Source organism: Eulemur rufifrons, chromosome 13 (genome assembly GCF_041146395.1).
Source record: "Eulemur rufifrons isolate Redbay chromosome 13, OSU_ERuf_1, whole genome shotgun sequence".
NCBI lineage: Eukaryota > Metazoa > Chordata > Mammalia > Primates > Lemuridae > Eulemur > Eulemur rufifrons.
In genome coordinates this window covers 10,599,150-10,665,990 of record NC_090995.1, presented here as the reverse complement: position 1 = coordinate 10,665,990, position 66,841 = coordinate 10,599,150, and the positions used below count along the sequence as shown (strand labels likewise).

Genomic DNA, 66,841 nt, shown 5'->3' with positions numbered 1-66,841 from the left:
CCTCACGAGTCTGTCTGACATAAGTTTCACCGTGTCCCCATTTGAAGGGCAATGTCATCTCACGGTTAAGTCTGCAGGACTTGAGGCTGAGCAGCTTGGGTTTGCATCCTGGCTTCACTGCTTCCCAACTGTGTGACCTGGGACAAGTGACATAATCTCTCTAAGCTTCAGCGTCCCTACCTGTAAGATGGGGATGCGAATATGGAAACGATAATAGTTTCTGTCTCGGGTGGTTGTTGTGAGTTTTAAGTAAGTTAATATAAGTAAACTGCATAGAACACCCCCTGCCACCTAGTAGGCACTCGGTCACGGTTTGTGCCAGAGGAAACCAAAGCTTAGGAAAGCTGGGTGGTTCTTCTAGGGCCTCCAGCTGGAACTTGTAGAGTGGGTTTTAAAGCAGCTACCGTGAGCAAGTTGGAAGCTTTTTTTTTTTTTTTTTTTTTTTTGAGACAGAGTCTCACTCTGTTGCCCAGGCTAGGGTGCCGTGGCGTCAGCCTAGCTCACAGCAACCTCAAACTCCTGGGCTCAAGCGATCCTCCTTCCTTAGCCTCCCGAGTAGCTGGGATTACGGGCATGCACCACCATGCCCCACTAATTTTTTTTCTATATATATTTTTAGCTGTCCAGATAATTTCTTTCTATTTTTAGTAGAGACGGGGCGGGGTGGGGGGTGGGTTTCACTCTTGCTCAGGCTGGTCTCAAACTCCTGACCTTGAGCAATCCTCCTGCCTCGGCCTCCCAGAGTGCTAGGATTACAGGCGTGAGCCACCACGCCCGGCCAAGTTGTCAGCTCTTTGAAGGTAGGGCTATGACCTTCTATGTTCCCCAGGTGCCTAGCATGTTGTAAATGCTCCATTAACATTCGATGTGTGGTTGTCATTTAATTTAATTTCGATTTTCTAAATGCATGCCAGTCTGGCCAAAAGCAAAACACACCCATAAAAAACACAACACAACAAAAATAAACAAAACCCCCACAGAGTTCAAAGCAAATATGCCTTCCGCCAGATCTCTCAAAGCACTTTAGAAACATTTGCCCTATTTATTTTCAGAATGCCGCGAGAGAAAGGTAACAAGAATTATCTCTGTTTTGCAGCTGGGAAATTTGGGAGCCGAGGAAACTGGGCAATTTGCCTAGGAACCGAAAACAAGTCATGGTGCAGCTGGGACCATCTCGCATCTCCGTAATCGGGATTACTTGCTCCAAACTGCCTTTCCAGGGAGAGGCTGGAAGGATGTGAGGTCGTTTTGCCTCAGACAATGGGATGTTTTTTTCTTAGCCAAGGTCTAGGATGTGAGCGGGCTCCTCAGAGGAAGGCTGAAGGGGTGGGCTGTGTCTGACTGTGTTTCCCCTCACCTCTGTGCACAGCTGGTCTTAGAAGTGTGGGAGACACAGACACCATTTCTCCAGGTCTCCTGAGGGGCATGAGAATTGGGGGACTCTTGCAGCGTAGGTAGGAAAAGCATTTCTGAGCATTTGGGTCTAATTGGCTAAAGGAAATTTTGTAGGGGACCCAAAATATTGACTTCTTCTTCAAACCCGCATTCTCCATTTATCTGAGATGGCTTTATGAGATTTGACTTCAGGTAGCTGCAGCAATTCATGGAGAAAGTTTTAGCGACAGTGTTCTGGAAAAAAGATTTGACCGACTAAAAATTTTTTTCCTCCTATTGAAATGAATATTTTGTGTTTCTATGAAATGATAAAAATAAAATTTCTTATGGGAATCTGTGTTAACATAAAAAATAATTTGGTTAAAGCAAACTGGATTCATCCCTTAAAGGTAAATATACACCCAGAGAGTTCATTTGGAGGTGGCGAAGCTTGAGAATTTTGACTCTCAGTTTTATAGGATGTCTGGTTAATTTATAACATGATTTAAAGGGCCCACTGTATTTCTTATAACAAGATAGAAAAAGGAATTAAAAAAGAAATAAAAGGTCCTTGAAGGTTCAATGTCATTTTTGAGTATGGCTTTATTTTGGGAATGTTCATTGGCAGATATCCAAACTCTTATTGTTTCTGAAGCTGTCATTTCTAAAACAGTTTACAGCTCAGAAAGCTGAAGACATTAAACCTACAATCCCCACCTAACAGATGGAGCTATAGATCAGATTTAGAAAAACTTATGCAATGTCCACATGCGATGGTAGAACTTTGACAAAGAGCTTATCACGTGACCGTCCATGAGCTAACCCACATGACATCAGCGTCGGTCAGAGGACCTGACAAATGCCAGCATCTAGTTGGAGTCATTTTTTTTTTTTAACCTTTCAGTGTGAGGATTCTATTTGAGAATGTAGTGAAGGCTACAAGCTCCTACAACCCTTCTATGAACCCCAATTCCCCCCCTCACTAAGTGGTTCTATAATGTCAAGACCCCCTAATTCAGGAGAAGGACCAGAGAACACATTCATCAGTGCTTAAGCACATCATGAGCCTCTTTGTCCTACATAGCTCCAGTCTCTGGGTGATAGGAGTGACATATCACAGTTCCTGCCTAGTAGGAGTCTCAGAGACAAGGCATACGCTCAGTGTCAGACGGTGGCGTGATTCCTTGGAGCAGTGGAGAGCCCCAGGTGGGAGGTGAGTATGGGTGTGGGAGGGCTACAGTGACAACACAACGTCTATGATGATCTTGGCCAGGACCTGGCCTGTAGGACCCTCTTCCTTGCTTACACAATGTATCAGTTTGCTAGAGCTGCTGTAACAAAACACCACGGACGGGGTGGCTCAAACAACAGAGGTTTACATTCTCACAGTTCCAGAGGCTGGAGGTCCAAGATCAAGGTGTCGGCAGGTTTTGTTTCCCCCGAGGGCCTCTCTCCTGGGCTTGCAGACGGCCGCCTTCCTGTGTCCTCGCGTGGTCTTTCCCCTGTGCACTGCGCTTCTGGTGTCTCTGCCTCCTCTTACGAAGACAGCAGTCCTGTTGGACTAGGGCCTTACCCTATGACCTCATTTAACCTTAATTACCTCTTTAAAGGCCCCATCTCCAAATAGAGTCATCTTGGGGGTTGGGGCTTCATCATGTGAATTTTGGGGGGAGACAATTCAGTCCATAGCACTCCATTATGGTTCCCCCCACCTCCCCATTATGTTTTTTAGATCTTGATATTTAGGTTTCACTTCCGGGACTCATTTTCAGGTCTCAGTTGTGGCTGAGTTACGGACCTCTCTGCCTGTACAACCTCCCTCAGCTCCCAGCTACCATCATATCCTGGCCCTGAGCTCTCTCAGGTCTCTCAGCTGCCTCGGTGGGCAACACACTGGGTCAGTTTCTGACCGTGGGCTCTTGCAGGAGTTTAGCCATCCTCTCCCAGCCCAGCCCTGCTGTGGCCTTAGTCATACCCTCTATTAGGTCTTAGGCAGAGACTTGACACACAGAAAGCAGTTAACAAGAGTAGTGGCTGGGCGCGGTGGCTCACGCCTGTAATCCTAGCACTCTGGGAGGCCGAGGTGGACGGATCGTTTGAGCTCAGGAGTTCAAAACCAGCCTGAGCAAGAGCGAGATCCCGTCTCTACTAAAAAATAGAAAGAAATTATCTGGACAACTAAAAATATATGGAAAAAATTAGCCGGGCATGGTGGCGCATGCCTGTAGTCCCAGCTACTCGGGAGGCTGAGGCAGAAGGATCCATTGAGCCCAGGAGTTTGGGGTTACTGTGCTTAAGGCTGATGCCAGGGCACTCTAGCCCAGGCAACAGAGTGAGAGTCTGTCTCAGAAACAAACAAAAAAACCAAAAAAAAAAAAAAAAAAACCACAAAAACCAAGAGAGTAGCAAAATGTGCACAATATTTTGCTAAATACAATGTGGCTAATGTAATTAATTGTGGTTTTTTTCTAATAATAGCCTTTGAAGCAAAAGAAGTGAAAATAAAAGAAGAAAAGTAGGTTGGTTTAAGAGTAGGTGGATTTTAGATGTCAGGCTAAGCAGTTTGGCTTTTATTCACTAAATAAAAGGGAGGTCTGGGAGATTTTCCTAGGGAAGGTCAGGAGGTGGCGGAAGTGTTTATCAGGACAGGTTATGCTGTCGTAACAAACAATCCTAAAATATCAGGTACTTACAACAACAAAGTATTTTTCTCCCCCGTCATTCATCCAGATGTTTATTGCAGGTCTGCGGCAACTGCAATTCTGTCGCACGTCTTCAGTCTGGAATCCAGGCTGATGAAGCACTATCCCTGGCAGAAGAAAAGGAGCTATGGCAACGTATGCTTGGCTCTTAGAGCATCTTCCTGGGTGCGACATACATCGCTTCTGCCTGCATTTCATTGACCAAAGCAAGTCATTTGACGACACCTGACTTCAACATGATGGGGAGATATGTTCCTTCTACCTAGAGGAGGAACCACAGGCAAGAGATCCAGAAAATAGATTTTAATCAGGAATGGACGGATAGAAGATCTTGCTGGAAAAATGTATTAGGAAAAACGAAGATGATAGAAGGAGCAGGAGCAAAGTTTAAAAAAGGCGGGGGGGGATATAAGAGATAAGCGGGGAGAGAGAGGAAAGTAAGGTAAAAATAAGAGGCAACTCTGTAAAAGGTAGAAATAAACGATTGAGAGACCTGGGACAACAGAAATACAAGGGCTTAGACTAGCCCAGAGCAATACCAACCACGTGGCTCTGGACAGTTGTAAGAGGAGTGCGTTAGTTTACCGGGGCTGTCATTGCAAATTGCCACAAACTGGGGACCTTAAAACAAGAGAAATTTGTTTTCTTGACGTTCTAGAGGTTAAAAGTGTGCAATTAAGGTGGCAGCAGGCACACGCTCCTTCCTAATGCTCCAGGGAAGGGTATGTGCTTGCCTCTTCCTGCTGTCTGGTGGCTCCCAGAAACCCTTGCTGCTCCTTGGCTTCCGGCTGCGTCACACCAACCTGTGCTTCCGTCTTCGCGTGGCCTTTCCCCGTGTGCCTCCTCCGAATCTCACGTGTCCTCCTCTCTTCCTAGAAGGATACCAGTCATTGCATTTAAGGTCCACCCTAATCCCGTATGGCCTCATTTGAACTTGATCACGTCTGCAAAAAGCCTGCTTTCAAACAAGATCCTATTCACATGTACCAGGGGTTGAGGCTCGCACGGATGTTTTTAGGGGACATAATTCAACCCACTGCAGTCCACTCTCTAAGATGATAGAAGATTTATCTACGGTTCTTCTTATTTCTTCCCGAGTCCTTACCAGAATCTCCCTTAATGTCCTTATTTCTGCCAACAGTCTTTTCAAGGAAATCTAGGCTTTTAAAATCGTGTGTCTCAAAATTCTTCCAACCAGTACCATTATCTAATTTCAAAGCCACTTCGATATTCTTAGCAATTTGTTATATTCGTACCCCACTCTCAGTACCACAATCTGTATTAGTTTCTAAGGGCTGCCAAAGCAAGTTACTACAAACTGGTAGGTTTAAGACAACAGAAATTTGTTTTCTCAAAGTTCTGGAGGCTAGAACTCTAAAATCAAGGTGTAGGCCAGGCCATCATCCTCCCTCCAAGAGGCTCTAGGGAAGAATCCTTCCTTACCTCTTCCTAACTTTTGATGGCTCCCAGCAATCTGTGGTATTCCTCGGCTTGGAGCTGTGTCAGTCCACTCTAAGTCAGTATGACCTCATCTTAACTCCTGCAAAGACTGTTTTCAGATAAGGTCACGTTCCTAGGTCTCAGGGATTGAGACTAGAACACATCTTTTTGGGGAACACAATTCAACCACAACATGGTGGGTTGCAGGTTTGACCCTGTAAACTTCGGGTTGACCAAAGGAATGAGGAAAATATGATTAGTGGTAGATTTTGTAATGTCCCATAAAATAAAACAATTTTAGGAAAAATGTATAACACACTGTGTAAAAGCAGCAGGTGGTAACCTTATAGTATCCTTACAATATCAGGTTACCTTTTGCTGTTTGCCACAACATCCCTAGGTGAATGGGTAATGGAATAAGTTAAATTCAGTAAAAGAAATTCTGTGAGATGCTAACAAATGATAGTTTGGTTTTTATTCTTCAATGTTGTCATTAGCAGAACTCCAAACGTAATTTCTGTTTGCTATTACATTCTGATCTCTGTTCTCTGGGTTCGGTTTGAACTAGTTTTATCTACTACTGCATAAATTGGACTTATCTGAAGGATGAGTGGGGTGAGTCCGCCAGGAGCCAAGGACTTCTTGGGAGAGACTCATTCTAAGTGAACAGGAAGCGAGGCAGATAAGATTAGTTCAGCAATGTAGCCATTGGAGTGGCGGAGTAGTTTATTTCCCTTAGATTTGACCCCAGCTCAGCTCTCAATGGACTCAACTGCATCCAGGAAAGAGGAAACTCTGAGTTTAATGGAACAAGCCATTTTAATTGAATCTCTTAAAAACACCAGCACCTAAGCAGCCCTGTTTTCGCACCTATGTGAGTCGAAGTAACAAAAAGCACAGAAGATTGCATGTATGGAGGACTGTGGAGCACACAGAGCCACCGAGTGCTGGCATCTCGGTCATGCTCCAGCCATGGGCAACAGTGCATAGCGAAGACACTCGGGGTGATGGTGGCAGTGTGTCGTCTGGCAGTGCAGGGCTCAGCAGTGAGGTTGGTTGTGTCCCGCAGCGATAATGGTGCCCACTGGAGGTGATAGTGTTTGGCAAACACAGTGGAGCTCAGCAGGCAGGAAATGCTTGGGAAGAGGTGGCCCAAATACGGACCTCAGAACACGGCCAACCTCATGTAGCTGCCCAGGCAGAGGTATCGTCACAGGAGCCATGGCAAGAGATCACGAAATGGGAGATATCTTGTGCTAATTGAGAATCTGAGGACACATGAGAAATCTCTGAGGACATCCAGAAAATAATGATTACGTGTGTAACTCTGAGGTGGAGGGCTGAGTTTCAAAGAATGAAAGCTGGAAGTCAAAGAAGTGAGATTGCAGTGGCCTGAGGAAGGAAATATGATATTTTAATATGTACTTTTTCTTCTGGAATTACTTAAGATCATTCTTGGTTGAAGCAACGTCCACAGCTCCTTTTGTGTTGCCCAGTTCACAAAGATATTTTGCACCTAAGTGTGAGTAGATTTCCATTTAGTAGTTAAGAGTTCTCTGTCCGTTTTTTGTATTCCAGAACTCCTTCATCACCATAGCAAGAAATCTTGTTTTCTTTTCCTTTGAGAAATTTTAATCACTGTTGAAAGATTCCAAAGGAAACTAGACTGATGGTTACTTGGCTATGAACATGGACTGTCAAATTCATTGCCAAGGTGCTGGACGCATGTGTCTGAGTCCCAGCCCAAAGAGTTACAAATATCCAGTGCTTTGATTCAGAATTTGTAAATTCTGAATTGAAGGACGTTTGGAGTTGGAGTTCAGTACCTACTGATTTTTTTTGTCCCTCTTATGCATTGTGTTTACCTTCCTATCAGGTGCCAGACCATAAAAGGACATCAAAAAGGCCTGATGGGATCTTGCTAATCACTGATGCCATTGAATTTTCCCAGAAATAAATTCTACTACCTCTCAAGCTAAATCACTCCAATCAAGGCCTGTGAGAATGCAGTGTGTGGTCAACATCCTTCTCCCGGGAGAGAGTAGAGCAGAAAATTGATGGGCCAGAGAGATCTGAATTCAAGTTCCAACTCTGATGCTTCCTAGCTGTGTGACCTTGGGCAAGTTACTTAACCTCTCTGTGCCTCAGTTCCTCACCTGTCAGATGAGGATGGGTAATTGTTAAGAAAAGAAATGATGTTTGCATAGTGCTTTGCCCAGTGCATGACTAGCTTAGGGCTTAAGAAACGATCATGATGATGATGATGATGATGATGATGGAAGCCACCAATCAGGAGGCTGATTATCGTTGGAGATTGCATCATGGCGCCTTCTGTAGAACGCCTCCTCTTTTCACAGGCACTGCTAATGCACTCTGTAAGGAATGATGATTTTCAAGCATACGGGGGAAATAGATCCATTTAGTCAAGCTTTACGAACACAGCAGCTGCTCCCCTCAGTCCCTGGAGTCCTATACAGTCGTCTTTTCTCAGACAGAACCCTCATCGAGTCTGGGGGAAATTGGGTTGGCCGGGCACTAGCAACGTGAGCTACGTAGCTCCTCTTTGGTTCTGACCTCACCTTGGAATGGACACAGAGCCTAATTTATCCAGTCGCCTGGTGTTTGATCTCTTGTCCAAAGGAGGTGCAGCTGGACTTCCTCACACGTCTGTGTATCTGCCTTGCAGGACGCGTCTTGTTCACCAAGGCAGAAGTTTACACTCGGGCCTTCTCCCGGGTGAGGTCACTTTGCTGTGATTAGCCAAACGCCGCCCTTCTGCAAATGTGTCTGATGTTTTCTTGGCTGCAGCGTTAAGTTCCCAGAGCAAGATGTTTCAGACTGAGAAGTGCTGCTTGTGGAATGAGGCAATCCTGTTCTGGAAATCTGTTCCAGCGTTTCTGTTTTCTTCTTGGTTTTAAGCAACCGGATTTGTATTTCTCTTGGTGTTTCACTCGTGAGAGAGCGATGGGTTTGTTAGAGAGATTTTGCAGGTCTGGTTGTGCACGTCAGCGCGACAGCTGAGGCCTGGCCTCTAGCAAACGTTAGGAAAGCCAGATGAGGGCTGTTTAGAGCACACGTTGGCATTAACTGGCCGGCAGCCCAGCAGGAGGCAAAAATGATCCATCTGCACAATGCCTGTTCTCACTAGCCTAGCATTTCTCTAAAATTTCTTTTCATTATCACTCCCCGAAGGGGTTTTTTGAACTTTTTTTCCTAAATGTCCCCTCCCCTCATTAAATTTTGATACCACAGATAGATGGAATATCCATTCATGTACTCTATCTATATCTCGGTTTCAATACAAAAAGAACAGGATTCCAGCCACCCCCTAACCCATTTTGCCTTTTGACTGATGAGCCTCATCAACTGGCTGAAACCCATCTCATGCTTAAAAAATACACAATTCTCTGTGGTGCGATCAATTGGCAATCATCATCTACAGCTGGAGAAACTGAGTCATACATGTTTTTCTGTGGCATTCTACAATATCTATGACAGCACCTATCATTGCTCTACAAACTTGGAGAAAGCAACATGGCAGAATAACTTTTTTGAAACATTACAGTTTAGCTTTTCTGAGGAAATGCAGTCCAGATTTTATAATTATAATTTTTTTTTTTCCATCTTGTTCTTGTTAGCACTTCCCACGTTGCTGGCTCTAACGTGGGTCGGGATCAACGTTGGTTGAGATCCAGCCAAAATGCAGGACAAATATCTCGTGCACGTGCCCTGTTTCATTCGTATGATGACACCCCTGATAAAAGCCTCGATCGCTCCACATCTGACTGTTCATCCCTCTACCAGCTTTCGCTCAAAGGTTGAGCTTTTTAAACATTTGAGAACGTGGATCAATGAAGATGATACCGTCTATTGACCCTTGTTTGAACGTGATGTTCAACATCTGCCCATTTTTAAAAATCGGGCTGACATTCTAGAAGGACTAAAGCCATTCCCGGGTGTCCTGACTTGAATGAAGTCGCCTGTGCCTTGCAAGGCTCCCGTGTCCTGGCCAGTGCGCTTGGAAGTGGCCACAAGAGGGGGCTGTGAACCACAGTCGCTTTGACAGATGAACGGGACTCGTGAGTCCATGAGTCATTCCTCCTCCAGCCCAGTGAAGACGGCTCCATCCTGAACTACAGCCCACTAAACAGTCACACTCTTTCTAGCCACCGTCACAGAATAGACACGGGTCTGCCCCTTCTGTGCTCACGGAGACCATGACCTTCCCCGTCTGCTGTCCAATCATACCATAATCCCCACTGGAAGACGTACTCGTGGAAGAGGGCCTAAAGGACAGGCATCCCCTCTCCTTCGATGTCCCTAACATTCTCTCACTTTGGCATGAAACCAGAACCCTGAGAAAACTGTGTCCTCCGGTCACCTTGTTTTGGCCCCTTTAGAATTATTCGTGCGGAAGGGGATTGAGCTCGGGATCTGGCCTCTCTCAATCCCTGTATTGAGAGGTGCTTTAAGAAACAGCTGATTAAGATACATTATTATATCAACGTAAAGATGCTGTCTGCAAATTCACACAATGTTCTCTCTTAGAGGATCGATCCATGGAAGAAATTCTGCTCAAAAGTCAGAATACAGGGAAGGCTGTGCTTTCCCTGGAAAACTTTTGTTTACTGACTTTTAAATATTTTAGCTTACGGTTCTTTTCTCTCCCCTTTGACTGCTGGGAGGCTTCGTGTATTCCATCAATGTGTATGGAGTGATACCTCTTACCTTTCCTAGGTCAGGAAAAAGTCCATATCTGAGCCCTTACTCATTGTAGTAACACACATTTCACTTAACAGAAGAGGGAAGTAGTGGACAGGAAGAAAGAAGAAAACAAATTGGTGCTACTAATTGAGAGTGGTTACAAATAGCGTTACTCACTCATTCTGCCTCAGTCCCACAGAGCTGCTTCCTGACACATGGCCGCCCCAGGACATTTGCACCTGCTGCTCCCTCTACCTGCAATGCTCTTCCTCTGTCTAACTACAAGTCTGACTTGTGCACCTCCTTCTAGTTTCTGATTGAATATTATCTTCTCAATGAGGCCCATTTTGAGCACTGTATTTAAAATTGGGGATCCCCTTGAACTGATTTCTTTTACCTATTTTAGGGGCTTATAAATTATAGCCTCTAAACACCAATTTTTGTAAATAAAGGTTTATTGGAATACAGCCACTCCCTTTTTTTTTTATATCTTGAGTGTGGCTGCTCTTGGCCAACAGTGGTAGAGTTGAGAGATAACATGACCCACCAAGTCTAAAATATTTACTAGCTGGCCCTTTCCAGAAATTTTGCCAATCCTACCCTGTTAAATTTTTTTCTGCTTCATTTATAATCTTCTAACAGCGTATATCTATATATCTGCATCTTTATATCTCTATGTAGACACTATCTTACTTTTTAAAATCTCCACAAAGGTATAGATGTATGTTTATTTTTTGTTTGTTCACCAATGTATTTCAAGAATCTAGAACATTGCTTGGTAGATCTTGGGGACTATTTGCTAAAGGAATGAACCAATATACGAGTAAATGAATATAAAGTTCCCCATAAAGATTAGCCAGTTAATTATGATCGTTATGATTATTTCAGTATAACGACAACTTTTCAAAAAGAAGATGTGTGTTATCCCAGCATATGTTCTCAACCTGACACATAGGAGGTTGTAGCACGAGGCTTTCTCTGGGACTGTAGGAAGCGTGCTCTCCCAGGTTAATCTCTGAGCCTTATATACCTGCTTACCTCTACCAGAACACCTACACAATCCCAAAATAAACACTAGAGGAAAAGGCTTTTTTTTTTTTTTTAAAGTAAACATTTTTTGCAGCTCTAAAACTTCTGGCTTTTGTTGGGGAAGTGCTATTTTCATGTACAGACAGGAATGCCTATTTTTACACTATAGCCAGACAACACTTAACTATTGAGCCAAATGGGCAGGTGTCTTTTCAAACTATGTCTTTATTTCACTTCAAAGAAGAGAGGAAGGGAGAAACTCACCTTTTGACCAAGGAAATAAAAGGTTCGGTCTTCTAGCTCCTTTCAGCAATTGATAAAACTTTTTCACCTGGGTTACCTTTCTTGATCATATCAACAAAAATAAATTTATATAAAAGAGCCTCTTATTTGTGTGAAATGTTCACATAGTCACTGCAAAAGCATTAATTAAGATGAGATAGCATCTAACTAGAATTCTGAAATTTGTTTTTTATTTCTGCTGACTTTTTGATCACCATTCTATTTGTAGTCTTCAAATATATATATACATATACATACACATACATACATACACACACTTACATACACACACATATATTACACATACTTGTCAAGCTCTTTATTGTTTTTAGATAGTTTTTGAGGGTAAGCATGAGCTAAGAGTTATATATGGCACAATTGGGTCACCCAATGACAGCTGCTCTCAACTTGGGGTGATATTGCATTTAGCAAAGTCTGGAGATGCTTTTGAAGTATTGCATGAAGTTGTTCTGTTGAGCTGAAGGCTAATTCATACTGCAGATTAGTTATAGTCCTCCTTGAAAGAGGCAGCTGTTTGTACTTGGCAATTTATCGGGGTCTAAGCATCCTACAACTTCGACAATACATTCTTTCACAATTTCTTCATCACTGAATGGCTTCCCTTTTTCCCTAGTATAGAAGCTACTTTATAAGTTGCTTCAGTGGCATTATTTCCAGGTTTTACAGCTGCTTGAAAGAATTGTCATTGCTTTTGATTTGCATTGTCTAATTTTCACAATACACCCTTTCACACCTCTCCCTCTCATTAAAATATCTGTGGTTCTGATGAGTGTTACAATGCTGATGAACACTGAATTCCTTTAATGTTGATATCGCAGTATCACAAAGCAAGCAAATCATCTTAGCTCTAGCAGAAACAAGATAATATTGCAATGGCCAATCCTCATAAAAAAAAAATCTGTTTTCTTTTTTCAGCATTCTCTTGGTCTTTTTGGACACGATGGGCTGTTAAGCAGACAGAATTTAAAAATACTGGCCAGCTGTGCAACTGTTCACAAATTCCACTTCAAACAGAATCACAGTGCACTGTTGTCAAAAGGTAATAACAGACTGGTGTACTCGACCCCCATAAACTCTCGCCAACCAGCCTCGTGCGGTAGTGGTGCCCGTCAGGTGGGGGACGTTAGAACTAAATCATGAGCGTAGCAGCCGTCAATGTAGCCCTTATGGTTTGCTAATAATTCTAGTTGGGCTGGTCAATCGGGGAGGATTATTTCGTTGAAACTTATTTTATTCTTTGGTATTTTAAATGCATTCATTTTAAAAATAAAAATATAAAAGACAAACAAAAACGCATTAATGAAAATGAAAGGATTTGTGGTGCAAAATTTGGAGTCAGTCAAAAGGCCGCACTTAAGGACCTAGAAAGCCACAGGCGGCCTTAGGGCTGTAGGTTCCCACCCCTGGACTATACCATTTAATATTGTAAACCACACCTTTTCCTTCTCCCCTGGACTCTTTTGATCCTCCTGATCCTTCTTGCCTGTCCAACTTTGTTTTTTCTTTCTTACGTAGTATTAATGACCTTCTAGCAAACTAAAGACGTTGCTCACTTATAATGCCCTGTGTTTACGTTCTGCCTGCCCCTGCTGGAATGTAAACTTCTCAAGGGCAGAGATTTTTGTCTGTTTTGTTCCCTAGTGGATCTCAACAGCCTAGAAGAGTGCTTGGCTCACAGTAGCTACTCCATACGTAATTGTCGAATAAACAAATGGGCTGGTAAAGTACAAGCAGGAACAGAGAGGTGTAGTTAGGGCAGGGGCTTTTATGAGGGATTCGTGGCTGTCCAGAGGAGAGATGGAAGACACCACAAATTTAGGACAGAAGGGAGACAACCCCTGACTCACGATGGTTCAACTTAAAAAATTTTTCAGTGGTGCAAAAGCAATGCACACACAGTAGACACCATACTTCAGCTACGCGTATAACCATTCTGATTCACTGTCAGTATGGCACTCAATCAATGACACGGAATATATTCAACACTTAATTGTAAAATACGCTTTTTGTTAGATAATTTTGCCCAACCGTAGGCTGATGGAAGTGTTCGGAGCGTGTTTCTGGTAGGCTGGGCTAGTAAGCTATGATGTTTGGTAGGTTAGGTATATTAAATGCATTTCGATTGACAACATTTTCAACTTTTCTTGGCTTTCTTGGGACATAACTGCATCGTAAGTCAGGGAGCATGTGTACTGCACTGCACAAATTTTTTTTTAGGGTTTACCCTTTGCGCTGGTCCTTGCAGCGGGCCGTCTAGTTTTATTTTTATAGCCAGACAAAGATGACAAACTCAAGATATCTCTGGATAGGCCCTTAAATACCTCTCAGGGCCACGGTGAGACAAAACAACTTCCTTTTTACCAGACACAAGACAAAGATGACTCATCAGACAAAACAAATCTCGTTTTACAAACCCACCTGTTCACCCTTGCGCGGCTGTTTTAACTCGACATGCCGGTGTGTGCTTGTCACATGAGAAGGAAGAATGGAAAGGGCATTAGAAGATGGAAAAATTCATGTTACTTTATTCTTTTTCCCCCCCATCAGTCTGTGGCTGCTGCTAATAAGCCCCTTTTGTGTGTGTGGCTCTAAGCCTGAGCTCTACAGGGGACAGGAATCGGACTGCCTGGGTTTAGATATTCTATCCGACACTTACTATTAAATAGCTGTGTGACTTACGGAAAGTAAATCCCATGAGATTATTGTGAGAATATACAGTGGAAATGCCTGGCACGGTGCCTTAATAAAGGGTGTCTACTGGGCATGCTCTATAATATAGCAGCCAGATGACCTGTTTCAAAATTCTGGCTTTTAAATACTTACTTTCTATGCAGCTTAGGGCCAGATACTTCACCTCATTTTGCCTCACCTTCCTCATTTTCAAAAGAGGCGAATTACTCACCACACAGGATGGTTATGAGGATTCAGTGAAGCAGTTAGGTACATCAATTAGGAAAAACCTGGCATATAGCAAGTGCTCAATAAAAGGCAGCTTCTAGCACTCTTTTTTTTCACCTGATTTTTTTTCTTGTGATAAAATATAAATAACATAAAATTTACCATCTTAATCATTTTATTTTTTATTTTTATTTTTTTTTTAGAGACAGGGTCTCGCTCTGTCAACCAGGCTGGAATGCAGTGGCATCATCATAGCTCGCTGCAGCCTTGAACTCCTGGCCTCAAGTGATCCTCCTGCCTCAGCCTCCCAAAGTAGCTGGGACTACAGGCATGAACCACCTCGCCCGGTTAATTTTTCTTATTTTTTTGTAGAGACAGAGATCTCTATGTTGCCCAGGCTGGTCTCAAACTCCTGGCCTCAAGTGATCCTCCTGCCTCGGCCTCCCAAAGTTCTGACATTTACAGGCATGAACCACTTCTCCCAGCCCTTAATCACTTTTAAATGTACAGTCCAGTGATATTAAATACATTTGCAATGCTAGGTGTGGTGGCTTGTGCCTGTAGGTCCAGCTCCTGGGGAAGCTGAGGCAGGAGGATTGCTTGGGGCCAGGAGTTTGAGGCTGTAGAGCACTATGATCGTGCCTATGAACAGCCACTGTACTCTAGCCTAGGCAACATAGCGAGACCCTGTCTCTCCAAAGAAATACATGTGTGATGTTATACAACCATCACCACCATCCGCCTCCAGAACCCTTTTCATCTTGTGCAACTGAAACTCTATTCACAGTTAACAATGACACCTCATCCCCCTCCCTCCAGCCCCTGTCAACAACCGTTCTACTTTCTGTCTCTACGATTTCGACGAGTCTAAGTATCTCATATAGGTGGAATCATACTATATGTGGATTATCTCACTTGGCATAATGTCCTCAGTGTTCATCCATGTTGTAGCATATGTTGGCATTTTCTTTCTTTTTGAGGCTGAATAATATTCCATTGTGCCACACACACACACACAATGTGCTTAATCTATGTATCTGTTGATGGACACTTGGGTGGCTTCCACATTTCAGCAATTAGGAATAATGCTACCAAGAACATGGGTACACGGATCATTTCTTCAAGAACCTGCTTTTAATTATCCTGGATATCTACCCAGAAGTGGAATTGCTGGATCATACGATAATTTGATTTTTCATTTTTTTGAGGAACCACCAGACTGTATCCCACAATGACTGTACCTCTTTACATTCCTGCTGACAAGGCATAAGCGTTCCAATTATTCCACAGCTTCGTCAACACGTGCTAGTTTCTGGGGTTTTTTTGGTTTTCTGGATAGCAGCCATTATAATGGGTTCGAGGTGGTAACTTGTATTACTTTTTTTTTTTTTTTTTTTTTTTTGAGACAGAGTCTCATGCTGTTGCCTGGGCTAGAGTGAGTGCCGTGGCACCAGGGAATACCTAAAATGAAGGGAGCCTTCCATCAGGCCAGCATAACTTCATAAATATGCCTGTGAGAACATCCCGTGTCCTGTACTTTCCTTCTGTAAACATTTGCTCTGAGGTTTGCGCTCCTGGGCAGACCGGCCAAGCCCCAGGAAATGAGCACCCTTTCTCTGGGCTGGGTGATCGCCCATCGCCCCGTGTAGAAATGTGTGCCATCACACCTGTGCAGGCAAAGCTTTCCCGATGGGGTCTGTACAAATGCAGTGTGGCCCCTTCCCTCTCTGAGCCCAGCATGTCCACCCAGAGCACCAGCACACTCTTCTTCCGGTGACGGGTGCCTGGTTCCCGCTGTGGGGCCTAGGCAGGCCCTCCGGTAATTACAGAGTCGGCCCTGTGGTTGTCTTCCAGGAAATGGCAAATGCCACTTGCCCTAGTGTGTCCCGGCAGACTTCACTCAGGGGACAACAGGAAGCAAATGCCCTATAAGGACATCCTGTGGCCGCCGCTGCTTTCCTGAGGACAGCTGGAAGGTGGACAGGTTCCCTTTTGCCATTCCCACTGCCCCTTCCTAAATCAATCAAAGCTTATCATTAAGAAAAACGTGTGCATTTATGTCGATCCTCCAAAGCCCCTAAATGAACTTTCACACCGGAGTTTTGGATACTTGCTTTTGACCTTCCCCGACTTGGACTGTGAGAATGTTTTTGCAGCTTTTTTGACACTCGTTATCTTACTGCCAAGTCTCCTGGAAAGTTCTTCAAAGAGTGTCTCTGTTTTTATAATTTATTCGAGAGAGCAGTAGCCACAGTAGCTCGTGGCCAGACGTGGATTTTAAAAATAACTCAATTCCCGGGATTAAACTTATCAGTTGCAGAAATTCGACTCTTCCCTGAACTGTTGAATTCTGGCGTGGCAGGTGAAATGGGAGCAGGAGGAGAGGAAGTGTGTGGTTGGCAGGAGACAAGCCAGACGGGATGTTCTCAGGTGTCTTCATGGTTTATTGCTCTTGGCAACGTCTCCCATTTTTCTACCACAAGGGGAGGTTGACAGGATGCTGACATCTGAAAGGAGACCACAGCAGGAGAAGCCTCACCCCGCCGTGGAATATTACGTGGCTATTAAAAATAATGAATTGGAGCTCGTCCGAATGATTTGCAGGAATCTCCACAAATTAGGACTTGAGGGAGGAAAACAAGAGGCAGGAGAGTGTGATGCCGTATGGAGCACTCGGTATTGGTCTTTCTGGTTTGCAGTTTGTGCGTTTGCAGGATTGGTAGCTCAATCAGCCTGGGAGTGGGAGCCTCGTCGGACACGTGCAGCGCCTCTCTCCTGCCACGAAGGGTACTTCATCCACTTGGCCGTTATGTTAACAGGGGGGTTGCAGATGGCAGAAGCTGACGGATGTCAACCAGCTGAGTCATTTTGTCTACCTGACTGTTTGGTGTCCTTTTCATGTCAGTGCTCTTCGGTGGCTGTTAACGTGGACTATGAAACTCTTCATACTTCATGCTTGTTCTCTGACGGCCAACTGCATGCCTTTTCCCAAGATCTCCATTTTCCTGATGTTCCAACCTTTTTCCCTTTAGGCCCCTGTAGTGGGTTGAACAGTGTTCCCCCAAAATTCATCTTTCCTGAGAACTTCGGAATGCGACCTTTATAGAAAAGAATGTCTTTTGCAGATCTAATTGGTTACAAATCTTGAGAAGAAATCATCCTGGAATTACCCCGAAAACATCCTGCCTGCTGTTCTTCCAAAAAGAGGAGAGGACACAGAGAGATAGAGAGAGAAAAACGGATAAAGGCAATGTGATGATAGAGGCAGAGATCGCAGCGATGGGTCAACAAGTCAAGGAATGCCTGGGACTGCTAGCAACCACTAGAAGGGTAGGAGGGAGACAGAGGACACCTTCTCAGAGCCTCCAGAAGAACCAATCCTGCTGACACCTTCATTTCAGAGTTCTGGCCTGCTAAACCGTGAGGGAGTGGGTTGAAGCCATCCAGTTTGTGGTCATTCGTATGGCAGCTCTAGGAAACTAGCACAGTCTCTGACCAGCTAGCCAAGCATTTGCCACTGTCCGTGAGTCTGTGTATATTCTAACCTTGGGTCACTTCTCTTTTTGCACGAAGTGCATGATTAGATCCACAACCTAAAGCTCTACCATTGGGAGAATTTCCCTTATCATCATCTTTCAAGGTGACCCCGTGAACTTCTATGACAGCAGGTGTCTTGATATGATAAATTTGACATACTAAATTTAAAAACTTCTGTAGATGGAGAGATATCCTCAAGAAAATAAAAAATAAACTGAGACAAAATATTCCCAACATCCTGGCAAAGAATTGATGGCAAGAATATATAAAGGACATCTATAAGCTCATAAGAAATGGTCATACAAAAAGAATTGAAAAATGAACAAGATCCAGGAATAGCTATTTCCCAGAAGAGATAAAACATGTGGCCAATAAACTTATGAAGAAATACTCAGTTTCATTAGTGATTAGTGAAATGAAGAAAGAAAAATCAAGGCCACAATGAGATACTATCGTAAACCCAATTGATTGCCAAGTTAAAAAAGTCTAATGTCACCAAATACTGGAAAGGTTGTGGATCAGTGGAGTAGCTTATATATTGCTGGTGGGAACATAAATTTGTTCAGCCACTTTGGAAAACAATCTGGCATTAATCTCTTAAAGTTGGAGATTCATGTACTCTACAGTGAGCAATTGTACTCTTAGGCATATACGCCAAAGAAATTATTACACATGCAATTACGAGGCACATATAAGAAGGCCCATGGAACCATTCCCATTTGAAATAGCAAAAACTTAGGGAAAAAAATCACGTGCCCAGTTACGGGAGAACAGATAAATCGTGGTACATTTATATAATAAAATACCTTACTGCAAAGAAAATGAATATAAACGAATGCTAGAAATGTAATTTGAGGAAAAAGTAAGTTCTCAAAGATGACATAAGACCACAAAAAAACCCTTTTAAAAATTAACAAACATCTAAAACTACCCATTATACTTTTCAAGAAATATTTATATTGTGGTGAAAGGGTAGCTCCAAAAAGCAAAGGGAAGGCCAATACAAGTCGCAGGGTAGTGGTTACTTCTGGTTGGGAGCCGGAGGGGGTGGGGTGCGGGGGGCAGGGTGCAAGACAGGGAAGATGATGTAGGTGGATGTTAGAAATTACCAATGTTCTCATTGTCATGCTGGGTGGTGTGTATGCAGGTATTTATTGTTTAAAGAACAAATTATTCAACAGATAGGTAAGTAAATAAATAAAAAGAAAGCGATGCCTGAACCAAGCATGAGACCGTGTCATGGGCAAAGCCTTATGATCAATTACCTTTTAGGCACTTGGCATTAGAAACACAACCACTGGCTCTTTTTTATTGTGCAGAGATGTTTCTGGTTGAGCCAACATTAAAATTCTAAATATTTCATTAAATGCGTTATCCACGATTTTATTTATTACTTCTTTGAAACATTATAGCATCATAGCATGAGATTATTTGAGCTCCCTAGGTTAATCAAGCCAGGAATCACTATTGTATATAAGAATGTTCACCAATGGATGGAGGTGTGTGGTATGAGGTGGGGTGGAGAAAGGAGGGGAATCAGAATTACTTGCAAACCTTTCTCAGTGTACAAATGCCTATGCCACTGCTCCTCGTGGTTAGGAACCACTGATACGAAAGAAGGTAGAGAAATAGAGGTCTACTGCCATGGACCGTTAGAACTTTTCCCAAGATCTCCATTTTCCTGATGCTCCAGTCTTTTTCCTTTTGGGCACCTATAGTGGGTTGAACAGTGTCCCCAAGCTCTCCAGCTTTTGAAACTAACTTTTTCTTTAATTTACAGACTCAGTAATGCAAGCCACATTCTTCACACGGTGAGAAATCTAGCGCCTTCTCAAATGTTCTTATGGTTTGCTGTAAAGGCGACGTTGGTTCTACACACTTATCACTGCTTCTGTTTTCCTAGATGCCAAATTCCTGCTTTTTCAGAATTCAGAATCCCCGTTCACTGTCTCCTTTTCTGTGTCTTCACCCCACTGTACGGGTCTAGCCCTGCACTTGTTTTCTCTTCACTCACCCTAAATCCCACCAGTATAAATCACCTCCACTCCGGGCTCTCCCTGTCTCCTTTACACGGCTTCACTTTGGCCATAGCCCTTGGCATTATCTGCCCATGAGGACAGAGACTTGGTCTGTTTTGTTTGTCGCTATATCCCTAGTGCTGTACCCCACGCAGTAGGAACCCAATAAATAAGTGGGTAATGAACGAGTGAAAAGACTTTTATTAAGTACTATTTATTTCATGTATGTAGCAGAATTTCACTGTGGGCTTTGGATAGTGGAGGGCACTAACCCTAGAGCTCAGGACAGGAAACAACTTAAAATGGACGCTAGACGTCTCTTTTCCGGGTTCCTGGACCATCCTCCACGGGAGATTTCTCACCAGACTTTCTCTTACGGTCACTTTTGGGATTTTATTGGGGTCTCTTTCCCTTTCTCTTTCAGACGCTATCATATCCCCATGATATACTCATTAGTATCCCCACATGAAAATGGAGAAACTGAGGCCCTGGCTCATGGAGCTGGTGAGTGCTGTGCTGGACTGTCACTCGGGCAGTCTGTCCCCTCAGCTCGTGGCTTTAATTCATTTGGAACACTATCTCCAGAATATAACCACGTTTGACTATCACCCAACAGTAAAGAACTAGAGCTGTCTTGCAGAAAAGCATAGAAGCGCTTATTGACCCATCATTTTAAAGTTCCTTTTAAAATGCTTTGAGAAACTTGCCACCTTGAATTTTCAAGGTCTTCCAAGTTCACGATGATCAGCCCATGCATGCCAGAAGAAAAGATGATTCATTGCTGCCCACATTAAAATGCAACGGGTTCTTACTGAAAACAGTCCCGGGTTAGTTGATGACTAAATCTAACTGCCACATAGAAGACGTCCTTTTATTTTTAGGAGCTTCTGGAAACAAAGATATCTAGGTACAAGCACATTACAGACTCTCAGCGGGCTTCGTCAGACAGCACAACTTTGTATTTTTAACTCCTTCGGAACAGAGTAGCAATTTGCTCATTTCTTGCTGAATGAAAGGATGAATGAAACCAGAATGAAGTGTAGTCCAAGCACTGCAACATTATAAGCAGATGAAATTAGAAAAGGCAGATCCTCTAAGAAGGCCACCGTGTGTAAGAAAAGCCATCCGTGGCAGAAGAAAGAGCAGGTTTCATCGTGTGTTTCGACAGCGGTTTCACTTGTTATGTCTAAACTTCACAATGACTTGTTATAAAAGGGTCTTTCTTGTGTTCTGTGCCACGCGTGTATATGTTTTAAGATAGCATCACATAAACCGCTTCCCATAAAAAGAGTATGTTCATAGAAAAACAGTGTTTTCATAGACAGATAATTATAATTTTTGCATTTTCTTTCAAAACTAGACACACCATTTGACTCAAAGTTAGAGCTTTACGTTAAAAGGTAAACACAGAAAACTAAATCTAACCTGTTGTTACGTTCTGTGCCAGGGAGGCTGCGTCTATGCGCTACTGATCAATTCAGGAGAAGAACATTTGCTAACGTAGTGCTGAGTGGCGACGTAACTGCCTGAATTTTTTGCTTTCCATCAAATTGTTTTAACATTCTATCAATACAATGAAGATACTTATTTTGAAAAATTTTATATAATTTATTTTGAAACCGTTTCATACTTGTAGAACAGTTGCCAGAACAGATAAAAGAGCTGCTATATCCTTTTCATGTAGATTCCTCAAATGTTAATATTTTACTGCATTTGCTTCATCACCCACACCCCATTGTCATTAGTCTGTTTCTGAATCTTTGGACAGTAAGTTGCAGAAAAGATGGCCCAGCACCCCTAGATAGTAGTGTGTATTTCCTAAATGTAATGACATTCACATAAAAACAGCCTATAGCTCTCCAAATAAACATGTCAACCAACATGGGTACAACACAACCATTCTTATCCAAAGATTCCATCACGTGTTCCCAAATATCCCTTTTGGGAAGGGATATTTCTCTTTTTTCCTTTTTGGTCTAGGATCCTGTCCAGGAAAATGTGTTGCATTTAGCTGTCTTGTCTGTTAAGACACCTTCAATTTGGAATAGTTCCCACTCTTTATCTGCCTTCCATATGCTTGGCAGTTTTACAAAGTGAAAGCCTTACACTCTGTAGGATGGTCTCCAGCTTTGGTCCAACTGATGCTTTCTCGTGACTAGACTCAGGCCATGCACTGTTGGCAGGGATGCCTTCATGATGTCAGCCGGTCCTACTGCCCGTGCTAGTCACCTTGAGCACTTGCTCATGTTGCTCTCTGCCAGAAGTCTCCACTTTAGAGTCACAATTTTCCCTCTGTAATTGATCAGCATTTGGGGTATGTCTGAGGGGAGTTATTCTGATGTTGTGCCAATACTCTGTACCTCATTCACTCTCCACCCACTAGCTTTGGCAGCCATTGATAGCTTCTGTCTCCACCAACTTCCTCTGTGATGGTTGCAAATGATTATTCTCTGTTTTCTACACTTAATAGTAGACATTTTGTAAGGGAAAACTTTCTCTTCCACTCCATTTATTTGCTTATTCCTTTATTTACTTATTATATCAGTATGGATGAATGGATATCTATTTTATCATGGGTCGTACTTTGTTAATATCATTATTTATTTTGATGTCCAGATTATTCCCAATTTGGCCGGCTGGAGCCCTTCAAGTTGGCTCTTGTGCCTCTTTGATATGCTCCCATCATTATTTATAGTAGTATTTGCAGTCTTTCTGATGTAAAAAGATATTCTAGGCTCATCTTGTATTTGGCATGCATTAGTCCTTCAATCAGCCAGTGTTCTCTTCCGAGCAAAGAAGAGATGTTCTCCAAGAAGCTCTGATGCCTTTCAGAGGAGGGTAGTATTTAGAAACCAAGATCTGGGTGCTTGGTATACTTGAAGTTTTCTAATCCATTCTGTCTGGGTTTGGATCTTGACTCCGTTACCTGCTGGATCAGGTCCTGGGCAAGGCACTTAACCTTCCTGTGCCTCAGTTTCCTACTTCGTGAAACAGAGTTAAAGATAATGATGATCTCAGGGGATTGTTGTGAGAATTAAATGTTCATCCATGGAAAGCTCTTAGTGTGTAGCACCCATTTACCTCTCCTTAAAGTCTAGCCGTTATTATTAGTTCGGGTTACTTTCTCCAGTTCATGTAAGGATAAAACAACATGGTAGCCTGGAAATTTAACGTGCTTCTCAGACTTTCTCAGTAGCATTTCCTCAACCAGACATTAAGCAGGTACCTGGTCACAGTCCTTTCTAAAGCAAGGCTTCTGTCCAGGGTTTGAAATATAGCTAATGTGTGTCATTGATTAAAGATATACTATTTAGGTATCAAGGAAGAGGGAGCAAAGGTAAAAACAATTCTTAAGAAAATTAGGGATCTGGACAGTTTTCTTGACCATGTCAGCGGACACAGCAGAAATGCTCCTTCCTCAGGAGACAGTCTATGAATAGGGACAAGTGTCGGGACAAGAACTTGATGGAGACTCGAGTCTTCTTAGTGTGACAAATCCACAAGAGAGGGTCTGAATGCTAATGGCATCAGTGGTCTGCCTCATTCATGAAAGAAACAGTGGCTCGGAGTCTGGGGAGAAAAGCACCTAAATGAATGAAGCCCAGCTTAAGTTTTCTGTAAAATATATCCCAAGCAGTTGAATGAAGTGGCCTATTGGGGAGAGTCCTTGAATACCCTTCACTTTTACCCTGAATGATGTCTACTGAAACCCTGTTTTAATCTTTTCTTCTCGACAGTGACTAATCAAGAAATCTGGTCATACCTTAAAAACTGCTTTGATTTCACGACAGTACAGAGAAATGTGTTTTCCTATGTTTTATAAAGCTATTTTTTTGTTATTAAAATATGTCATTCAAACTTAAGGGTTCTAAATTATAAAGAATGTTCTTTGCTGCTATTTTTTTTGGTGTGGCTGTTTAAAACTCTCCTTCATAGAGTTTATACTGCAAGTCAGAAGCATTTTAGAAATGCAATTTTATGTTGTGCTGATGAAGTCAAAGTTTGTGCTGTGATCTGTGTCCTTTTACTATTTTTATCCCCTGACATGATCGTAGATAATGATGAAAGACAGACCTGCTGCAAACAACATCAACATTTCCAAAGAGTGAATCAACCCTGGCCTGATTTGCAACGCGGGCATGTTTGTGCCGTGATCACGTCTCTTCAAACTTTGCAGATGAGTGTGGAATAGCTTCCTGCCCCTCAGAAACAGCGGTCATCAATTTAGACAAAATACAGATGTAATTATGCCCCTGAAAAACCAAAAAGGATGGTAAATCTCCCTTATGATTGAGCAGAGACCCAGGTCTCCCAAATTTAGCCAGCTTTTTCTTGCAGGAGCTGATCCTGGCCTCATCTGTGTCTCCCACAGAAATCCCTTTGACATCAGAGACAGGGTACCCTCTATAGAAAGGGGAGTTATTCTGCTATTGTGCCAATGCTCTGAACCTCATTCAATCTCCACCCACCAGCTTTGGGAACCATTGAGAGCTTCTGTCTCCATCAACCTCCTCCGGGATGGTTGCGAATGATTGTTCTCTGTTTTCTACACTTAGTAGCTGACATTGTGTAAAGAAAAACTTTCTCTTCTACTCCATTTATTTATTTGCACTCAGCAGGATCTACCTTGTGAACCATATCAGAGCTAGACTCCAGGACGTTGATGTGGAAAGACCTATTCTGTAGGAACAGGGGGAAAAATACAATTAATATCAGTAATTAACGGACATGCCTACAGTTCTTTTCTGTGTACGAAGTATTTTAACAAACATAATCTTGTTTGATTCTCACGATAACCCCGTGAAGTGGGCATAAAGGGTATTTCTTATTATTCATCCCCCTTTGCAAATGAGATGACTGAGGTTCAGAGAGATTGAATGGCTTCCTAAAATATATTAATACAAAACTAAGAATCATCATTGTCACAGCTGCTAACATTTATCTAAGACTTACTATGTGCCAGGCACTATATTAAGTACTTTGTATGGATAGTTCTTTTAATTTAAGATAGCGAATTGCAAAAGCAAGAGACAGAAATAGCCAAAGTTCTGCACCATTTCCACTGTACCAAACGGCCTTCTTCAGTGATAAATCTCAGATGTTAAAAAGCAACTATTAGAAAGTCTGATATAAAATGTGTCTCCTGAAATCAGCAGCTCCTATAAACACAACCTGTAGTTAAGCCTACTTATAAAAGGCTTTTGAAGGAAAAAAAGCATTTAAATAGATTATTCTGTCAAAATTCTTTCATTCGTCTTTCAATTGAATTGATGCATCTAATGATTTCACATAGAGTTGGTAGAAAAAATGTAGCAAACAGCGGCCCCTCTTTAAGTTTGCCTCTGTCCTTTAACACAAAGCAACAATTCGGGCACTCAACAGGAAAACAGTTCAGTTACTCAAAGGTGTCCAGAATAATTTTAGTTGATTACATGAAGGGTTGTCCTCTCTGCTGAGAGTAGGTTATCTACCTAAATACACATTGGAGATGCTCATATAGTCTCCTAATAGAGAGAGAACTTTGTACCCTTTCGTTGGATCTTGGTATGTTAAAGTATTTATGATATATAGAAAGAGAGAAACTACACCTTGCTAAGCATTAACTCTAAATATTTAATTTAAATCTGGGAGCATTTTGTTCACTTGCTTCGGAGTTAGCATATTTGTAGCAAACCTGTCACTATGCTCCCAGTCATGGGCTGGTGGCAGACGTTGCTAATTGCTTGCAACATTTGTTTCCTCTAAAGCAGGACTCAAAGCAGCCTGCAAGCTTGTGTTCCAATCAGCCATTATTGATCAATCGCAGTTGGTGCTTATAAAGAAACCTAAATCTGAGTAAGATTGGTGGCTCGTAGCGAAGTCAGTATCTTGGTTGAGACACTGCACTGTAGTATAGTTTTGGGGGGATGTTACCATTGGCGGGAACTGGGTAAAAGGTACGCAGGATCTGTTTGTATTATTTCTCACAACTGCATGTGAATCTACAATGATCTTAAAACCAAAAGCTTAATTAAAAAAATCTATTTGTCACTTGGAAGATTGGCAATACATTGCAATGATAATATCTCGAATGCATTGATAGAATGACCATTTAAATTAAATTAGACAGTTTTAGAGCAGGCAAAGCTCTAGTTTATCTGGTTCAACCCTTTTATTTCACAATGAGGAGAGAAGGCAGAGGGAAATTAAATGACTTTTGTTGTGCTACCTGAATCTTTGTATACACGATACCTCAAGTGGAACGGAGAAGGAACGGACATTTGCTAGGGGACTGTATTATGGCAGACACTGCGCCAAGTGGGTTTATGTACATGAGCCCATTTCGCTTCCCAAGAATTCTTATAGGAATTATTTTCATTTTATCTTTAAGGAAACTGAAGCTTGCTGCAAGTCATAAAACTAACTAGTGACAGAGCTTGGATTCCAACTCCCTGTGCTTCCAGAGCATTTAGCTCTCCACTACCCCAGTTTTCAAACTTTTCCCACTATAAAAAAAATAAGTATTATATTGTGATTCAAATACACATGCAAACTTAAATAAACATTTTTTAAAAATCCTTACTTTGTGTGATGCTCTATTCTATTTAAAAAATAAATTATGATTGATTTTATGATTTGTTAATGGGTTGTGATCCATAGTTTGAAAAACACAACATGCTATTTCCCCTTTACGGTGCCCCTTCGACTACTGTTTTGGAAGAACTCTTCTTTCCAATGCTATCCAATAGTCCTCTTTTTAGCTTTGCTCAGAGCTCGCATACCAAAATTAAAGGGGATGTTGTCTTGGTTAACCTTTGCTTTTTTAAATTCATAACAGCACATGCAAAACAGTATAGTAGATTCTTCCTGGGCCATAGGGCATTTTAGGTCCCTTCCCCCCTGTTTTTGTTTTTTCTCTCTTCCTGACCACATCCCTGTGAGAGGGCAGATAGACCCTTTAAAATCGAACCCTGTCATTTTCGGAGCTGATGGGCGGTTTGTTGTTTGAGGAGACTCCACGGCCGTTTCTATAAGAGGAAAATGTAGGCAAGTTATCCACTGATTTACATTTGGCTTAAAACCTTCTCTGAGTGGGTGTGTTTGGTGGTAGTCGTGGTGCAGTTGGGCTCTGTGTCATTTACCCTGGCAATGCTCCACGGGACAGGGGGAGCTTGGGTGGCCTGGCATTCCTAACTCCTTTCCTGGTGGATGCTGTGATGTACCCATTGGGACCTCCTGCATTATCCGTGCGCAGTCTTCCTTGGGTAATGACATATATTAAGGTCTTCAATTTCCTGGCCCATCATGGGATGACTTTTAGAGCCCAGAAATATCCTGGGTCTGCCAGGGGTTGTGTTAGCTTTTGCTAATTGTTGGCATTGATTTAGCCTTCTGGGTGTCAGGAACTGGGTTAAACACTTGACATGCGTTATTGTTGGATCTTCCCAGCAACCTGTGATGAGGATGCTATTACATGATTTCACACTCCCATAAAGGCTAGGCTGGCAGGCCGCTGTTGTTTAGCAGGTGCTTAGAAGGGCAGAGGAGGGTTGAGTTAGAAAACGTATTGAGAAAGGAAGTGGTAGAGATGAGGTTTACATACACACATGCACACACCTCAAAAATACAATTTTGAGGAGTTTTGGTGTCCAAGTGAAGCTTATCCTGCTTTCTTCTTTTTCTAGCCTTGATTATCTTGGCTCTGTCATCATCTGTTTTTAGCCAACATTATGAACAACTTAAATCCTAGAATTTTCTATGCTTGGCTTTTCTCATTTAGAAAAGATGATTGAAATTGGCTCTCGGATCTGAGCTTATTTTGTAATCAGAGGCAGATTCAGCTTTCAAGAGGGAGATATTTCGGTTCTTCCTGTTGAGCAGTGGCTCTCGAGTATTAGTGCACACAAGAGTAATCTAGGAAGCATCTTAAAATGCAGATTCCTGGGCTCCACCAGGATAGATTCTGATTTAACGGGTCGGAGGTGGTTCCCTAAAGTATACATTTTTAACAAATTTAGATTTAACAGTATGAACCAAGGTGATTCAGATATCTAGGAGCCACATGATGAAAATTGCTAATTCAAGGTATTATATGGAGGAGAAGAGGAGGCAAGATGGCGGACGAGAAACACCTCCAGCCAGAGCATGTCTGCAAGAAGGAGAACTTTCAGGTGAAAGTGAAAAAAACAAACTGGCAGACAAACATAGATCAGATAAGGATCAGAAGAAAGGGTGCCTGAACCTACTGGAGACTCCACGGGAAGAAGTTGCGGAGGTGAACTGGAAGGAGAAAGGCCCCCCGAGAGGCTTGGAGACCAGTGACAAGGGTAGGTTGAGCGGTTAAATTTCCCCTCCCTTGCGTCTCGGACTGCTGGTGGGCTCCCAAGCTTCTGGAAAGACCTTCCAACACCAGCCCAGAGACTGCTGCCACCAGTGACTGGAGAGCCTCTTGTGGACAGGGCAGGAGGCTCCCAGCTCCCTTGGGACACCTCTTAACCCACAGACCAGAGCCAATGGGCAGGCGCCATATTGCTTCATTCTCCCATTCCCCTCCCCTACCCCTGGCTGCCGAGAGAGACAATTTAGCCACCACTTGGAGGCACCCATAGGGAATGACACCTTTCCTTTTGGGGCCCTGTAGTGGACTGAGGGGTGCTCAGGCTGTGAGCTCCCTACCCGTTGGCCCTTCCTGGTGCTGCTCACCTGGTGACTCCAGCAGAGCGGGGCAAACCCTGAGGCCAAGAAACATTGATCCAGCTTGGGCACCCCATGGGTGACTTGGGACCAGCATCCTTCTCCCGGGCATGATCAGGGATTGATCGCTGGGGCCTGGGGGACAGGCGTGCAGGCCAGATTCTGTACACCCAGGTCTCGACCGCGTTGCCCGGGGGCACAAAAGGGATATTTGTGAATTAGTCTACTGAGGTGTATGTGCATTCAGGGGCAGGTCAGAGTGGAGAGTGGGTCCTAGATGTAGCATGCTTGAGGGACACGCCTTTTCCCATGGGAAGGCCACGCTCCCAGCTCAGGCCATGATCCTGGGGAGGGAACCTCTTGGCCCACATCACGGCAGACGGGGAGCTCAGCTGGCTTGAAGTCCTGCCCGCAGGCAGAGGCCCAGGAGAAACTGGGCTTTCAAATGCAAGAGAATTGAAAACTGCTGAATGCCAACAGCTTTGATGGTTTTAAGTAATCTATCCATTTCATCTAAGTTGTTAATTTGTTAGAATACAGTTGCTCATAGTATTCCCTTATTATCCGTTATAGAATCTTTATAGAATGTCTATAAAGTCTGTACTGTTGTCATTTCTCTCATTCCCCATATTGCTAATTTATCTTCTCTTTTATTTCCCTGATTAGTCTGGTTAGAGTCTTTTAAATTTTATTGAGTTTCTCAAGGAATCAGCTTTTGGTTTCATTGGTTTTCTCTGTTGTTTTTCTGTTTTGTATTTAATTAATTTCAGTTCTGACCTTTATTACTTACTTTCTTCTACTTACTTTGAATTTAATTTTTCCATCTTTTTGTAGTTTTGAGAAAGGGAACTGGCAGGCATTGCTTGAGTGAGTGAGGAAGTCTTAAAACAAAGTATCAAACTATCCTGATCAAACAGATTGTGAGTGAGGAGGTTCTGAACTACCCTGATCAAAACAAGATGGGGGCAGGATAAGCTCCAGCTGGTTAGAACCAAGATGGCAGAGGAATTGACCACTTCTTGACCTTACAGCTTCATTATACCCTTGTTGCCATAAAAGTTTCCAAGGAAACCTCCCACTGCCATCGTGCACCTGACGCCATGACACTTTCGGTCTGATCATATTCAGTCCAAAGGAGGGTGTCACGCTAATTCCAGGAAAACACTGCCCCTTTCCAAGAAATAACATGGATAGTCTTGCCCTCGTTAAGGCTATAATTAAGCTGTTGCTTAAATAGAGGGGCTAAAGGAACCATGGGGCTGGTTCTCTTCCACGGGGACAACTAGCCTTTACTCTGTTTGTGGAGTAGATTTTCTATACTTTTTGAATAAAACTCACTTTCACTTTACACTGTCGCCTTGCCCCTGAATTGTTTCTTGTGTGAAGCCAAGGACCCACTTAGACTTCAGTGATTCCCAGCATAGGGAATTACTTTCTTAAGGTGAAAGCTGAGGTCATTGTTTTGAAACCTTTTTATTTTCATATATAATCATTTAGTGCTATAGATTTTATCCTAAGTACTGCTTTAGGGATGTCCAGAAAATTCTGATATGCTGTGTTTTCATTTTCACCCAATTCCATATATTTTGAATTTCTCTTTTGGTTCCTTTTTTCACCCATCAACCATTTAGAAGTATGCTATTTAACTTCCAAATATTTGGGGTTTTCCAGAGTTCTTTATTTATTTATTTTTTTTATTGATTTCTGATTGAATTCTATTGAGGTTGGTAAACTTAGTTTGTATGGCTTGAATCCTTTTAAATTTATTGAGATTTATTTTTGGCTCAGAATATGTTCCATCTTGGTAACTGGTCCACACACACTTGAAAAGAATGCTTATTCACCACTGATGGATGAAGTGTTCTGTTAACGTCAACTAGATCAAGTTGGCTGAAACTTCTGTTTAAGTCTTGTATGTCCATACTGATTTTCTGTCCATCAATCATTAAGAGAGGGCTACTGAAATCTCTGACTATAACTAATGTTAATACAAATTAAGGTAAAGAAAAGCAGGTTCGGTTCACCAACTTCCACTGGTGAGTGTGTGTGTGGGTGAAGGCATTGCCCCTGGGAGAGACTCGGGCCTTCTTAAAATGTGTAAGGCACTTTTAAGCTGCCCAAATAAATATGCTGTATAATTAAAATCAAAGTGCTTGCCATGCAAACATAGCATCCTCCTTTCCATTCCCTTCACTCCCTTTCAACCTTACTGCTTTCTCTACATATGCAGCTTTATACTGTACATAAATACTGTCTATCTTCCTGTATATAAATTCTGGAGATACCACTGTTGCATAGTGATATAGTATTAGTGGTCTTGTGTGTTTCACACTCTTCAATATTGTAACATAAAAAAAAATTGGCATATGCCTGAAAATTCTAAACAAGTTGTTTTTACCCGATAAATTGGAGAAATGGTTTAGGGATTACCTGCATTATAGGACACCCAGGGTTCAAGAAAATCATGAGTTCAGGTACCAAATTTTCTGTTAGAAATATGGTCTGGTTTTCTATTTTGCATTTCATAGCTGATACAGATAACTGAGAGATTAGGGGCTAAATCTGCTGTCTTTAGGCACCTTTGAACATCTAGCTGCCGTATGCCTTTTTATATTTGGAATATCTATTTTTAAAATTTAGTTTGAATGCTAAATTGATAGATCTTTAAGCTTCGTGTCTCTGTTTATTTAGGTTAGATCAGAGAGGTTTCATGGGGGCTACTGTTTATAGATTGTTAGAGAGCCCTCAGGCAATGTCAAGGCTGCTGTATGTAGACAGTTTCTTGAATTATAGCACAGAAACTTTAATACCTACCTCAGGAATGATAGAGGTCTTAAATAGGCAGTCGTATTTACCAAAGAAACCTAGAGTTTTCTTAGATTGCCAACCTTAGCAAGACAAGAAATGTCAGGGTGACAGAGTTTAAGTGGCTCTTTTCAGATATGTTACACTGATTCTCTATATTTAAGATGCAAAACAGCCTCCTAGGAGCTGTTTAATTAAGTGAAAGTAAGTCTAGTCCCTTTGGAACTGGATGGTTCAGTGAGCAAATACATAGCAGGTGAAGGAAGTGGGGAAGTTATTATGTGCTTCATAGACGTGGTGACACTTTATAACCCCACATCAGGGATCCTAAACAGTGATTGGTTGAGAAAATTATCAAACTGAGTTTAAATTTCAGCAGGTGCAAAATTGTCGTGCAAAAGTCCAGGACAGTGTGCCACTTTCAGTCTTCAAAGAGAAAGTTAAGAAATTCTGGATTTTTCACAGTCCCTTTGAAGGCTTGTAAGGTAAGATGGAGCATTCTTTTTACCCAGAACCAACTGATTTCTCTAGAAAGAACTTTGAATTTCAGAGAAGCCAAGTTGATTTTAAGAAGTGAATAACCCTTTGAAATTGGACCTTTGTCTTCCCTTTTGACTTGTCATATGGAGAGCGTGTTTTAAAGGATAATGGAAAATTACGTTGTCAGGGATAGATGTGGTGAAAGAAAGACATGTTCCTGAAAAATTGGCAAACTGGGGTGGAAATTTGGGAATTATCTGATCACTTTGATTAGTTTTGATAAAAAATGAGATAACTCCTTTTTAAAATCCACCTTGGGCTTTCACACAAGGTTCCATTTAGGCTTTGTTTTTCACTATTTTATTATTTACTTGTCCAAATTAACGGTAATTGCTAAATCTCATTTCGTGTGTGACATAAGTGAGATTTAATGAAAAACGAAATAATCTGAAGGAGGTTCACATAATTCTGAAGCCTCTGCTTTAGGCTGACAATACGTAGAGCCCTTGCTGTAGTCTTTCAAGCCATTTACCTGCCCTGGCGAACAGTGACAGGTGTCATCGTGTCATTGTTCTGGAGTGGAGCTGAGAGCGAGCCAACATGGTCAGATTGCTGGATTGCAGCTTGCAAACAGGGTGCACATAACTCTGGCCTTTGATACGGGTACCTTTCCAGGACACAGTGGCTCCTCCAAATCACAGTTGACAGCGGCCTTCCGCAGAGTCTATGTAATAATGAAGTTTAGGAGTACAAAGTACAGTATCTAACCCCTGCTTAGTAGACAGCTGGCCTTCAACATCTATGCCCTAGAGCTTGGCATTACACTTGTTGTGGGGTCACCTTGGCCTCATTTTAATCGATAGCATTTTTGAAGGACATCTAGCTATTCTTGCCTTCCTACTGAACAACTACAAGACTAAGCACTTTTTTTTTTTTCTCAGCAGTTTTGGAACTGTGCCCTTTCTCCTGTAAGAAACTGCCAATAATTCTTATGGCACTTGATATTCACTGACTTTTTAAATTATATTTCCACTATTACCATTATATTCGAACAAGGCCATTTTGACCTGCAGCATTAGAATCTATAAATCCACTGGGAGTTCATGAAACAGGAGTAAAACTCTTCTTTCCTCTCTATGGTCATAGAACCATTATATCAAGAAATCCAACTTGCAATATATAGAAACTTAAATTTTTGATTCACATGTATTACACAATGTCTATTCCAACTTATCAAAAATATACATTTAGACCATTGCTGAATATGAATTCTAACAGGGACGAAGGATGATGTTTTTAGAAGTCCCACATTATAATTGCTATCATTTATTAGGAGATTGTAAAATGCCTGAAACAGTGTTAGCTATTGCATATATTAATAGATATTTATTTATCAACAACATTCATAAAATGTCTTTTTCCATACTTTGCATTGGAATATAACCATCACCAAAACATTCTCCTGGGCCTTAGGAGCTTGCAGAAGGACAGGGAAACCTATAAGTAGACAGGCGGTTTTAAAACAGTGTAATGTGTTACCAGCGAGGTGTGTAGAAGCTACTAGGTGCAAAAGAAGAGAGACACCAAACACCCTTTGAAGTGGAGTCAGAGAAGTCTCAGAGATTATTCTTCTGCCAAACCTTGGGATAATCCTGAGCTGATGGTATTGTTATTATCCCAGGTGAAGGGAACAAAGGCTTCATAAAGCTACTTTAATTTCTCAAGCTTACACAAAAGTAGCAGAGGTAAAATTTGAACCCAGGTCTCAGACTGCAAACCCCATGTTCTTTCCACTAGCCTAGGCCCCCTCATGTTAGTAATTTCCTTCTCTTATGGTCTAGTACAGCCAAATTCTATAGATTTGGGGGGAGCATTACAAGTGCTTTATCTTTTAAGCACGGCCTTAGCAGAATCAGTTAATACTTGATTAAAACTATAAAGAAGAGAGAGATGTTAACAGCATCAAGAAGGACAAAGTTATGGCTACGTCCTTTGTATGTGCATGGCTGTTCCCCTCCATTGATGCAGGCAGGGAAAAATCTAGGAAGCTACATTAGTGCTGAGCCTGATGACGCCCCCATATGTCTCCAAACCACACCAGGTATGTTCTGGAACATCATAAGTCTTCTTCTTGCATTGGATACATACTCCCTGCCCAGGAAAAGGGCAAATGCTTACAGATCAAAATAATATATTTCTGTGGTTATCATCTTTTGCTTTGTAAGTAATTTTGTGCTGTTCTTTTTTTTTTTTTAAACAGCCACTGATTATTATTCCTAAAGAAAATGAAGATAATTATATATTTTTGCATTTGGGCAGTTGCATGGGCCATTCCAGTAAGTATGCTTTTCTCAGAAAACTTCCTCATTTTGATATCTCTTTTAACCTAACACATATTCACACACATGGGTAGACATACACACGTACATATGAATTTCCTTAAGACTTTGCAGATAAGCTGAATCTAAACATTTAGATTTGCACTAAAGGCTTTTTGAACTATCGTTGGGGTTGCAACAAAACCAAAAATGCTCTCCAATTCATACTCCCAGTCATCTAATTGAAACTCATGTCCTGCCAGAAGGATTATTATTTTAAAAATTTATTCAGATTAATTTACATTTAATGCCCAGAAGTCATAGAGACTTTGTCCATCTTTGCTTCATGCTCTGTGAATTCCATTCTAATATCACCAAAGTCTATGTTGTTTAGGAGGTTTCCAGAAAGAATAATAGGAAAAGGTAGGATTTTACAACATGTACGATAACTAATGTTTCACTCAGAGAGTTATGATTTCTGTGCTCAGTGTGGAAAATTTAGAATCTACTGATAAACACACACACAAAAAAAAAATTAGGACAATTAAACCATTTTTAATTTTATTAGCCAGTTTCTAAGTTTAACATTTTCATATACTTTCATAATACCAGACATTTGGTGTTTATGTAGCTCAGAATTTTCTCCAGTACTTCCATTGTGCTCTTCCAGAGCACAGAAGTAGTGTATTACTTGCTTGATTTTGCTTCTGTAAGAGGCATGACGTGCAAAACCACCAAACGTCTATCTCTTTGTCTTTATAGAAAGACAGTCGAGATAAATGATCTGGTCAATACTTCAATAAAATTGGTAATACCATGGTGAAAATGTCCATATGCCCAATCTATTTATTTATTTAGAAATTCTGGCTTTACTTTTTCTATATAAATTATTTATTTATTTTTTATTTCAGAATATTACGGGGGTGCAAACGTTTTGGTTATATCAATTGCTTTTGTACCATTTGAGTCAAAGTGATATGTGCCCATCCCCCAGATAGCGTGCATCGTACCCATTACATATGAATTTACCCATCCCCTCCTCCCCCCACCACCTGCTTGATTTCCAATGAATGTTATTTCCATATGTGCATGTAAGCATTTTTTTTTTAATTTCAGCATATTACGGGAGTACAAATGTTTAGGTTACACATGTTGCCTTTGCCCCACCCAAGTCAGAGCTTCAAACGTGTCCATCCCCCCAATTTAAATTCTATATAATGTTGTAAGAAGCCACTTCTCTTTTCTACCTGATTAGATGATCCTTTGGCCTTTGTGTTATACATTTTTTTCTTTATTGAAGGAAAAATGTGTGTTTGTGTGCATGCAAACACATATACACAAAATAGGAATGTTTTCAATATCCAGTGTTTTCCCTTTGGCAGGTTCCTCAAATCAAACCATTGGAGAGACACGCTGTTGAAAAAGCTGTGAATTTAAGTCTTCTAGAAAAATCAAAAGTGCCAATACAGGTAGAGGATATAAAATGTGTTTCCTTTTATTTTCTATTCCTAAGCTGTTTTTGGTTTCTATTAACTTCCCTCCAATTGCAGTCTGCTTTACTTCAAAATGATTGATACTTATAATTTATTTTGAATTGTTTCTCTTTTACAGGATGAGTTCCATGCCAACAATACCACCAGAGAAAGTGGTGTCCCCACGCATGACAGTGAAAGAGGAAGGCAATGGTATACTCAAGATGGTTACAAAGGAGAAGGGGATGGCTCTGAGTGGGCAGAAGCAGGAGGGAAGAGTTCCTCTACAGTAGCAAATGGAGAGGGGACTACTGAGGATTGGAATGCGGGCACGGGAAAACCAGAAACATACGGTCATGATGGGATACATGGAAGAGAACATAACACCACAGCAAATGGCGTCATCAACAATGCTGGAGCAGCAAATGGAAGCAATATTGATGGAAATACTGATATGGCTACAAATGGGGCTATTGGAACTACAAGTCCGAGTGAGGATGCCACTATTGCCCAAGAAGATGGAACCCAAGTAGCTGGAAGCAATAATAGTACAGGCCATGAGGATGAAATAAATAATAATTCCTGTGGAAATGGGAATGGTACAGGAGCAATAACACCGCCGATAGAAGGCGAGAGGAATGGGAACAAGGAAGCTGAAGTAACTCCAGGCAATGGAGAAGATGCTGGTCTGGATAATTCTGACGGGAGTCCTAGCGGGAATGGAGCAGATGAGGATGTAGATGAGGGTTCCGGTAATGATGAAGGTGAAGATGTAGGGAATGGAGAAGAGGGCAGTGACAACAGCAAGGGCCAGGAGGGTCAGGACCATGACGAAGAAGATGACAATGACAGTAGCATAGGTCAAAATTCAATTAGTAGTGAAGGCAATGACCCTGAAGACAAAGAAGGTCCCCATAATGACATTGATGGAGAAAACACCTCCAAGAGTGAGGAGGATGCTGATGGTGTTCCAGAAGACAATGGTAGCCAAAGAATAGAGGACACCCAGAAACTCAGTCACCAAGAAAGCAAAGGTGTTGAGAATGGAATCACCAAAGAATCAGAGCCAAATGCTATTGGGAAGAGCCAAGATAAGGTTGGTTTGTGAAGGCGATTTCTCTCAATGGCAGTTTAAATTCTTCCTCTCCATCCACTGAGGATATCACAAAAATAAATCATGACAAGCATCTGTGTATTTTTGCATCCATACCATTTGAATGTTTAATGGGAAAGCTAGAGTCCTTAGTAGACTTTGATACAGAACAATTTTAAAAATCAGACATTGCCAAAAATTTGGTTACAGTTCTAGAAAAGTCTCATGCTAAATAATGGATTCACCATGCAATTTTGTAAAAAAAGTTCCTACTGGGCAGGAATGGGGATCCGTTGTTAAAGAATCTAAACACCAGAGTACTTGTAAATACTGAATAAAGTATGTTTTCATAAGTAACTGTTTGTGAAGTACTGGAAGCTGAACTCCCATTCCAATGGTCACTTTTCTCAGTCCTTCTTCCTTAGATCAATGCAATTTTGCAGCAAATATTAAGTAATTAATTATTCTTTTCTCCACCCTTCCATAGGGAATAGAAATCAAAGGTCCCAAAGGTGGCAACAGAAATACTACCAAAGAAGCTGGGAAAGTCAATGAAGGTAAAGACAGTAAAGGACAGCATGGAATGAGCACGGGCAAAGGAAGTGTCCAGACACAAGGAGAGGCTGACACCATACAAGGACCTGGCCAGAAATCAGAACCAGGAAATAAAGCTGAACCCAGGAAAACAGGTAGTGAGAGCAATAGTGATGGATATGACAGTTACGATTTTGATGATGGACCCATGCAGAGAGATGATCCTGACAGCAGTGACGAGTCTAATGGCAGTGATGATGCTAACTCAGAAAGTGACAACGACAGCAGTAGCCGAGGAGATGCTTCTGATAACTCAGATGACTCAAAAGATAATGGCAATGACAGTGACTCGAAAGAAGGAAGTGATGATGGTGATAGCACATCAGACTCTAATGACAGTGACAGTAATGGCAATGATAACAATGGGAGTGATGACAATGACAAGTCAGACAGCAGCAAAGGTAAATCAAACAATAGTGACAGCAATGACAGCAGTGACAGCAGTGATAGCAGCGACAGCAGCGACAGCAGCAACAGTAGTGACAGCAGTGACAGTAGTGACAGCAGCAACAGTAGTGACAGCAGTGACAGTAGTGACAGCAGCAACAGTAGTGACAGCAGTGACAGTAGTGATAGTAGTGACAGCAGCAACAGTAGTGACAGCAGTGACAGCAGTGATAGTAGTGACAGCAGTGATAGTGACAGCAGTGACAGCAGTGATAGCAGTGATAGCAGTGATAGCAGCGACAGCAGTGACAGTAGTGATAGTGACAGCAGTGACAGCAGTGATAGTAGCGACAGCAGCGACAGTAGTGATAGTGACAGCAGTGATAGCAGTGACAGCAGTGACAGCAGTGATAGTGACAGCAGTGACAGCAGTGATAGCAGTGACAGCAGTGACAGCAGTGACAGTAGTGATAGTGACAGCAGTGACAGCAGTGACAGCAGTGATAGTAGCGACAGCAGTGACAGCAGTGACAGCAGTGATAGTAGCGACAGCAGTGATAGCAGTGATAGTAGTGACAGTAGTGATAGTGACAGCAGTGACAGCAGTGATAGTAGTGACAGCAGTGATAGTGACAGCAGTGACAGTAGTGACAGCAGTGATAGTAGTGACAGCAGTGATAGTGACAGCAGTGATAGTAGTGACAGTAGTGATAGTGACAGCAGTGACAGTAGTGACAGCAGTGATAGCAGTAACAGTAGTGATAGTAGTGATAGTGACAGTGACAGTAGTGACAGTGACAGAAAATCAAATAGCAGTGACAGCAGTGATAGTGACAGTAAGTCAGACAGCAGTGACAGCAGCAATAGTAGTGACAGTAGTGACAGTAGTGACAGCGATAGCAGTGACAGTAAATCAGACAGCAGCAGTAGCAGTGACAGCAGCGACAGCAGTGACAGCAGTGACAGCAGTGACAGCAGCAATAGTAGTGACAGTAGTGACAGTAGTGACAGCGATAGCAGTGACAGTAAATCAGACAGCAGCAGTAGCAGTGACAGCAGTGACAGCAGTGACAGCAGTGACAGCAGCGACAGCAGCGACAGCAGTGACAGCAGTGACAGCAGCGACAGCAGTGACAGCAGTGACAGCAGTGACAGCAGTAACAGCAGTGACAGCAGTGACAGCAGTAACAGCAGTGATAGTGACAGCAGTGACAGCAGCAATAGCAGTGACAGCAGCGATAGTAGTGACAGCAGTGACAGTAGTGACAGCAGTGACAGTAGTGACAGCAGCGATAGTGACAGCAGTGACAGTAGTGACAGCAGTGACAGCAGTGACAGCAGCGATAGTAGTGACAGCAGTGACAGCAGTGACAGTAGTGATAGCAGCGACAGCAGCGATAGTAGTGACAGCAGTGACAGCAGCAATAGCAGTGACAGCAGTGACAGCAGCGATAGTAGTGACAGCAGTGACAGCAGCGATAGTAGCGACAGCAGCGATAGTGACAGCAGTGACAGTAGTGACAGCAATGACAGCAGTGACAGCAGCGATAGTAGCGACAGCAGTGACAGCAGCGACAGCAGTGACAGCAGCGACAGCACATCTGAAAGCAGTGATGAGAGTGACAGCCAGAGCAAGTCTGGTAATGGCAACAACAATGGAAGTGACAGTGACAGTGACAGTGAGGGCAGTGATAGTAACCACTCAACCAGTGATGATTAGAATGAAAGAAAAACGCACAAAATTCCTTTTGTAAAACATTTGGTGAGTAACTGGTGGGAAATAAAGACGTCCAAGAAAGTAAAGAAAGGGGAGAAATACACAGAAGATGCAGGTAAACATCCACAGAAACAATTGGGGGAATCAAGTTGAACTGTCGGATTCGGAACCAAGTTCCAGCGCCTGCATAGAGAGGATCTTAACGCATGACCTTTGGTACATGCATGTTAAAAGAAATTGTTCTGAAAATATTTTGTTAAAAGTGTAAATCTAAACATAAAAAAGTACACGGAAACCTCAAGTAATCACTAAGTAATTTCAATTTAAATGTCATATGCTTTAGAGAATGTAGCAAGAAAACACATCTTAAAAGCAACTGTGGCATTGCCTTAAGCCTCCAGTAGTTACATATTCTGTAGATACAGTCTGCTTACTCCTGAGTAAAAGATGATATTCTGTGATATCCAGCTTGGCTGCTGATTTATTTGCTCGTTCTATGGAAGAAATATATTTGTAACATGAAAAAAAATCACAGCAACTATTTAACCTATCTGGGCCACGGGAATAATCTTTCTAATGATCAGAGTAGTTATAAATTACAGAAATTCTAAAGAGTGCTACTCAGGAAAGAATTCAGAGGCTGGTTGATGTACAAAATCTGATGGATAACATCTGATCTTAAAATCTGACATATCAGATTACATTTTGGCAAACCACTGGAAATTTAGAACAAAGTGCCTAAAACTATCAACAAACCTGATGCAATGCTTAGAACGGTGTCTGGATTCCAGTAGCCACTCTCCAAATATTAATAAGGAAATGAATATATGAATGAAGGACTCTGGGGGAGTGTCACTTTTCAAGCTCTATGTTTAGAACTCTGCTAAGTGATGTCAACAATGTGTCTTCATATCAGTCTCACCAAGTCAAATTTGGTTCACGTTTTCGTTTTAAACCTCAATATGCCAAAACTTCTGAACCAGACCCTAAGACTCCCTTCCTGCTATTAATCTCTTTAATAAAGCCAAAATTGCCAGTGGGTAATGCTTTGGAAAACTTCTCTTTCTTACTTGGGAGTCATATATGCAGTTACAATGTGAGCAAAGATCATTCAGCTTCTGCATATATGAGGGTAATTCTTAGGCTTGAGGTGAAGACCAAATCCTAGAAAATGAGGATCTTAATGGTGTATAAGAATACAGAGTGATATTTTTTTTATTTCAGCATATTATGGGGGTACAAAAGTTTAGGTGATATTTTAATAGGATGGAGACATAATTTATCATCTAAACTAGGGCATTGTTGAGAGTGGAAGGGGTGATGTGAGTAATTACATAGGGACAGGAGGTGTAAATTTTGATTATCCCAGGGAAACTGGAGAAACTATGACCCTAACTCATAAATGTATAGGGTATTTTTCGAGATCTGGTAGAGATGCTTTGTAATCTCCCACTTTTTCCATTTAGCCAATTCAAAGCTAGAAATCTATAAAGTGAATTTATGAATGCAACTTCTTTAACGTTAATTTTCAACCAGTCATTAGTTGACAATTTATGTTCTAATATTAGGCATATTTTACACAAAGAGTTTCAAGAAGTTTTTGGGTTTTTTTCCTTCCTCCTTCTTCCTTTATGCAAGAATTTCTTAGTTAAGAGATCAACATTGCAAGGAATATTGTTGAAAGCTTTAAAAATACTATCAGTAAACTTTTTGGTAACTCTTAATAGTGTAAAATGTCAGGTTGCTACTAAATCACAGTCAGGTAATGACTCCAAACTTCTTTCCTTAAAATATGCTCAAGGTTTTTAATTTATTTAAACTTTAGGGTTTATTATTTGTTTGTTTCATTTTGTTTTAATCTGTAAAGTGCTGCCTTTAGTATCTGTCACACTTATTTCAAAAGGTTGTTACGGGCACTAAGTTCCACAGTGGGTGTGGGACTCTTTGTAAGCTGTACAAGATGTAAGAGAAAGAGATAAATTTTGCTGTTATAGTAAGTATCTATTTGTACAACTGCTCACAAGGAATACTCCCTTCTAATGAGTTTTCAAATATTTAACCCCTCCATCATAACGTCTGATGTATAATATTGTATTTCTCTTACAACTGAGCTATTTTTAATTGAAAAAAGCAATATATGTATATACATAAAATAAAAATTTCAAATGCTATAAAAAGGTATCACAAAAGTATTAAGTCTTGACCAGTCTAGATTCCCAGGCCTCTATTTCTCATCCCTAGAGGCAATTTCTGTTACTAATATCTTGTGAAGTATTTCAGAAATATTATATGCCTAGATGTCTCCTTTTTAAAAATATGTGGAAGTCCACTATACACAATGTGCTCCTTTTATTCTTTTTGGCTTAACAATACATCTTAAATATTGGTTCAGAGCACACAGATCAACCTCATTCTTTTTTCTACAACTATTTTGATTTCATTTTATGAAGTACCATGAAGTATTTAATCTGCCATCACTTTCCAAGCCATTTCCAGTCTAATAATAGTCTCGGCAGATATTATCTGAGATAATAACCTAAGTTGGATAAATATTAGCCAGTTCTTATAAAGATTTTACCTTGAGAAGTTTTTCGGGGGTGGAGGGTGTTCAGAATCAGGGCTGATCTCAGAAATGAAGAACGACTGTGTTCCAGATTTTCTTTAATAATCCCATCTGCTCTGACTTCCAGACCTTCGAGGCAAGAATGGAGCAGCCACACTGCAAAAGAACATAGATACTTTGAACAGAAGAAGTCTGGTATTAGGAAACAAAATCTATTTTGAGTTATGTTCTGGAACAAAGCTTAATAAACTGTCTACTAATATTGCCCATAAGGGCAGTATTTTTTTTTAACCTGTAGGTTGCCGCTCATTTAGTAGATCACGATATTAATTTAGTGAGTCATGACAAATATTTTGTAAAATGAGAGAATAAAAAAGAAAAATCATAGTTCATCATATGTAGTGTTTAGTGAAACTCGGTCATCTCTATGTCTGTACATATATAGATACATACACACATCTGTATGTGTTTATGTCTATCTAAAAGTGTACATATACTAGGACATGATGTAAAATCTTTTTCTTACTGTTGGTTGCCATTAAAAATGTTTGAAAGCCATTGGTTTAGAAAAACCTTACCGCTAGTAATCGTTTTATATTTGCTTTTCACATTCACTTTTTTCCTTATAACCCCCTAAGCTTCTTACCCACTTTTGAAGCAGAGATTAAAAATAGAAAAGAGGCCGGGCGCGGTGGCTCACGCCTGTAATCCTAGCACTCTGGGAGGCCGAGGTGGGTGGATCATTTGAGCTCAGGGGTTCGAGACCAGCCTGAGCAAGAGCGAGACCCTGTCTCTACTAAAAATAGAAAGAAATTATATGGACAACTAAAATATATATATAGAAAAAATTAGGTGGGCATGATGGTGCATGCCTGTAGTCCCAGCTACTCAGGAGGTTGAGGCAGGAGGATCGCTTGAGCCCAGGAGTTTGAGGTTGCTGTGAGCCAGGCTGACGCCACAGCACTCTAGTCCAGGCAACAGCGTGAGACTCTGTCTCAAAAAAAAAAAAGGAAAAGAAAAGAAAGAAGGAGAGATTTATATGTGGAAGGGGCAGGGAAAAACAGTGGTTGGATGGTTTCTGGATTTATCTGCACCACAGTAAAATAGCCAAAGAGACACTGTCACCCTTAAATAAAAATCTTATGACGGGGCTGGTACAGTTGTTGGAAATTCAAGTTGTCTTTCTGGTTGCATGATTTACTCCACATAGGACTGAAGATGCAAGATCTTAACACTTACTCTCAGAGCTTGTCTTATCCTCCCCACCTGGCTGGGAATTCCTTCCACACCTGCTCATACCACAAATCAGGCAATGCAATGAGAGGTTTGGTGGTTGCTGCTGTTATCATCCAATCTGCTTCTGACATTAAAAAGATAACCTTTGTAAAGGCATGCCTCCCCATAGGAACACATTTTAAATTATTAACTGGAGTGGAATTTCCCAGAAGTCAAACTTGCTTGATGGTTTGTAATGGAACTTTTGAAAAACCTTAGACCAAAATAACCGGCAACAATTTTCCTCTCCCTAAAAGGAGGCGGAACAGAATAGAATAGCGCAGTCATAGATGAAAATATCGTTGTGATCATTGTGTTCTCACAGTGATCCATTCACTCTGCTTGGAAGCAAACCCTCTGGAGAATGAGACAAGTCAACAACACAGTGTTCCCAACCTCTACCCTCTGACCAGGGATCTTGGGTCCAGATGCAAAAAAAAAAAAAAAAGAGTCGATTCCTATGGGACACTCTTGTAGCTCAGAAAAATGACATAAAATCTAAAGGTCACCAATACATTAAATTCATTCTGTTCTCCATTGGTTTGCACAGTGTCGACTCTAGCATGGAACACTGAATTTACAGAGCCCCATTATTTTGAGCTTTGCCACTAGTGCTACCCCTCTCTTCTTTGCTCTATTTCCTTCTTTGTCCCCCTATTCTCTTTCCCTAAAAGAGACCCTGTGAGGAGGAAACTGTCCTTTGCAGAATTTAATTCCCAGACGTCTCCTGGAGTGAGAACCCAAATCAACCCCTGGTCCGCACCGTGCTTAGGCCGACATCACTGGCTCTCCGCAAGCTACTAGATTTCAGGCTCACCCAACTGGTCTCCAGCTCCTCCCACCTTGCTACCGTCCTCAGGTGAAACCACTGAATCTTTCTTTGCTGTCTTAACTCTATCTCCATACCTTGAGACCAATCTGAACTGAAGGCAAGAGATACTATCACAGACCAACACGTGTAGCACCAAGCACACTTCATTCTGGTCTTGTCCCAATATCCTGATTCCAATAAATGGACTCTTACCTTGTCCCCAAGCTGCAATCTCCCTTGAGTGACCCGATCTGTTAACTGGGTTTCTGCCCAGCTTCCGCACCCTGTTCTAGTAAACTGATTTGAATTTTCCCAGCCCAGTGGGTCTGAGAACACCAGGAGCAAACCTGTCGTCTCACGCAGTCGACTTTCTTGATGCAATGCAATTAAGGAGACTGCACACCAGATGGAATGCTTCATTCTCACCAATATAACCTCCGACAGCAAGTCTCAGATAATCTTCGATTTTAGAGAATGAAGCTTCTCAATGATTAACAAAGCAGGAGTCATTCAGAGAAGGAAGTTGTCCTGACACTTTATGGCTTCAGTGTCTTTGAGAGAAACGTGGTTTCCTAGTAAGTTTGCAGGGGCTTTAATCTGTGTCTGTTATTCTAGTCTGATAAATGGTGGGCAGATTTTTCACTCTCTCAGTCTGAACTAATTTTTACTTTCCTAAGAGGTATGTTTCTGCTAAAAGCAACACTATGCTTATCCTACTAGCCCCTTTCCCAGATTTAGGCAGAACTCCCAGGTGCCTGCCTGTTCTTTAAATATCACCCATTCCAGATCATCATCGCCTGTTGGACTTTGTATCGCTCCCACCATTTCTGTTTCTCTTTTGCTCTGGTAGCCTGAGCACACATTGCTGCTTTGTCTGCACACAGATTCCCTTCTTTAAACACTGCAAAGTCGCATAACTTCTCCCCTGTCCCATGTAGAAAAGAAGTCCATGTTCTGTCTCCTTTCTATCTCATTCTGCTACTGGAAGACTGCCATAAACGGTCAGGTTCTGAGACTCAGCAATTCCCATCTTTAAACTGAACTCAAGAGGTGTCTTCTGGATTTCATGTTGTTTTGCCTTAACTTTGTAGATGGTCTCTGTCTCACGAGTCTCTCTGACTCTGGGCTTCTAAAGTTCAATTCTTAATTTTGACATACTTTGGCTCTCTATTAAGATGGCAAAACTGTGTCCAAAGTTGAGGCACATCCTTCGATTCATTGTACTGCTTCTTGTTTGAGATACAATAAACTCAACTTTTGATTCAAAATTGGACATTTCATATTTAATGACCTAATACTTTGCTATTGCAGCTTGAACTAAGACAGATGGTTTTCCAAAAATCAGTAAATACAGGGAACAGTTGGATGAGCTGTGTTTCTTCAATACCCAAAATACCTTGTGCATTTGTGTATTGGTATCATTGCATTACATTATGGTAATCAGTTTATGCGTCTGTGTCTCTAATCAGATTTTAAATTCCTGAAAAGCAGACAGTGTGTCTTATCCTTCTCTGTATTCCAGTACAGTGCCTGGAAACTAATTTGATCAATAAATGTGAGGCAAGAAGGCTAGCACAAGTGCTTATGTGTCGTCAAGAAGAAGACTATGCCCATTGGATTTGAAGAAGGGGCTTTAAAAGATGTCAAGGTTATTGACAGGTGGCAAGGAGGACATTCTGAATAAGATGAACCACTGATTAGAAGCAGATAGTATTGACGGATAAGAATGACTAGACCAGTATGCCTGGAGCGTAAGATTCACAGAGAAATCACGTAAAACAAGAGGAGAAGGAACTAAGGTAGGGCAGTGCCAGTTGCTACATTTCAATGGTGTTTTTAAACAATTTAATCTAAAAAACAGTAATTTCAAATAGTTTGACCTAAAATAACAATAAATACGATCTTAGACAAGCCCATCAATTCTTTTAAATTATGCAAGGAATGAAATATTGTCTTTTTACAAAGTGCCTACAAGGAATCTATCTGACCCTGATTATATTAACAGGCACCTAGAGAAAGAAGAGAGAAGAGGTCGATGAATAGAAGAATAAAGTGCAAAGTTTTAAACAGTTAAAAACGTTAGATTGTTGGAAATAGGATTAGGAAATATATTAAAATGAGCACATAGATTATAATTGGTATTTCTGTATGCAGAAAAAGAACTTAGTAGATATATAAATGTTCTATTGTTAAGAAAGAAGGAATTCTTTTCTGGCCTACCATTAATGGGAATATAAAAAATGCTTGAGAAGATTAGCAATTTTAACATCTGTATTTAAGAAGGAGAACTCTAATTTGGTTCATGTGAATGCTTAAACATATAGATCAAACCAAGGACTGAGGACAAGACACTATGACATGAAGCTTAATGTATTCCTAAGTGCAATGTTTACCTGTCTACATAATGATTACTGTTGTTCAAAGGTGTCAATGATCATTCTGCTTCTGCTCATCAAATACAGCCACCCCAGCGTGGCAAAACATGCAGTTGATGTAACTGCCAGGCAAGAAGAAATCTGTTTCAGTATCACTTTTCTTATCCATTATGTTGATGGTGCGTCTGATGAATATTTTTGTACATATGAAACTTAGATTTAAAGAAATATATGCATAATCTGGTTTGCCGAAATTACATGTTTTATTAGAAAAGTGAAAAATCCTAATTGGATGAAAAGCAAAAAAAAAAAAAAAAAAAAAAAAAAAAGCCATGAACAAAAGTAATAATAAAGCATTTGGGAGAAAATGTGTCCCACCAGGTTTGTTCATATCCAGCACCAACAATCATTTGCCTGGTATTTCATAGAATTTGGAATGCTTTGATGCTATCACTTTGTTACCTTATTAGACTATGTTAGTGGAAGGTTTTCACACACATCTTTGTTATGATTGAACTAGTCTGCCACTGACGGAGACTTTTAGTTCAAGATTAAGCTACTCTTTTCTAGGCCAATCTTTTTCCTTTTGCAAATTAAGAATGGACTATTCTGGAATCCTTTCATTGACCAAGAAGTGTTGTAGGAAGGAAGTCCCAAGTAGGAATAATTGGAGAACTGATACTGTAATCTAGTCTAAGCATTATTTAAGGCTGGCAAAGAAAGACGTGGTACACAGTGTATTCAGTGTTGTCTATTTTTATTCCACTGGCAATTTTCACCAAGATCAGAACATCCTGAGGTCTCCAGATTGGAAGAGAATCAATTTTGGGGGAAGACTGAAATCAACCTTTTCCAAATAGTTAAGTTGTGTCACTGTAAATTCAAAAACAGGCTCCCAATAGTCAGTGGAAATTTTCAAATTTCTCACAAGTAAGAAAATTAAAAAAAAAAATTTTTTTTCATCTACTCCCAAGCCTCAAAACAAAGAATTCAAAAATATACTTTTTGGAATCCCCGGCTCTTTCACTCACTGACTGTGTGACATTGGGCAAGTTACATAACCTCTTGGCATTTCACTTTCTTCATTTTTAATTTGGGATAATGACAATACCTATTTCACAGGGTTAACATAAGCATTAAATGAGAAAATCCATGCAAGGTACCAATAATAGCAAATCACTTCACTTCATTTGAGCTGGATCTGCTGGTTGGCAAATTCCTTGTGCTATAAATTTTTGAACATGTCCTTAAGCTCAGCAGCTTTTAGCAGCCAAGCAGAAAATTTGGCTTTCCACCAAACACGTGTGCTCTTTATTCTACGATGTGGAGAGTTGTCCCTGGGAGGCACCCTGCCCAGCTCAGGACGACACCCCTCCCTTGCGCTCAGAAACACCCGTGTTGCAGTTATCATCAATGGAATGTGAGTGGAAGTGATACCTAATGCTTCTAGGCTTTTCCTTTCTTCTTCCTTCACACATTATCCGCCACCATTTTGCCTCAGATAGCAGATAATTGAGTCATTGACTATCTTCTGCTTATGACATGCTGAATTTTTTTCTTTTTACCTTCAATCCACACACCTCTTCTGTTCTTCTCCATATCCCATAGGCAGCTGAACTCTGATCTTTTGGTATAAGTCTTTAGATACACGTGCATCTTAGAAAACTCTATTACGCTGTCTGGTTTTTTTTTTTTTCTTAGAATATTGCAGGGGTGCCAACCTTTTGATTACATGTTTTGCTTTTGTGCAGTTTGAGTCAAAGTTATAAGAGCACCTATCGCCAAGGAAGCATGCATTGTACCCGTTAGGTGTAAATTTACCCGTCCCCTCCTCCCTCCTCCCCCCTACTTGCTTTCTGTTGAGTTTTACTACCATATGCGCACACAGGTGTTGATCCATTAGTTCCAATTTAATAATGAGTTCATGTGGCGTTTGTTTTTCCATTCTGGCGATACTTCACTTAGAAGAATGGTCTCTAGTTCCATCCAGGTTGTTACAAAAAGTATTAATTCACCATTAAAAATATGGAACACTTCACGAATTTGCGTGTCATCCTTGCACGGGGCCGTGCTAATCTCTGTTTCATTCCAATTTTAGTATATGTGCTGCCCAAGCGGCATGGCTGTGTGTTCTGGGAGGCAGCCGTGGTGGCTCCATTTTGAGAATTTGTAGGGCTCGAGCACTCCAGATCCTTCAGATGTTGTTATGTGCCATTGGTGCCCACTGGCAATAATTATTGACTGTTTTATAGTTCTCCTGTTCTCACGTCCATCAGATATCCTGTTGCTTTTCTACTGACTCCTCCATAGACATTGGAGGTCTTGTGGCAGATGGTGGTTTGTCCTCAGACACACTGTTTGGAATTTGTGGGTATAACTCATCATGCAGTGTGGTAACTAATCTCCAAAAATTGCCCCACCATTTCCTCTGCTATCTATCTATACGTGCATTCTGATCTTCCCATCAAAAGGTGGAGACTATTCCTCCTTCTGAATCTTGGATCACCTTATGACTGACTTGACCAACAGAATGTAAGAAAAGTGACATTCTGGGCAGCTCTTGGGCTCTAGCCACAATGTTGTGAGAAGACCAAGCCACAAGGAGAGGTCATGTAAAGAACTGAAGTGCTCAGAACAACAGCTCCAGGTGAGCTACTAAGGAAATTGGGGTCCAGTAGCTTATATCCTTTAAATACCTGTCCAGTGCTTGTTCTATTGTTACTTGAGCAAGCTCCCTGGGAGGTTCCAAACCCACTTCCAGCTTCCTACAACAACTTTCCGTGCACACCCTGAAAAGAGTTTTGGCAAATAATCATTTTATCCTTTTCATTACTTTGTAGTGATGGCATAGAGTCTCTTGAAGACCACTTTCTCTGGATGCTACCCCACTAGTGTTCCCCTTAATCTAATTCTGATTTCAAAGAGTCATTAAAATGTGGCAGACGGTTAGGGGGAATAATGAAGTGTTAGATTTTAATTCTTTTTGGTTAAAAACAAAAGTTAATTAAGGGAGGTGCTTTGACATTTTCAATAACCAGAGAATTTTGTAAGTGGGTCCCCTCATTAGGTTAGTAGGAATTGGGGGACTTTGTGTGTGTATGGGGATAGGGAGAAGAGAGGAAAAAAAAGATGAGTAGTAGAAGTTGTTAAAAGAGGAAAAAAAGAAAACCAACAATTTAAGAAAATCTAGTATTTTAGTAGCTTCCTTCATGTACGACCTGGAAATGTACATTAACAGGAAACTTTCTCCCCACCCCTGACCCTCCCATTCCTTTCCCATCCTTGCGTCTGCTGGGATCTGTCAGTGGGTGGAAGACATTGTCATTGTTTATAATGCTCATAAGCCTGCATGGATGTGAATGACATATATTTAGAAACCAAAATAAAGCTTTAGGAAGATCTTCAATTTAATGGAAACTAGTCTAGTCATTTGGGAACCACAAGAGCTTTTTAGGGAAAACCTGCCCCTGCCAGCTGGAGGAAGTGTGGGTGTACCGGGGTCCCGGTGACACCTTGTGATGTCAGTCACCCCCCGCCTGAGGCTGATTGGCTCTGAAGAGCTGCAGCAGAGTTTAAATTCCTGTCCCACCGGAGAAGTGTTCAGAGTATCAACACAAGGCCGGGTGTAGAGTTTCTCTGTCCGAACTTCAACCTGATTGTTGAGACCTTTGGGGAAAAGTCTTTGCGAACTAATGAGGGTAAGACATTTGCATCATTTAATTTTTTTTTAATGACTTTTTCTGTGTTGTTTGGAAAATATTAAATATGTATACATGTTGAGAGGCATTATGCCATGCAGAGAAAGATGGGGAGAGCTGAATTCTGGTAAAAAAAAAAATTCCTATTTTTGTGTCTGTCGTTTATGCTGCAGCAAATAATGATATTAAAATGACATGTTAAGTCAATAGAGCCAGGTGTTTTTCTTGGTGGTGCTTTAATGAGATCTCTGCATGATGCTGCTGAAAGGGAAAGTTTATGGAACAGGAGACAGACGGAAGGTCATTTTGAAGTTTAGCTTTAATTAGCAAAACAAATGAAACTTTTGCAATTAGGTTTCATGGATATGGAGATGTTCATAGCCTATAAGACATTGTGAAAGAATCTAAACTGGACTGACAGGACTTTCAAAATACTTTTTTTTGAAAGTTAAAAATGGTTTAATGTCATTCATCTAGAGAGCATCTAGTAATACTCATTATGAACTGAATAGCTGAAAAATGCTAAGACCACTGAAATAAACCATGGGTGTGATAATTATATTTTTTGTAGTGTTTAGCTGAGTATTCAGGTTAGCATGATGCCTTGCATAGAGTCAGAATTCAATAAATATTGAATATAATTGCTTGTTAAAACATTTCCTAGTATAGAAGACACATACACACACACACACGCACACACACACACACTTGTCCACATGTAGTTTATTTGTTGCATTTATTCCACTTCTCCATCTATATCAAAAGTGTCTGTGTTCCACAACAGAGTAGGAGTAAGAGCTGTGGTCAGGTAATGCATTCTGTACGACATTTAGAAGATTCCATTCGTAATAGGAATATTTCATGCAACCTGTCTTCTTCAGGAGTACTAACTTCTCGTTAATCAAACTTTCAGTTTAACTAAGACTCAACTATCCCACTTTAACCTTGTTGGTTAAAAACATGTGAACAAACAATTTTCTGAAGGGCATTGGTCCACTTACCTACCCCAAAACGGTGATGTGGAACAATGTCCGAAGATGCTTAGGGGTCTTCCAAATCTATATTTAATTTCGGGGCACCTTAGAGTTATTTTTACTGTGGTCAAAGGCATATAATATTGGATTGATTGTAATTGACTTCAATACAATAACAATAGGAAGGACAGGAAATTTTTTCTCATTTGTTTCTTTCTCTGATTTCCTGATAGAGTTCTTATCCTGGCCAAGTTCCACTTTATTTCCAAAGAGTAATAATGAAATGAATTCTAACAAGTTTTGGTTAGTTGGATCCTGGGTAATTTTACTTTCATAAGACTAGCTTATTATATGCACATTGCATATTCTCAGTGACTATTTGTTGACTGCTGACATACTCATTACGAATGACTATGTTGTTCATTAGTATTCTTGAGGATAGTAATACAAAGACAAAAAATAAGCAAATTAACATGAGGTATTGTTTTCTAAGGGAAAAAGAGAGCTTATGATTTTTCAAACCTTTATTTCCTTCTTTTGGCCTGTTTCCTTCATTTCAGTTTGCATGAAAGAAGATAGATACTTTGCAAGTGAATCTTAACTTAGAGGAAATTCCAGAACAAGTTTCCTCACTTGAGAGTCCAAAGAAGTTTTGGTCACACTTGAAATCCGGATTGAAATTTCCTTCTCCAGATCCTAAACATTTGGATCTTTTCAACTCTGTGAAAACAATTCAGAAAGGTTGAAAGTGTCTAATGCATTGCCTTCCAGATATGTGGAACCCAAGTCAAGGCAGCAGATTGCTTTTGTAATATGTTCTCATTGTAAAATGGCAGCATGTAGAATGTAGAAATGGCATTAACCAATCAATGAAGAACACGGAGTTCTGGACTCTTAATTTTCAGGCTTTATTACTCAGAACAGGGCTACTACATATCTGCTCCTACTCTTTTGAGGATAGTAGCTAAAAAAAAATTTATAAAATTTTAAAGCTCTTGTTTGGAAATGCTCTTCAACTATTATGACTATTCTTATCAAAAATACTAATCGAAAACTCAACGTAGGGTTTAAGATCTGACTTTCTTTAATGCTTAAGGTTGGACTGTATTGTTTGGAAGGAAACATCAGCTCTCTTAGAACTCTAGGGTGTCTTCTATTTTAGTTTACCAGACTTCCATTTGAGATAGTATTGCTTTAGGTCAGGGTGATAAATTGTATTTCTAGAAGCCTGAGAAACTTAGTGCATCTTCTTTATGTTTTATAATAATTCATCCCTAGGAAACTCGAACACTGGAAGCATGCACTTCCTTGGCAAAATATACAACATTCATTGGTATAAAATAAACGCACAGTGGCATCCCCTCATTTTCTAATTATTTAGATAATGGACAAGCCAAAGAAAATACAGGAGAACTCAATAGTCATTGATCTTTTATTAAGGCCATAATATTTGCTAGTTTTCAGAGCATCATGAGATTATCACCTTATTCAAATTTCACCTTAAAAATTGAAATGGCGAACTACCCAATTTTCATTTGACCTGTGAAATTGAAACTATTAGAGTGCAGTTATCTGGACACTAACATATTTGAGAAAATTTTGCCTTCCTAAAGAAATGAACCTTAAAACTTAAAAAAAAAGTTTTGATTGTGGGAACTAAAGGGAAGTAATATCTGTTGGATTAGGTTCATTTTAGGTACAGCTAGGCATTTCCATATATTTTTCTCCGTTGCTATTAGGGGAAGGATTTAAAAAAGAAATTAAAATGATATCAGAACATAAGGACTGAAGATGCACTATGCTGAATTAGACTAAAGAAAATAATGCAAATTAAGAATAACTATACTGAGGAGGGATAATGCCCATAATATAAAATGAGAGGCTATGTTTGACCATTTGAGTCATAGAAAAGTAGAAACAAAGAACATTTTTTCTCTGTTTTAGGATTTCTATTATTTTCTTGAATAAATTTAAAAAATAAGATCAGATGACCTCTTTAGCTCAATGTTTCAGACATTATTGAGCAACATATTCTTATTTCTTAGTCTGGGCTGGTGACTCATGCCTACAATCTCAGCACTTTGGAAGGCCAAGATGGGAGGATCACTTCAGACCAGGAGTTCAAGACCAGCCTGGACAGCATAGTGAGATGCTATCTCTACAAAAGTAGAAAAATTAGCCGGGCATGGTGGCACAGACCTGCAGTCCCAGCTACTTGGGCAGCTGAGGCAGGAGGATCACTTGAGCCCAGGCGTTTGAGTTATAGTGAGCTATGATTGCACCAGGCACTATGTCTGCCTGGGTGACCGAGTGAGACCCTGTCTCTAAAAAAACAGAAAATGTTAGAAATCACTTGGGGCACCTTAAAAACAAACCTATTCCTGTGCCCAACCCATGAACGGATTATTACCCCGGATACGATTTGTGCATTGGTAGTTCTAAAAATCTTTCCGGGTGATACTAGTACACAGCCAAGATTAAGAATCTTCGGTTTATATCTCTTATCACTAGTGTAGGGACCATGGGAAAACTTCCTCTCACCCTCCCAAAATTCACTGAAAATCAACTGACAAAGGCAGGTTCATAGGAGAAAAGGCATATAAATTTATTTGACTGTAGTTTTACACGACGCAGGAGCCTTCAGAATGAAGACCCAAAAAGACAGAAGACACTGTCCATTTTTGTGCTTAGGTTCAACAAAGCATGGACGGCAATGTAGAAATATGATTGGACAAAAAGGGTATGATCCAATGTTACTAGACTGAGTTGGGAAACCCAGCAAGGCCTGTCTGTCTAGATTCTTCTTGGCCTCTCCGAGACTCATTCCTTCCTTCTGGGCATAGGGTAGGACCCTCTCTGGAACTGGGGTGATATGACCTACAATCAAACAAGGTAGATCAGATAATTTCTTTGTGGCTAGTTTTTACACAGGAGGCAGGATTGGGGGAGGCAGAGTAGTATTTTTAGGTTTCATGGCTGGCTTTGAAGAAGAGGTGTTCTGGTTTTATGTCCCACCTTGGGGAAGAGGAATTCTAGTTTCTACAGGTAACGCTGGAGGAGAAAGAGGGGCCGTAGATAGGAAGGCAGAAGAAGGTCAGAGAGAAACATTTGCTTCTGAAGCCTTCATTTCGGGGTATTGTTTTCTTAGCCCCTACGATAGTATAGCATATATTTAACATTTAAAGAAGCAAATCAACAAAAATGAAATCTTTAATAAACTTGCAGGATTTTTTGCAAAAGTATGGAAGTCCATTGGACAAGTGTGTTAGGTCAGCGACAAGGGTTTACTAGCTCAGAGTAAATTGTTTTCCTTTAAATCATTTCAGTAACTTTTCACATTAGCATCTAGCATATCTATTTTTAGACGGAGAACAAATTGTTTTCCTCATCACCAGTTCTTGAAGTGTGAAACGAAGCTGGCCTCCAGAAAAAAAAAAAAAAAACAGTTTGGTTTGGCATGTTTCTCTTAGCAGGATTCACAAGCGTATCCCAAACCTCTCATCTTCTCTAAATCCGCTGGCGCTGTGAATGACAGCTAAGAGAATTTAGCATAATCATGCATAATGTATGATTAAATGTGTCACAGTAGACATTAAGAGCTTTCTGGAGCTCTAATATGAAGCCTGCCATCTTGCATCTCCTGCAGATAAAGAAAAAAATGCAACAATATATTTTGTGTAGACGTTATTATATAGTTATAAATGTGACTTAGAAGCCTGTGTGTGTGTGTGTGTGTGTGTGGGTGGGTGGGTGCGTGTGTGAAGACAAATGCCCACCACCTATCAATGGTGTCAATAAATGCAGCCTTTTAGGGGAATAAATTTGCTAGGTTGCTCTGACATACCCAGCCATATAATTATTATAAAAGCGAATGGCCAGAAATTTCTCTGTTCCCCTTTCTTTACTTTTCCCTCCATTTATCATATTTTATGTGTTGATAGAGCTCACTGTTGAAAGGTTTTCAATTTTTTTCTTAGGAGTAAGGTTTTTTTATTAAACCACTTTATTGAGCTATATAATTTACATACCACCTACTTTACCCAATAGAAGTACATAGTCCAATGGCTTTTATATATCCACACAGTTGTGCAACTTTCATAACCATCAATTTTAGAACATTTTTATCACCTCCAAAAGCAATCCTGTACCCCTTAGCTATCGCCCCTCAGCGCCCCCATCTCCCCAAAGCCCTGGGCAACCACTAATCTACTTTCTGTCTCTATAGATTTGCCTCTTCTGGGCATTTCATATAAATGGAATCATACAAATGTAGTCTTTTTTTTCTGACTTCTTTAACTTAGCATAATGTTTTCAAGGTTTCTCTACTTTGTAGCATGGATCAGCACTTCATTACTTTTTATGGCTGAATAAAATTCCGTTTTATAGACGTAGTAAATTTTAGTTATCCATTCATCAGTTGATGGATATTTGGGTGAGTTTTTTTTTTTTTTTTAATAGGAAGAAACTGTTAAAAAGTTGAAGCTACTTTATGTCTTTAACATGGGGGAAAACACCTATGTCCTTTATTTCAGGTGGAGACACCACACCCCACTATGAAGACCAGCATCCTGCTCGTGCTCCTTTGGGGGTTGACCTGTGCTCTCCCTGTAAGTAGCAGGGTAGGGATGTATGAACAAAAACCCTTTTATACATAAAACGCCACACTTTTTAACTGGCTATGAGCCAAAGTGTCTGTGTTTGTTCCAGCCAGATAAAAATAGTAGTTTCTTAGAAAGCTATTTTCTTTAAAATATCATCCAAGTTATTTCTTATTCTATTCAGTTGCCATTCATGTAGCCATGATTCTCATTTTTCTGCCCCACATCAACGAGGACTTTGTTAGAAATGCGAATTCTTGGGTCCTACCCCAGACCTACTAAACCAGACTTTCTAGGGGTGGGGCCCAGCAAGAGGGTCTTTAACAAGCGCTCCGGGAGATTCTGACGCAGGGTAAAGTTTGACTACCCCTGCTCCAGATTCTGTAAACTGTTCATAACTGCTGTTTCGGCAATTTCTATTTAGGCTGACCACGTGTGCTCAATTTTCTAGGTAGCCAGGTATCAAAACGATGAATCGGAAAGTTCTAAAGAATGGAAGGTGAGTAGCTATATGACTGTTGGAAATATTTTAATTTGAATATATTATTAGTATGACCAAATTGACTCCATTGCAAATGCTGAAACTGCCAATGACTTAATGAGCATATTGATAAACTTAGCTATAGGCAGTAAAAGCTACACTTTCGGGTTCATATAAGAAAATAATGGTTAAATTCCAACAATGGTATAATTTGGTGAGGAAGCATTTTTCTTTTAGCTTTCTTCTTGTAATGGATGTGTATAATGTTACAAAGGGACAGAGGACAATGAACCAAGATTGTCCAGGAGAGATTAGGACCCAAAATCTGTTTTAACAGATGTCTGGGGGGACAGGAGGTCAAGTCCTGGGAGGTGAGTAAAGAAAGAAGAATGAGAAGATATTCGGTAGAGTCTTTGGCATTAAGCTAGTGTTTATTGAGTGTTGACTCCCAGTAACCCAATCATTAACTCTCAGTAACTCAAGAATCATTGCCAGGCACCATTCTGAGTGCTTTACATGCATTACATTTCTTCACAACTCAATAATTCAGGTGTTACATCTTATTCCCCATTTTACAGGTGACAAAACTGAGGCTCAGAGAGTAAGTTTATCTAGGTTATATGGCTACTTGCTGTTAGAGTCAGACTTTGAATTTATGCCACTCTGGCTCCAGAATCTACATTCTTAACCAGTGTGTTAGATCCCTCTTAGGAAGGGGCCGGGTCTAGGAGGTCAGGAAATTCTCAAGATTGGCACTAGAAGAAGTAAAGGTTAAAATCTTATGCTAAGTCAGTGCGTTTTGTTTGCTACCTTGTTGGCTGCTGGTTTGGGCATATGATAGGCTTGGACCCAATGCTTTCGGTGGCGGCCAGATAATGTCACAGACCTGAGGTGGGGTCCTGTCCCTGCCCCAGGCTGGAATAGACATGGCAGGGTTTATTATGAACTTTCATCAGAGATATCCATAAGCTGATTAATTTAAAAGCAGCCACTATAGATCCTCTTTCTCTTATTTCACCAGAGACTCACAAACACGCCTTGTTCTCAGGTCTAGCCTCGGCATGAGAAAAATAACAATGTCTTTCTCCCTCCACCCGTTAATTCCAAACGATAAGAGTAGATGCAGGATGGGGGTGGGGGAGCCCCAGAAGTTGCTCAGGTATTCTTACCGTGCGTCTGAGACGAAAGAAAGTGAAATCAATCACAAACAGGACCACTTACATTGCAGGTGTAACATCTGTTTTTAACACCAGGGCTCTTATGTGACTAACGAAAGGTTCCAATGGCTTTCTCAATTCAGTTTTTTCAACTGTTCCATTTCATAAGGTAGATATCTCAAAATGGACCATTTCTTTGGTTTATATCACATTGACTAGTTCTCAGGATGCTTCCATAAGCGTTAGCTGGTTTTATCCTCACAGTAAACTTGCAGGCTAAGCAAGCACAGTGAGTGCTCATTTTCTTAATTTATGAATAACAAGCCGACCAATCAGACAGGTGAGGTGAATTGCCCACCTTCACATAGAGCAACCGACCGTCCTGGTTTACCTGGCACTTAGGGGTTTCCTGGAACCTACGACTTTTAGTGCCAACACCAGAATGGCTGGTTTTCAGGGCTAACACCCAAACCAATGAGTTAATTAAAACTTAAATCTGGACCCTGGGTTTCCGTGCTGTTTTCCCTATGTTACCTTTCCTCCAGGTGCTATGCACAGCCAGCTTCAAAGAAAGCATGTTTTTTCTGTAAGTGAAGTATCAGAAACAAAAATCTTTTAGATTTTTTTTTTATATCCCAAGGTCTTTTCGGGTCATTAGTTATTTTACCTTCGTTTTTCAGCCATTTCACCATAAAATCTCAGATTTACTTATGTAAATGTACCATATATACCAAGAGACCAAAAAAAAAAAAATCTCCTAAAGTTATTTTATATATTCGCAATGACATGATGCGTCTCTGAAGGAGTCACTTGTTTTCCTTCCTTTTTTACAGGGTCATTTGGCTCAAGCGTCAACACCAGCCTTGGTAACTATCTCGTTTGTTTTTGTCATGTCCATCTCATGAAGTAACGAACAATCTTTCCATCACCTCTTACCATTTTGAAAGCAGTAAATCCAAACCAGAAGCAGTTGATGGGTATCGCATTTTTTTTCTTTCCTGAGGAATTAGTAAAAGAAAAATAAACATTTTTTTCCCCCGTTTCAGGAGAGCAGTGAGTCATCAGAAGGAAGTCCAATTAGCTCGGAGGAACAGGTAATCAAACAGACCTTTCTTAACTTCTCAGGCTACTTAGGAATCAGAGGAAATGATGTTAGATTAAATTACCTGCCAACCGTGTTAAATATAATATTTTCTAACCATGGGTTATGCTAGCTAAATAGTCCCATAAAATGAGAAGGGAAAATGAGCGAGGAGAATTCAGCTGGGGGTATGCTAATCGTGTTGTTTTTCTCACTGAAGCCAGATTGTAGGCACTGTGGCCCTAAATGTCCCTCCTAGCTAAAGAAAAATACACACACATACACACAAATGGTCATTGGCTATGGTAGGCAAGTCATAGCTCACTCACCAACCTAAAATGTTGCTTTTACAATTGGGCAGTTCAGACCAGGCAAAGAACTTTCTGGAGAGCTCTCTCCGTGAAGAATCCTGCCGGAGAGAGGACAGGAGAGCACGAAGGAAACTTAAGGAATGACTCTCTCTTGAAAACAGTCCCCTCTGTGACCCTGGGGGTGAGACAGGCGTCCTTAGCTTATATTCCTTCACTGAAAAACTGGCTTCGTTTTTCCTTTTTCTAAGACTAAGTGTCAGTACTTTCTGAGCTATCCTGTCATTTTGACCGAACTCAGTCCTGTGGGGCCCCGGTGAGTCTAGGAACCAACCAGGTTTCTCCCTGAAGCTTTGGCCCATGTTGCATTCTACACTCAGCCAGATTTGGAAGATGAGTTATTATTAATTAGGCTGTTTATCCGTATTTACTAAAGGTGCATCCGAGGAACCTTCTAGAAATGTAAAAGCATAGAATCGGGGAAACGCTCTTTTCTGGGGACTTTGTGATTTATTGCCTCAGTGTTTTCTAAGCTCTCAGGTGAGGGTAACAATCCCTGCTTGAGAGAGGTGCGAGGTGTGCTTAATCAGGTGTGGTAGATTATACCACGTTCAGTTCCACGGTGCCAGTATAAAACCCCAGTGCTGGGAAGAGTTGTCAACATCGTGTACTCCCAGTGAGAAACTCAGACATTGATCAGTAGGGACATGGGGGAAAAAGCATAATTTGTCAAGTATGCTCTGTTGTAGGGTATGGTAAAGAGAGCAGGCTTTTCCAGAGTGTAATGTACAAAGACTTGCTGTCCTTCCTTCTCTGTGCAGAGCATACAGTTGTTCTACTTATAGGAATCGTCTCTGTGGCCTCCCCCTTAGCACCACGCTGCCTTGGTGGTCACGCTGGCTGCCGTCTTCCTGCTGAGCCGTCTACATTCAACTCTCCGCCATGTATAAACATGGTCGGTGTGGGCTACACAGGGCTGTCCTCAAAGGATCCAGCCATGTGACCGTTCTCGTTGTATTAACGATGGCTGGATACTCTTCGGACTGCCCTGGTATGCCTTACTGTAATATTTTTTTTTTTTTTTTTTGTTGAGACAGAGTCTCACTTTGTTGCCCAGGCTAGAGTGAGTGCCGTGGCGTCAGCTTAGCTCACAGCAACCTCAAACTCCTGGGCTTAAGCGATCCTACTGCCTCAGCCTCCCGAGTAGCTGGGACTACAGGCATGCGCCACTATGCCCGGCTAATTTTTTCTATATAGATTTTTAGGTGTCCATATAATGTCTTTCTATTTTTAGTAGAGACGGGGTCTCGCTCAGGCTGGTCTCGAACTCCTGACCTTGAGCAATCCACCCGCCTCGGCCTCCCAGAGTGCTAGGATTACAGGCGTGAGCCACCGCGCCCGGCCTGTTACTGTAATATTTTATTTTCACTTTAGCTACAGGTTTCATCCTCCCTGCCCTAATCTATTTTCCACCCCACCTTCCCCCCAGAGGAAAAAAATATTTGGGTCATTTTAAGATGACTCAATATTTTTTAAGAATTGTTTTAAGCCAAACAACTCGATGAGTAAGCATTATAAACCAACTTTCATTCACAAAAAAAAAAAAAAAAAAAAGTCTCTGAGAGTTTTATCGAGGTGATTTCTAGGAAGCTTTTTAAGAAAATGTTTGCAGCATTGATATATAAAATGGGACGACTTGAGTGTCAACTCCTCTCCCTGGGCAAGCTGCGGTAGAGCTGTCACGGACAGTAGAATTCACCCTGGGTTAGAGGAAGGGACTTAAGAAGGCGGCAGGGGACCTAGATGCGCACCGGATGACTGACTCCCTCTCTGTCAGTTCCTGCAGCGCTGACCCTGTCTCTTCACCCCAAACTCCAGGCAGATGAAGACCCCAGTGACAGCGCTGAGTCGGAGGAGGGCCCGGGCTCTGATGATCGTCACTATGGCCACACGCCAGCTGGTGGCCTCTCCAGGAGTGCAGGAAAAGAAGGAGATGAGAAAGATGATGATGAAGATGACAGTGGAGATGACACCTTTGGCGATGACGACAGTGGCCCCGGGCCGGAAGAGAGACAAGAAGGAGGAAACTCCAGACTGGAAAGTGAAGAGGATTCCGCTGACACCACCCAGTCCAGCGAAGAGGGCACCCCACGAGGGGACGACAGCGCCCAAGACGCCACCAGTGAGAGCAGGGACCTTGACAATGAGGTGGACGGCAGGCGCGAGGGAGGTGACTCCACTGGCGACAGCGAGAGCGAGGAGCACCGGCGGGGAGGCGGCCGTGACGGGGAGAGCAGGCACGGGGACGGCTCCGAGTTTGGCGACGAGGGCATGCGGAGCGATGACCCGGACAGCAGCCGGAGTGAGACAGAAAGCTCCAGAATGCAGAGCGCTGGGGTCGCTTCCAAAGAGTCCAGAAGGAGCAGCGAGCAGACCAGCGGCGTCAGCCCGGCGGCGGAGCATCCCAGCAGGGCGACGTTCAGGAAGTCGCGCCTTTCCGAGGAAGACGACAGAGGTGAGCTTGATGGTGGCCCCGCGATGGAGGAAGCCCAGAGTGACTCCACAGAGAACACGGGCTCCAAAGAATCGGCCCCCAGACGTTCCGGGGAGGACGGCGAGCACGACTCCCGGGAAGACAGGGAGGACAGCCGGTCCCGGGAGGACAGTGACAAGGCACCGGAGCCCAGCAGCAGCAGCGAGTCCAGCCAGGAGGCCGAGCTGCCGTCCGACGAGAACAGCAGTGAGTCCCAGGAAGAGGCGGCGACCGAGTCCAGGGGAGACAACCCAGACGACGCGGTGAGTCGCGCAGAGGACCCGGGCGACAGTGACTCCAGCGACTCCAGCGAGGAGGGCGGCGCCACGACGCCCTCCAGCTCGGAAAGCGAGTCCGGAGAGGGGCGGGCGGACAGCGGATCCAGCGAGAGCCGGGCCTCCTCCGAGGAGAGCCCGGAGTCCACGGGGGGCGAGGACAGCTCCAGCCAGGGCGAGGACAGCCGGTCCACGGAGGAGCAGGACAGTGACTCTCGGGACAGCAGCAGATCCAGGGACGACAGCAACTCCACCGAGAGCAGGTCAAGCAGCGAGGAAGACGGCCAGTCGAAACCCCCCGAGATAGAAAGCAGAAAGTTAACGGTGGACGCTTATCACAACAAGCCCATTGGGGACCAAGACGACAACGACTGCCAAGACGGCTATTAGCATCAGGTCAGGGAGTCTCGGGGGCTTGAAAGGAGGGAGATCGAGATGCTTATAATATATTGATGTTTTGACCAGAAGGATTTCTTTCTGAAAAGAACTGCTACACGATATACTTGTTTCTAGGGTGTCCTCATTTCGTAGAGGCTTAAATAACGCGGAATGACACCGGCACACCCTCGGTGAGGTTGGAGGCTGGGGACCATGTGCCTTACAGGTTCGCAGCTGAAGCAGCTCCTAACTCATTGACCTGACCCACAGCTACTGAGGTTCTGTGACATGCCAGGCGCGGGGCCCGGTGCTGGGGGTGTAAACAAGCTTAAGATTTATTTCTTGCTCCTGAGGAGCTTATAGGGGAACAAAGCTAAAGAGTCAAGGAGGGATATATATATATATAACGAAAACCAGAATTGTTACAAACCAGTGTGGGAGATGCCAAATCGATGGACAGCCTATTATGGGAACACTGGGGAGGACGGCCAACTTTGCCTTGGAGAGTGAGGCAAGGCTTCAGGGCAGGAAAGACATCAGAGCTGGAAGGTTGCGTAGGATTTCTCCATGGAAAACCAGAGAATTCTATTCTTGGGATAAACAATAGCAAATACTATATGATTCAATATGTGGTTTGTGAAAGTACATTCAAATTATGGCACGGTGAGGTGTTTGGGATAAACAAAACTTTCTTTTTTTTCCAACCAATTTATCCTATTCATTTTTTTTTTTTTTTTTTTTTTGTGGGACTCCCATGAAGATGGCCTCCCTAATCATGGGTGATGCCATGGAGGATTGGGGAGGGGAGAGTGAGAGAGAGAAATCCCTCTTTCCATAGATAACTGTTAGCTTTATTTTTTCTAAAATCAGCTTATGTGCAATGCTAGAAAAACTCTTCTCTGAGGCCTTTACGTATGTTGCACATAGCAAAATTCTGTATATAGGATTCAATTGATTTTTGACAAATACTGTTTGAAATGTTACCTCAACATAAAATATTTGTTTTGTAATAAAGATAATAATACCCAGAAGAAATATGTGCTTATTTGTTATAGTGGAGTTGATTATTAGGATGTATTTATGTTAAGCAACTCTTTCTTTAAAACATTACTGAATAGTTTACTACCTTGCTCCCATTAAAATGAAAGATATTCTTAAATGATCTCTTGAAAATTTCATTTGTAAATTCATATGGCATTTTGATAAAATTTCTTTGTGTGTTGCTTATGATATTTCACCACATAGACCTGTATGTAGTGAACGTGTAGCGTAGAGAAGGAATAAAAGGAAGGAAACTCTCGACTTTTGTTTGAGGCCACACCCAAAAGTTCATGACGTTTGGGTTTAGCATGAGCTCTTGCTGGTCTCTGGGACTCATTTGTATTAACACAAACTCGAGAATCTACAGGGAAACATACTCCTTATATTTACATTTCTTTGAAGACAACTACTCCACCTCAGCAATTCTACTTTACAAATGTGTTTTGAGCTACACTTTCATTAGAGCACATCAGAATTCCTCTATACATTTATTAAGAGAATCAAGAAGACTTCCTAGGCCGGGTGCGGTGGCTCACGCCTGTAATCCTAGCACTCTGGGAGGCCGAGGCGGGCGGATTGTTTGAGCTCAGGAGTTCGAGACCAGGCTGAGCAAGAGCGAGACCCCGTCTCTACTAAAAATAGAAAGAAATGATCTGGACAGCTAAAAACATATAGAAAAAATTAGCCGGGCATGGTGGCGCATGCCTGCAGTCCCAGCTAGTTGGGGGGCTGAGGCAGGAGGATGGCTTGAGCCCAGGAGTTTGAGGTTGCTGCTGTGAGCTAGGCTGATGCCACGGCACTCTAGCCCAGGCAACAGAGTGAGACTCTTGTCTCAAAAAAAAAAAAAAAAAAGAAGAAGAAGACTTCCTAACCCAATCAGCTTCACAGGGCTCTGTTCCCTCACAAGGTCAAAGCTGCGTTCAGTTGGGGAGATTTAAAAATTATATGTACATATGCTCTAATGTCCCCCTTGAGATTTCAATCTAGTAGTCTGGAGTGAGACCAATGAGAAGAACCATGTTCGTGCCAAAAGGAGGAGCAGCATTAAAGCCATGGGAATGGCCAAGTCAACCTCCATGATTGGGGTGTGGTCCACACTGAGGAAGATAAAATGGAAGGTGTAACGCTAACACCAAGGGGAGTGCATGGAACACCAGGGAATCATTAGAGAGCAGAGAGGAGCACTGGAATACAAGGGCACTGACGTTTATTGCACAGACACTGTGCTCCGGGTCCTGGGCTCGGTGTCTCGCCTGGGGCCAGAGCTCCGGGGATTCCACTGATGGCTCCCAGAGATGAGAGATGAGTGATTTCCTCCATACTTTGCCCGGCTGCTGTGCAAGATGGGAGGAATATCCTCCTACAGGTAGTCAGGGGGCTGTAAAATTGATTTCCACGGGCAGAAGTGTCTGGGATTGGGCTTCCGCACTGGTAGCTTTAAAAGGTCCCAGGTAATTCTAAAGCGTGCAACCAGCATTGAGAACTCTTGCTGTCGTATCATAGTAATTCTGGCAAGTTTTGGCCATTCTTAGGTCCCAGGTGTGGGTCTAATTTTGGAGATAAAATGCTAACACACTCTGACGCCACTTCATGAGACAGGTTGAATTTTTACCATGTTACACGAGCTTGCCTGCTTCCTCTGCCAGCTCAGTAGTAGGCCCGACATTTCAGGGACTGGCACATATAACTCTCCTCGGCCCCCAGGGGGTGAATGGTTAAGGCATAACCAGCCATTAGAAAAAAATGTAAGCAAAGAACTTTTTGCTTTTTGATAAACTGCCCATTCCAAGGTCAGTCCTCATGTCCCTGAGTTTTACTCTCCCTGGCTTTCTCTTAGCATCTGCTTGGTCATAAAAATATATCTTCCTTAAGCTTGTGAATGGTTTCCTTCTGTCCTTGTGCTGCAGCACAACAGATGGAAGAAATTACAGACGGAGAATTAGCTACAGACTGCAGGGCTCGTGGTCAGACATACAAAACAGAAAGCCTGGCTTTCTCTTTTTAGCACAGATCATAACTATTATTTTAAGCAACGGAATATAAATGTGGAGTTTGCTTAGAGGCCTTATTGTGTAACTGATATGAAAGAGACTGCCATCATCCTTTGATGCAATACAAGCCGTCCTTTATTAGCTGTAGGTCTAGCAGGTCGGCTGGAAGTCCCCTGGGGGGAGGAAGGGAGCCAGCTAGAAGCCGCCCTGAGTGGCAGAGTGGGGGTGAAGGAGCATGACCGGGACCTTGTCGCTGGGCTCGCGTCCACCCCCACCCCAGACAGAACTTCAAACTCCCTCGTCTCCTTCCTGGCATGGGTGTTTCCCCACCCACATCCTGCCCCCCACCCAAAGGCAATACCAAACTAGAGTAATACACAGGTGGAGAAAGGACGAATTGTGCTATGCCTCAGAATGAGAACAATATCAGTAAAGGAACGTTTTGTTTGTCTTTTAGATGCTTCACTCGGAGGACAGACCTCAAAGGACCATTGTCCTTTGTCCTTCCCTATGCACGGCTTGAGGGACACAAATGACTCTCCCCACTTTGCTCCAGCTTCACCACGGGAAAATGTGATGGAACCAAGTGACCCCCAAGGATGAGAAAGGAGTGAAATAATGGAGGAGGGAAGAGGAAGAGAAAGGGAGACCAGAGAGAAGAGAGAGTCCCTTAAGGCCACGGGAACTGGATTCCATATGGCTCGATAATTGTCTCGAGGGGCTGAAGTGAAGCACTGTTTTCACTGTCCCCTAGAAATCGTGTCTGCGTTCGACGCTGCAATGTTAAGATTTTCTTTCTCGCGGTGGATTGTACCTTCCTGACTTTTCAAATACAGTACTGAAGGAGAAGAGTGTGGTGGGGAGGGTGTCACAGCAGGTCCGAGGGATTATGGCAAATTGAAATCTGATCCACAGAGGGCCGGTGGCCAAGGGAAGGGTCTGCAGAGGAGAATGGACAGGATGCTTTGGGCCAGCCAAAACTGGATTCATGTGGTTAGGATTGTGACAAGTGCAAGGGAACCACAGAGAAAATGCAAATGCTCACCACACCCCAGTTTACCCTAACGTGAGTTAACGTGAGTCCATCCTTAGATGCGTAGTTTGACCTCCTGGCCCTGCTCTGTAAGCATGCATGTTTTTTCCTAGCTGCAATTACAGTGATTTTAATGTTCTCATTTAACTTACACTTATATTTTTAGTGTTTTACCACTTACAAGTTATCATATATTACACTTACCTAAATTACTTGTATATCTTTCTTCTTTTTTATTATTAATCATGAAGCAATTAAAAACTTTATGCAAACATTTTACTACTTACAACCTTACATTGCCCATTATAAATCAAAGAAAAGAGCTTCCATTATCATGAGTAACAATTTCAGCTGGGCGCGGTGGCTCACACCTGTAGTCCTAGCACTCTGGGAGGCTGAGGCGGGCGGATCGTTTGAGCTCAGTAGTTCAAGACCAGCCTGAGCAAGAGCGAGACCCCGTCTCTACTAAAAATAGAAGGAAATTAGCGGACCAACTAAAAATATATAGAAAGAACTAGGCGGGCATGGTGGCGCATGCCTGTAGTCCCAGCTACTCGGGAAGCTGAGGCAGGAGGATCGCTTGAGCCCAGGAGTTTGAGGTTGCTGTGAGCTAGGCTGATGCCATGGCACTCTAGCCCGGCCAACAGAGTGAGACTCTGTCTCAAAAGAAAAAAAAAAAAGTAACAGTGCAAAATTTTTCCCTCTGGCAACAATCCTTTTAATTT

General features: G+C 41.8%; 2 protein-coding genes and 1 pseudogene across 3 annotated transcripts; 2 read left to right on the top strand and 1 right to left on the bottom strand.

Moving 5' to 3' along the window:
* Nucleotides 1-34,248: 34,248 nt before the first annotated feature.
* Nucleotides 34,249-39,547, top strand: DSPP (dentin sialophosphoprotein). The gene is made up of 4 exons (XM_069485595.1): nucleotides 34,249-34,299; nucleotides 35,664-35,750; nucleotides 35,893-36,849; nucleotides 37,334-39,547. The coding sequence occupies exons 1-4, from the start codon at nucleotides 34,249-34,251 to the stop codon at nucleotides 39,545-39,547; spliced, it is 3,309 nt and encodes a 1,102-aa protein (XP_069341696.1).
* A 9,040-nt stretch (nucleotides 39,548-48,587) lies between these two features.
* On the bottom strand, nucleotides 48,588-48,688 carry LOC138394020 (U6 spliceosomal RNA; annotated as a pseudogene).
* A 7,105-nt stretch (nucleotides 48,689-55,793) lies between these two features.
* On the top strand, nucleotides 55,794-62,063 carry DMP1 (dentin matrix acidic phosphoprotein 1). Of its 2 annotated transcripts, XM_069485591.1 has the most exons (5): nucleotides 55,794-55,851; nucleotides 56,294-56,337; nucleotides 58,310-58,342; nucleotides 58,523-58,570; nucleotides 60,744-62,063. In XM_069485591.1, the coding sequence occupies exons 1-5, from the start codon at nucleotides 55,794-55,796 to the stop codon at nucleotides 62,061-62,063; spliced, it is 1,503 nt and encodes a 500-aa protein (XP_069341692.1). The 2 variants fall into 2 exon arrangements, with proteins under 2 accessions (XP_069341692.1, XP_069341693.1); XM_069485592.1 differs by lacking the exon at nucleotides 58,523-58,570.
* The last annotated feature ends 4,778 nt before the right edge of the window (nucleotides 62,064-66,841 follow it).

What these genes read in the sequence shown, in the direction of transcription:
- DMP1 (XM_069485591.1), top strand. Translation starts at nt 55,794, where the DNA reads ATGAAGACCAGCATCCTGCTCGTGCTCCTTTGGGGGTTGACCTGTGCT. An exon ending in GACCTGTGCTCTCCCTGTAA is followed by an intron (nt 55,852 to 56,293) that starts GTAGCAGGGTAG and finishes TTTTCTAGGTAG; the next exon opens with CCAGGTATCAAAACGATGAA. An exon ending in AAGCGTCAACACCAGCCTTG is followed by an intron (nt 58,343 to 58,522) that starts GTAACTATCTCG and finishes CCCCCGTTTCAG; the next exon opens with GAGAGCAGTGAGTCATCAGA.
- DSPP (XM_069485595.1), top strand. Translation starts at nt 34,249, where the DNA reads ATGAAGATAATTATATATTTTTGCATTTGGGCAGTTGCATGGGCCATT. An exon ending in CAGTTGCATGGGCCATTCCA is followed by an intron (nt 34,300 to 35,663) that starts GTAAGTATGCTT and finishes TCCCTTTGGCAG; the next exon opens with GTTCCTCAAATCAAACCATT. An exon ending in TTGGGAAGAGCCAAGATAAG is followed by an intron (nt 36,850 to 37,333) that starts GTTGGTTTGTGA and finishes ACCCTTCCATAG; the next exon opens with GGAATAGAAATCAAAGGTCC.